We start from the raw sequence: 72,089 nt of genomic DNA, 5'->3' as shown, positions 1-72,089 counted from the left end.
GGTCTTTGGTCTGATAAATTATCAGCACTCAGATACAAGGAACGGCAGTAATTAATTTCCATATGTCTGAGAAAAGAAAAGGTGGCAAGAATGCACAGAAGAACTGTACTAAAAAGATCTTCACCACCCACATAATCACGATGATATGATCACTCACCTAGAGCCAGACATTCTGGAATGCAGTCAAGTGGGCCTTAGGAAGCATCACTATGAAAAAAAGCTAGTGGAGGTGATAGAAGTCCAGTCGAGCTATTGCAGACCCTCAAAGTTGATGCTGTCACAGTGCTGCACTCAATATGTCAGCAAATTTGAAAACCTCAGCCGTGGCCACAGGACTGGAAAAGAGCAGTTTTCATTTCAATCCCTAAGGAAGGCAATGCCAAAGAATGCTCAAACTACCACACAATTGCACTCATCTCAATCACTAGCAAAGTAATGCTCAAAATTCTCCAAGCCAGTTTTCAACAGTATGTGACCCATGAACTCCCAGATGTTCAAGCTGATTTTAGAAAAGGCAGAGGAGCCAGAGATCAAACTGCCAACATCCGTTGGATCATTGAAAAAGCAGGAGAGTTCCAGAAAAATATCTACTTCTGTTTTATTGATTATGCCAAAGCCTTTGATTGTGTGGGCCACAATGAACTCTGGAAAATTCTGAAGGAGATGGGAATACCAGACCACCTGACCTGCCTCTTGAGAAATCTGTATGCAGGTCAGGAAACAGGTAGACTGGACATGGAACAGACTGGTTCCAAATCAGGAAAGGAGTACGTCAAGGCTCTATATTGTCACCCTGCTTATTTAACTTATATGCAGAGTACATCATGAGAAAGGCTGGGCTGATGAAGCCCAAGCTGGAATTAAAATTGCTGGGAGAAATATCAATAACCTCAGATATGCAGATGACACCAGTCTTATGGCAGAAAGTGAAGAAGAACTAAAGAGCCTCTTGATGAAAGTGAAAGAGGAGAGTGAAAAAGTTGGCTTAAAGCTCAACATTCAGTAAATTAAGATTACGAAGTGGTCCCATCACTTCATGGCCAATAGATGGGGAAACAGTGGAAACAGTGACAGACTTTATTTTCTTGGGCTCCAAAAATCACTGCAGATGGTGAGTGCAGCCATGAAATGAAAAGACACTTGCTCCTTGGAGGAAAAGTTTTGACCAACCTATACAGAAACAGTGTCAGACTTTATTTTGGGGGGCTTCAAAATACTGCAGATGGTAAGTGCAGCCATGAAATGAAAAGACACTTGCTCCTCGGAGGAAAAGTTTTGACCAACCTAGATAGCATATTCAAACGCAGAGACATTACTTTGCCAGCAAAGGTCTGTATAGTCAAGGATATGGTTTTTTGAGTGGTAATGTATGGATGTGAGAATTGAACTGTGAAGAAAGCTGAGTGCCGAAGAATTGATGCTTTTGAACTGTGGTGTTGGAGAAGACCCTAGAGAGTCCCTTGGACTGCAAGGAGATCCAACCAGTCCATTCTAAAGGACATCAGTCCTGGGTGTTCATTGGAAGGACTGATGCTAAAGCTGAAACTCCAGTACTTTGGTCACCTCATGCGAAGAGTTGACTCATTGGAAAAGACTCTGATGCTGGGAGGGATTGGAGGCAGGAAGAGAAGGGGATGACAGAGGATGAGATGGCTGGATGGCATCACTGACTCGATGGACGTGAGTTTGAGGGAACTCCGGGAGTTGGTGATGGACAGGGAGGCCTGGCATGCTGCGATTCGTGGGGTCACAAAAGGTCGGACAGGATTGAGCGACTGAACCACTGATTGACTGACTGCCTGAGGAAAAAACAGGTGGTAATCACATCCAAGCAGTGGTGGCTGCGCGGGCACAGGAGGGCTGAGAGGAGCTGCTCCACGTTCAAGGTCAGGAGGGGCGGCTGTGAAGAGATACCCCTCGTCCAAGGTAAGGAGCAGTGGCTGCGCTTTGCTGGAGAGCCATAAAGAGATATACCATGTCCAAGGTAAGAGAAACCAAAGTTAGACGGTAGGTGTTGTGAGAGGCATCAGAGGGCAGACACACAAACCATAATCACAGAAAACTAGTCAATCTAATCACACGGACCACAGCCTTGTCGAATTCAGTGAAACTAAGCCATGCTGTATGTGGCCACCCAAGATGGGCGGGTCATGGTGGAGAGGTCTGACAGAATGTGGTCCACTGGAGAAGGGAATGGCAAACCACTTCAGTATTCTTGCCTTGAGAACCCCATGAACAGTATGAAAAGGCAAAATGATAAGAAAGAGGAAAGATATTGAAAGAGGAACTCCCCAGGTCGGTAGGTGCCCAAATTGTTACTGGAGATCAGTGGAGAATTAACTCCAGAAAGAATGAAGGGATGGAGCCAAAGCTAAAACAATACCCAGTTGTGGATGTGACTAGTGATAGAAACAAGGTCTGATGCTGTAAAGAGCAATATTGCATAGGAAGCTGGAATGTTATGTCCATGAATCAAGGCAAATTGGAAGTGGTCAAACAGGAGATGCCAAGAGTGAACATGGACATTCTAGGAATCAGCAAACTAAAATGGACTGCAATGGGTGAATTTAACTCAGATGACTATTATATCTACCACTGTGGGCAGGAAGCCCATAGAAGAAATGGAGTAGCCATCATGGTCAACAAAAGAGTCCTAAATGCAGTCCTTGGATGCAATCTCAAAAAGGACAGAATGATCTCTGTTCGTTTCCAAGGCAAACATTCAATATCACAGTAATCCAAGCCTCTGCCCCAACCGGTAACGCTGAAGAAGCTGAAGTTGAACGGTTCTGTGAAGACCTACAAAACCTTTTAGAACTAACACTCAACAAAGATGTCCTTATCAATATAGGCGACTGGAATGCAAAAGTAGGAAGTCAAGAAACACCTGGGGTAACAGGCAAATTTGGCCTTGGAATACGGAATGAAGCAGGGCAAAGACTAATAGAGTTTTGCCAAGAGAACTCACTGGTCATAGCAAACATGCTCTTCCAAAAACACAAGAGAAGACTCTACACATGCACATCACCAGATGGTCAATATCGGAATCAGATTGATTATATTCTTTGCAGCCAAAGATGGAGAAGCTCTATACAGTCAGCAAACACAAGACCAGGAGCTGACTGTTGCTCAGATCATGAACTCCTTATTGCCAAATTCAAACTTAAATTGAAGAGAGTAGGGAAAACCACTAGACCATTCAGATATGACCTAAATCAAATCCCTTATGATTATACAGTGGAAGTGAGAAATAGATTTAAGGGCCTAGATCTGATAGATAGAGTGCCTGAATGAACTATGGACCGAGGTTCGTGACATTGTACAGGAGACAGGGATCAAGACCATCCCCATGGAAAACAAATGCAAAAAAGCAAAATGACTGTCTGTGGAGGCCTTACAAATAGCTGTGAAAAGAAGAAAAGCGAAAACCAAAGGAAAAAAGGAAAGATATACCCATGTGAATGCCGAGTTCCTAAGAATAGCAAGGAGAGATAAGAAAGCCTTACTGAGCGATCAATACAAAGAAATAGAGGAAAACAGCAGAATGGGAAAGACTAGAGATCTCTTCAAGAAAATTAGAGATACCAAGGGAACATTTCATGCAAAGATGGGCTCGATAAAGGAGAGAAAGGGTATGGACCTAACAGAATCAGAAGATATTAAGAAGAGGTGGCAAGAATACACAGAAGAACTGGACAAAAAAGATCTTCACGACCCAGATAATCACGATGGTGTGATCAGTCACCTAGAGCCAGACATCCTGGAATGTGAAGTCAAGTGGGCCTTAGAAAGCATCACTACAAACAAATCTAGTGGAGGTGATGGAATTCCAGTTGAGCTATTCCAAATCCTGAAAGATGATGCTGTGAAAGTGCTGCACTCAATATGTCAGCAAATTTGGAAAACTCAGCAGTGTCCACAGGACTGGAAAAGGTGAGTTTTCATTCCAGTCCTAAAGATAGGCAATGCCAAAGAATGCTCAGACTACCGCACAATTGCACTCATCTCACACGCTAGTAAAGTAATGCTCAAAATTCTCCAACTGCAGTCATGAAATTCAAAGAGTCAGTGATGCCATCCACCCATCTCATCCTCTGTCATCCCCTTCTCCTCCTGCCGCTATCCCTCCCAGCATCAGGGTCTTTTCCAATGAGTCAACTCTTTGCATGAGGTGGCCAAAGTCCTGGAGTTTCAGCTTCAGCATCAGTCCTTATAATGAACACCCAGAACTGATCTCCTTTAGGATAGACGGTTGGATCTCCTTGCAGTCCAAGGGACTCTCAAGAGTCTTCTCTAACACCACAGTTCAAAAGCATCAATTCTTCAGTGCTTAGCTTTCTTCACAGTCCAATTCTCACATCCATACATGACCACTGGAAAAACCATAGCCTTGACTAGACGGACCTTTGTTGGCAAAGTAATGTCTCTGCTTTTTAATATGCGGTCTAGGTTAGTCATAACTTTTCTTCCAAGGATTAAGTGTCTTTTAATTTCATGGCTGCAGTCACCATCTGCAGTGATTTTGGAGCCCAAAAAGATAAAGTCTGACACTGTTTCCACTGTTTTCCCGTCTATCTGCCATTAAGTGATTGGACCAGATGCCATGATCTTAGTCTTCTGAATGTTGAGATTTAAGCCAACTTTTCTACTCTCCTCTTTCACTTTCATCGAGAGGCTCTTTATTTCCTCTTCACTTTCTGCCATAAGGGTGGTGTCATCTTCATATCTGAGGTTATTGATATTTCTTCTGGCAATCTTGATTCCAGCTTGTGCTTCCTCCAGCCCAGCATTTCTCATGATTTACTCTGCATATCAGTTAAATAATCAGGGTGACAATATACAGCCTTGACGAACTCCTTTTCCTGTTTGTAACCAGTCTGTTGTTCCATGTCCAGTTCTAACTGTTGCTTCCTGAGCTACATACAGGTTTCTCAAGAGGCAGGTCAGGTGGTCTGGTATTCCCATCTCTTTCAGAATTTTCCGCTGTTTGTGATCCACACAGTCAGAGGCTTTGGCATTGTCAATTGAGCAGAAGTCGATGTTTTTCTGGAACTCTCTTGCTTTTTCCATGATCCAGACGATGTAGGCAATTTGGTCTCTGGTTCCTCTTCCTTTTCTTAAATCAGCTTGAACATCTGGAAGTTCACAGTTCACGTATTGCTGAAGCCTGGCTTGGAGAATTTTGAGCATTACTTTACTAGCATGTGAGATGAGTGCAATTGTGTGGTAGTTTGAGCATTCTTTGGCATTGCCTTTCTTTGCAATTGGAATGAAAACTGACCTTTTCCAGTCCTGTGGCCACTGCTGAGTTTTCCAAATTTGCTGACATATTGAGTGCAGCACTTTCACAGCATCATCTTTCAGGATTTGAAATAGCTCAACTGGAATTCCATCACCTCCACTAGATTTGTTTGTAGTGATGCTTTCTAAGGCCCACTTGACTTCACATTCCAGGATGTCTGGCTCTAGGTCAGTGATCACACCATCATGATTATCTGGGTCATGAAGATCTTTTTTGCCCAGTTCTTCTGTGTATTCTTGCCACCTCTTCTTAATATCTTCTGCTTCTGTTAGGTCCATACCCTTTCTCTCCTTTATCAAGCCCATCTTTGCATGAAATATTCCCTTGGTATCTCTAATTTTCTTGAAGAGATCTCTAGTCTTTCCCATTCTGTTTTCCTCTATTTCTTTGCATTGATCACTGAGGAAGGCTTTCTTATCTCTCCTTGCTATTCCTTGGAACTCTGCATTCAGATGCTTATATCTTTCCTTTCTTCCTTTGCTTTTCACTTTTCTTCTCTTCACGGCTATTTGTAAGGCCTCCTCAGACAGCCATTTTGCTTTTTTGCATTTGTTTTCCATGGGGATGGTCTTGATCCTTGTCTCCTGTGCAATGTCACGAACATCCATCCTTAGTTCATCAGGCTCTCCATCAGATCTAGTCCCTTAAATCTATTTCTCACTTCCACTGTATAATCATAAAGGGTTTGATTTAGGTCATACCTGAATGGTCTAGTGGTTTTCCTGACTTTCTTCAACTTAAGTCTGGCCAAAGAAACATAGTAACAAATTTACTAATTAATATAATGATATGGACACATCCTTTCACCATATAGGAATAAATGTACAAATTTTAAAATTAAATGATATTTTTGGGACTTCCTAAAAAACAAAATATAGTAACAGACATAAACATAATCACTAAGCTTTTAAAATTTTTTTTTCACAAGCACTGAGAGATTTTTCCATCATTCTTTAGTTACTGATTTCTAGTTGTACATTGTGGTTGAATAACACTGTGTATGACTTCAATTTTTTTAAGAGTTAAGGTATATTTTATGACCCAGTTTGCAGCCTCTCTTTGTATATTTTTCATAGATGCTTGCAAAGTATAGTCATCCTTCATTATCTGCAGGTTCCATATCTATATATTCAACCAACTTCAGGTAGAAAATATTTTTTAAAATTTCCAGAAATTTCCAAAAAGCAAACCTTGAATTTGCTTCTTGTCATCAACTATTTACATAGCATTTATTTTGTATTTACAGCTATCTACATAGCATTTACATTTTATTTATAACTATTTACATAGTTTTTCTAATTTATTATGTATTATAAGTAATCTAGAGATGATTTAAAGTGTATGGGGGGATATGCAGGTTAGATTCAAATACTGTACCCATTTATATAAGGTACTTGAGCATTCTTGGAGTTTGGTATCTATGGGTGGTCCTGAAAACCACATCCCTCAGATATTGAGGGACTGCCTGTGCATTTTGCTATTCTAGAGTGGAGTGTTCTGTAAGTATTGATAAGCTCCTGTTAGTTGGTGGTGTTGGTGAGGTCTTTGTTATCCTTGCTGATTTCTGTCTAGTCGTTCTACCAATTGTTTGAAGAAAAATGTTGATTTGTGAATTTGTCTATTGCTCCTTTCTGTTCTGCTTTCCCTTCATGTATAGTACAGTGCTGATGTTTGATATAAATGGACTTAGAATTGCTATGTATTATTGATGAATAGACCCTTTATCATTTTGTAATTTCCCTCTCTATTTTTGTATTTTTTTAGTCTGATGCCTACTTTACTTGATATTAATCTATTCACTCTTGCTTTTTTAAAATTATTATTTGAATATGTATTTCTATTATCTTTCATCTTATCTATATCATTACATTTGGTGTGAATTTTTTATAGACAATATATAGTTAGGTCATAATTTTCAATATACTCTACAACCTCTGTATTTCACTATACTTACACCATTTACATTTATTTTAAGTATTGATTTGTTAGGTTCTAAAACTGCCATTATTATTTTTCTTTGTTTTTTGTTCTATTTTTTATTTCTTTGTTTTGTTTTCATGCCTTCTTGTGGGTGAATTAAAATGAACTTTTTAAGAATTCCATTTTTATTTATCTTTTAAGTATTTTAAATATTACATTGTATATTTATATCTTAGTACAGTCTGTTGGTATCAATATTTTATCAATTTAAGTAAAATTGATATAAAACTTACCTTTCTTTACCCTCCCATATTTATAATTGTTTTAGTATTTCCTTTATATACATTGAGAACCATATCAAAAGCACTATAATTTTTGCTTCAATCATCAAACATCATTTAAAAGAGGAGAAGAAAATGCTCTTACTTTTTCTGTTTTTCTTTCTACCTGATGGCCTAAGATTTTTTAAAAAGTTTATTTGTTCTGGAGAATATCTGTTAGTTATTCTTTTAGGGTAGTCCTACTACTGACAAATTTTCTTATCTTTGTTGTTAGTGTTCAGTTGCTAAGTCATGTTTGATTCTTCAACCCCATGGTTCTGCAGCATGCCAGGCTCCTCAGTCCTTCACTGTCTCCTAGAGTTTGCTCAAACTCATGTCCACTAAGTTGGTAATGCCATATATCCATCTCATCCTCTGCCACTCCTTTCTTTTTTTGCCTTCAGTCTTTTCCAGCATCAAGGTCTTTTCCAATGAGTGATCTCTTCACATCAGATGCACAAATTATTAGAAGCTTCAACATCAGTCTTTCCAATGAATATTCAGGATTGATTTCCTTTAGTATTGACTGATTTGATCTCCTTGCAGTCCAGGGGACTCTGAAGAGTCTTCTTTAGCACCACAATTCAAAAGAATCAATTCTTTGACACTCAGTCTTCTTTATGGAGAAACTCTCACATCCACGCATGACAATTGGAAAAGCTATAACTTTGACTATAGGGACCTTTGTCAGCAAAGTGATATCTCTGCTTTTGAATACCCTATCTAGGTTTGTCATGGCTTTGCTTACAAGGAACAAAAGTATTTCATGACTTAAGTTACCATCTGCCGTGATTTTGGAGCTCAAGAAAATAAAATCTATCACTAGTTTCGCTTTTTTCCCCACCTATTTTTCATGAAGTGATGGGACCAGATGCCATGATCTTAGTTTTTTTAATAATGAGTTTCAAGCCAGCTTTTTCACTTTCCTCTTTCACCCTCATCAAGAGGCTCTTAAGTTCCTCTTCACTTTCTGCCATTAGAGTACTATCATCTCCGTATCTGAGATCACTGATGTTTCTCCCTGCAATCTATCTCCATTCCAGTTTGTTATTCATCCAGCCCAGCATTTCTCATGATGTAATCTGAATATAAGTTAAATAAGCAGGGTGACAATATGCAACCTTGTCATACCTCTTTCCCAGTTTGAAACCAGTCAGTTGTTTTATATCTGGTTCTAATAGTTGCTTCTTGATCTGCATACAGGTTTCTCAGGAGACAAGTAAGGTGGTCTGGTATTCCCATCTCTTTAAGAATTTTCCATAGTTTTTTGTGATACACACTGTTTTATCTTTGCTTCATGTGAAAAAGTCTTGATTTCTCCTTTATCCTTAAGGGATATTTTCACTGGCTATAGATTTCACTGTTAAAAGTTGGATTTTTTAGCACTTAAAAAATGTTGTGCCACTTCCTTCTGGTCTCCTTGGTTTCTGATGAGAAGTCTATTTTTCTTTATAGTTTATGTATCATTTCTCTTTCCCTGCTTTCAGGATTTTTATATCACTTTTTGTGTGGAGAAGTTTGACTGTAGTAACCTTAGTGTACATTTCTTTGATTTAGTATTTAAGATTCTTTCAGATTTTTGAATTTGTTGTTTACCTCTTTTGTGAAATTTAAGAACTTGTCAACCATTATTTCTCCAAGTATCTTTTCTACTTTTATCATTTATTTTTCTCATTCCTTGATTTCGTTAACATAAATGTTAGATCTTTTGTTGTAGTCCCACAGTTCTCTAAGGCTCTTCTCTTTCTTGTTGGTCTATTTTGTCTTTATAATAAAGATTGGGTGATTTCTGTTGTTTTATCTTTAAGTTCCCTGATTCATCTGAACTCTGCACTCTGCTTTTGAGGTCATTCCTTGAGAGCTTAAAAAAAAAAATCTTAGTTATTGTATTTTTCCATTTTTGAAATTTTCATTTGACTTTTTTGTATCTTCTGTTTTTTCTAAGACTTTATTTCTTGGTAAAATTTATTTCAATCATGTTTATATTGCTCATTAAAACATTTTTATTATGGCTGCTTTAAATCCTTCATAGATAATTTTTAACACCAGTACTAAATAATAGATACAATATTGTATCTATTTTTGTACAATTGTACAATAGATACAATATTGTATCTATTGATTGTCTTTTCTCATTCATGTTAGAATTTTTTGGTGTGAAGTGTGATTTTTCTACTGAAACCTGGGCATATGAAATGTTATATTTGAGACTCGTGGTCTTATTTTAATGTTCTGTTTTAGCAGGCATCTTCTGACATCATTGTGGTAAGGAAGAAAGAAGAAGAAGAAAAGAAAGAAGTCGCTCAGTTGTGTTCGACTCTTTGAGACCCCATAGACTGTAGCCCACCAGGCTCCTCCATCCATTGAATTTTCTAGGCAGGGGTACTGAAGTGGGTGGCCATTTCCTTCTCCAGGGGATCTTCCCAGCCCAGGGATTGAACCCAGGTCTCCTCCCGCATTGCGGGCAAACGCTTTACTGTCTAAGCCACCAGGAGTAGACATCATCTCTTATTGCCTAGTGCCTACTTGGGTGGAGGTCACAGTTCTCAAAAGCTTCTATTTATACCTTCCAGGGCATTTCCGTGTTACTACTGGATGGCAGAGGAACTTGTGGCTTCTCAGTAAGCCTCTACTGGTATCTCTGAGGAGAGTCAAGGCTGCCTCATTATCGCCTCCCATGGGTCATCCACTGACATCATGGGATAAAGATGCTCTTGCTACTGTTAGAAATAAGGAAAATTCTGACTCTCCATTAGACCTCCTCTGATATCACCCTGGCTGGAGAAGGCAATGGCAACTCATTCTAGTACTCTTGCCTGGAAAATCCCATGGACAGAGGAGCCTGGTAGGCTTCAGTCCATGGGGTCGCTACGACTGAGCAACTTCACTTTCACTTTTCACTTTCATGCATTGGAGAAGGAAACGGCAACCCACTCCAGTGTTCTTGCCTGGAGAATCCCAGGGACAGGGGAGCCTGGTGGGTTGCAGTCCATGGGGTCGCACAGAGTCGGACACGACTGAAGTGACTTAGCAGCAGCAGATATCACCCTGGCAGGAGAGAGAGGAGACACTTTGTTACTACAAAAGAAGAGTAGAAGTCCAGGCTTCCCAAGTGCCCTCCATGACACCGTGGATGTGTGAGCTTGTTCTGCCGCAGAGGGATGAAAATACTGGCTGTTGATTGGATTTTCTCTGACATGATTCCAGCCAGGACATTGGAGCATTTCACTGCAGTCTAGAAAGATTATCTCTAAACTCCTACTTGGTCTGGGATTTTGGATATAGTCCTTGTTTTTTCTTCGATGTTTAGCTAAAATAGAACAGTCATTTGTGTAAAAATTTTCTGCCTTGTTAGGCTGCCTCTATCCTGGGCCTCTGACTTGTGAGGGAGCTCTTTTGCTATACTCATTTGTATTTCCAGGGTGTCCTGTTCTTCAGCACTCTGTCTAGAATGTATGAAACAAACAAACAAAAAACCTAGGACATTTACTGCTATGTTTTTCTGTAGGTTGCTGAGTTTCCTAACTGGTTGACCTTTTTCTCTCCACCTTTCAAAGAGTCTTTTTATGTTTGTTTTATATATAATGTTCAGGATTTTTGGCTGTGCCTATCAGAGGAAATAGAGAAAAATAATTCTATGCCATTTTTCTTGACATAGAAGTTCTCTAAAATTCACTGTTTAGTGGTTCATCCTTAATTTTTAGAAAACAATACTATAACATTCATAGATTATAATAAGGGGTTATTATAAGCTCTATATTTATAGAACTGAATTTTGAGAATTTCTGTTTAAGTTGCTCACATATGACAACAGTATATTTTAAAAGAGATACAAAATAACTAGAGAGGAAATTACTACTAACAGTTTCTTTCAGATGTTATAAATACTTTTTTGGGATATATCTGTATATCAGGGAATAAGAACATTAAATATAATTCATTCTCAGGGAATCAAGAAAATCCCAGAATAAATGACAATATTTAAATAATGAATAAAGGTCAGTTTGTACATTTAATGAATATTACTGATGCAAGTAGATAATGATGATGGTATATACTAATCAAAAATTTGCCTTTAGATTAATTACTTTTAGAGCATACTGAATGAAAAGTAAATGATAAGACAAGCTTTGGCTTTTTGACTAATTTTAAAACACTTTAAAAGTTTCTATTTTATGGTACTATAATAATGGAGGTTTATATTTTTAGAGTGATATAAATTTTATTATAACAGTGGATAAAGATACTAAAAAAAAATACTGTGGAACATCACTAGTAGATCAGATTTTTGTTGACCATGTCATTTGTTCTATAAGGGTCCTCATAGGAGCCTTTCAACTTCTTTCAACTTCATGTTGGTAATTCAAGATTACTTTTTCTAGCATATAAAAGTAAGTAACATTTGGTGTACAGTACTGATAATGATTGATTTTTATTTTTCATTTCAAATGTTGGCTTATAAATGTAATTTATTTTAAATATTTCAAACTGAAAAATATCTAAGACTTGAAAAACTGTCAACTAATTCACCAATTTATATTTATTTTAACACAGCAGCAATAAGAACAGATTCTAAATTAGGGATTTCAATTTTGAGCGTGGGTGGCGCAGATGGTAAAGAATCCACTTGCAATGTGGAAGACCTGGGTTTGATGATCCCTGGGTTGGGAAGATCCCCTGGAGAAGGGCATGGCAACCCAGCCCAGTATTCTGGCCTGGAGAATTCCGTGGACTGAATATTTTTGGGTTTCCCTGGTAGCTCAGCTTGTAAAGAATCTGCCTGCAATGCAGGAGACCCCAGTTTGATTCTTGGGTTGGGAAGATCCCCTGGAGAAGGAATAGGCTACCCACTCCAGTATTCTTGGACTTCCCTGGTGGCTCAGACAGTAAAGAATCTGCCTGCAATGCGAGAAACCTGGGTTCAATCCCTGGGTTGGGAAGATCCCCTGGAGAAGGGCATGCAACCCATTCTAGTATCTTGCCTGGAGAATTCCATGGACAGAGGAGCCTGGGGAGCTACAGTCCATGGGGTCACAAAGAGTCAGACAAGACTGAGCAAATAAGCACCAGAAATTAACGTGCCTAGCACATTGGACAATGATTAAGGAGCCTGGAACCAAGTGTTTAGAGAAATTCTGAGTTCATGCTCTGGAGTCAGGCTGGACTGTCTTCAAGTTCAACTCTGTTGCTTACTAACTGGTGAACTTGGGAAGTCACTAAGACCCCCTAACCTTACTTTCTATTAGCAAATAAAGATAATTATATGAAATTGGTAAAACTGGAATTTCTATCTCCAGATATCTCCTGAAGAAAAACTGGAGCGTGAGTGCTAGAGCATTTGAGTGCCTAGTTCCAGGTGATCTTGGAAATCGTAGCCCACTGACGAAAGTAAGTCCTAAGAATCATTTCTTTTATAGCTCTAGGGGCATGAAGCATTTTTGCTTTTGCAAAGTTTGTCCTCTCTTCATGATGTGATCTGAATACCAAGTGGCTCCAGATCATCATCTGTTCCAGCTGATCTGCCTAAAGCCTAAAATCACCAGCTGTACCATTCCTTTGAATTTATATCTTGAGGAACTCTTAACAAAGAACTTTATTTTTTTAATTGGCGTGAAGTACTTTTATTGCCATGATAAGACCTGAAAATTGCATATAGTGAAGAATGATAGAAATGAAGACAATTTCTGAAAAAATTACTGCATAGGAGAACAAAAAGGAAAGGAAGAAAAAAAAACATACACACACAGGAAAGTTCCCTGGGTTAGGGATCTGAAAATAAAACAGAGGGTGACAAATATATAATTATCAGAATCAATTTTGAGAATACTAAGGCTAATGTGTGGCCTATAATTATTTAGGAAATTTTACCTAAATGTTTTGTTTCATATATATACATATCCTATATCTATCCTATATCTATATAGGAGATATATATATATATATATATATATACACACACACACACACACACACATATAAAGAGAGAGAGAGATTTAGGTTTCCAGTGTAGCCAGTAGTTCTGAGAGAACACTGAATATTAAAGTATTTCAGGGTCATTACTACAAAGTTTAACTCCAGATTGTAAACTCCATCATTTGGAACTTTTAAAATTCAGCATTTTCTTATTTTAAGATATATAGTACTATGTCTGGAACCAGGTGGAAGAGAAATAATGATTAGAGGAAAAGGAGAGTGGCATTGTGATTTTAGTTACTGACTATCCTCAACTATAGCCAATTTTATTTCTATGTGTCTTTTATTTATTTTCATAGACCCTGAAGATTAAAAGGTGCATTAAGACCATCTATTAATTTTCTAAGGCCAAGATGATCAATGTGCCAACTTGTTTACTGTAAGCTTTGTCGTTCAGTCATTAAGTCATGTTCAACTTTTAGTGACCCCGTGGACTGTATGTAGCATGCCAGGCTTCCCTGTCCTTCACTATTTCCTGGAGTTTGCTCAGACTCATCTCCATTGAGTCCGTGATGCCATCTACCCATCTTATCTGTCACCTCCTTCTGCTCCTGCCCTTGATCTTTCCCAGTATCGGGGTCTATTTCAATGAGTTGGCTCTTCAAACCAGGTGGCCAGCATATTGGAGCTTCAGCTTCTACATCATTCCTTCCAATGAATATTCAGGGTTGATTTCCTTTAGGACTGATGGGTTTGATCTCCTTGTTGTCCAAGGGACTCTTGAGTTTTCTCCAATAACACAGTTTGAAAGTATCAATTCTTCAGCGCTCAACCTTCTTTATGACTCAACTCTAATATCTATCTGACTACTGCAAGAAACATATCTTAGACTTACAGATTTTTCTTAGCAATGCTGTCTAGGTTTGTCACAGCTTTCCTTCCAAGGAGCAAGTGTCTTTTAATTTCATGGCTGCAGTCACCATCTGCAGTGACTTTGGAGGCCAATAAAATAAAATCTGTCACTATTTCCAGTTTTTTCCCCATGTATTTGTCATTAAGTGTTGGGACTGGATGCCATTATCTTAGTTTTCTGAATGTTGAGTTTTAAGCCAGCTTTTTCACTCTCCTCTTTCACCTTCATCAAGAGGCTCTTTAGTTCCTCTTTGCATTCTGCAATAAGGGTGGTGTCATCTGCATATCTGAGGTTACTGATATTTCTTCTAGGAATCTTGATTCCAGCTTGTGCTTCATCCAATCTGGCACTTTGTACTATGTACTCTGCATATAAGTTAAATAAACAAGGTGACAATATACAGCCTATGTACTCCTTTTCCACTTTGGAACCAGTCTATTATTCCATGTCCAGTTCTAACTGTTGCTTCTTGACCTGCATACAGGTAACTCAGGAGGCAGGCAAGGTGGTCTGGTATTCTCATAAGTGAAGTCGCTCAGTCGTGTCCGACTCTTTGCGATCCCATGGACTGTAGCCCACCAGGCTCCTCAGTCCATGGAATTTTCCAGGCAAGAGTACTGGAGTGGGTTGCCATTATCTTCCAGAGTTTGTGGTGATCCACACAAAGGCTTTAGCGTAGTCAATGAAGCAGAAGTAGATGTTTTTCTGGAATTCTCTTGCTTTTCTATGATCCAGTGTTTGTTGGCAATTTTATCTCTGGTTCCTCTGCCTTTTCTAAATCCAACTTTGAATATCTGGAAGTTCTGGTTCATGTACTGTTGAAGACTAACTTGGAGAATGTTGAATAGTACTTTGCTGGCATATGAAATGAGTGCAATTGTGTGGTAGTTTGAACATTCTTTGGCATTACCCTACTTTGGAATTGGAATGAAAACTGATCTTTTCCAGTCCTGGGGCCACTGCTGAGTTTTCAAAATTTACTGGCATATTGAGTGCAGCAGTTTCACAGCATCATCTTTTAGGATTTGAAATAGCTCAGCTGGAATTCCATCACCTCCACTAGTTTTGCTCATAGTGATACTTCTAAGGCTCACCTGACTTTGCAGTCCAAGATGTCTGGCTCTAGGTGAGTGATCACACCATCATGAAACCATGATGATCTTTTTTGTATAGTTCTTCTGTGTATTCCTGGCATCACTTCTTAATATCTTCTGCTTCTGGTAGGTCCATACCATTTCTGTCCTTTATTGTGCCCATCTTTGCATGAAATGTTGAAGGATTATGAGCATTACCTTAGTTGTATGCGAAATGGGTGCAATTATACAGTAGCTTGAACATTCTTTGGCATTGCCTTTCTTTGGAATTGAAATGAAAACTGACCTTTTCCAGTCCTGTGGCCACTGCTGAGTTTTCTAAATTTGCTGGTATATTGAGTGTAGCACATTCACAGAATCATCTTTTAGGATTTGAAATAGCTCAACTGGAATTCCATCACCTCCACTAGCTTTGTTTGTAGTAATGCTTCCTAAGGCCCACTTGACTTCACTTTCCAGAATATCTGGCTCTAGGTGAGTGACCATGTATGGATGGTACTCACAAATTATAAAAAGAGAAAAAGTCATAACTTAAATACCCATATATGGGGGAATGGTTATATGTGATAAATGCACAGAGATGGGATCATATTTAGCCAATAGAAATAATTTTTCAAAATAACATCTAATGACATGAAAAATATGCATGGTATACTGGTAAAAGCAAAACAGAAGTTGATACCTAAAGTTATCTCTCAGACAGAGATGGGATAATTTTACATGGAGCTTAATCAGACACTGATTTTTTTTTTTTCCAAAATATAAGCAATGTATATTGATTTACCTTGATTCTAAGCATTTGAAACTAGAATACCAGCACTCAAGGCCTGTGTCTACTTCTGGCTCATGTAAATGGGAAGGGCTGAGAGAAACAGCATGAGTTTAAAAATTATGTGAAAGTTATGTGGTCAGTCCTCTCCACTCAATACTCTACATGCTATTCTTTAGTTAAAATCAGACCCAGCTTAAGGAAATGAGTATGCAATTTGACTATATTTTTCTTTCATTTAGTTTTAATTTTATGGTATGTTCTTGGTTTTTATTAAATGAAATAATAAGAAATAATCACATATTTTCAAATTTTATACAAAAAGGCTTTTGATAGTAAGCCTTTGCCAAATATCCTGTATATACGTTTGCCCCCATGTGTTCCTCAAGGTGTTTTCTTACCTCAAGACTTAAATACCTTCTCTATTTATTTCTGCTGAGAAATAGTCCTTATTCCCCACAGTAAATATTAGCCTTGTCTTCTTTTATGCATTTTGACTTCTTTTTCTTATAGAAATTATGTTATTTTGCTTGTCTACTATTGTGCCAATTTCATCCTAAGAATTGGTGCTTAAAGCCACACTTTATTGGTATTTTTTTGTGTTTCTAGTGGTTGATTGGGATCAGTTGGAAAATTCTTGCTTGGAGTCTCTCATGTGGTTGGAGTCAGATGACAGTTGAGATTGGAGTCATCTGAAGATTTGACTAAACCTGAAAGATAATTAGGCTTTTTAACTCACATGTCTGATGCTTAAGCTGAGATGAAAGGAACAGATGAAGGCTGGCTGGTCATTTCTTTTTCTCCATGTATTTGCTCCATGAAGCTTGCTTGGGCTTCCTCACAGCAGGGTGGTCACTGCGTTTCTCAGAGATTGGCTTCTTCCTTACTAGTGTTTCAAGAGACACAGGCTGTAGCTGTGAGGTTTCTTATGACTCATCCTGGGAATTACTAGACCCTGACTTCTTCCTTATTCTATAGGCCAAAGAAGTCACTAAGGTCAGCCCAGATTCAAAGAGTAGGGAATTAGATTCATTTCAATGTGAGAAGCAGTATATTCCTACAGGGAGGGAAGGCCGTGATGGTGGCTGTCTTTGGAAATTGCCTACCACACTTAAAATAGAGAAGAATTTCACTGCTGAAAAGGATTTAAAAGATCATCTGATTCAAATCTCTCATTTTATTGAAGAGAAAAAGAATAAGTAGAAAGATGAAATAATCATACATGATATATTTATAATGTATAACACACAAAATCTAGAGTTGCCTCTCTTCCCTTCATGAACTAAGTCCCCAGTAATGTGGTAGAATTGTTCACAGTATGTGCCATGATTTCTTTATAGCTTAGCAAAAGACTATAAGTTACATACACAAGTACTTTCAAAAATAATGAGGGTATGTTGTCGAAAATAAGTTTAATTGTCCTGCATCTCATTTTCGGGCATGAAAAAAGCCCAGGTTTCCTATTTTGGCTGCATTTTGCCCTGGAACATGTACACTTTTGACCTAACTTGGCTGTTGTTCTGTTGTGAAATCAACCTCAGAATAATTTTTAAAGAATAATTCTTCACAGTTACACTTTTCAGAATCTATCTTGTTTCTCTATTTGACTTTGGAATAGAAGGCAATAGCACCCCACTCCAGTTCTCTTGCCTGGCAAATCCCATGGACGGAGGAGCCTGGTGGGCTGCAGTCCATGGGGTCGCAACGGAGCGACTTCACTTTCACTTTTCACTTTCATGCATTGGAGAAGGAAATGGCAACCCACTCCGGTGTTCTTGCCTGGAGAATCCCAGGGACGGGGGAGCCTGGTGGGCTGCCGTCTCAGGGGTTGCACAGAGTCGGACACGACTGAAGCGACTTAGCAGCAGCAGCAGCAGTGAAAATTATCTACAGATATAAGACAGAATTAAAGTATTCCTAAAAATGAAGAACAAAATGAAATAAATAAACCTGTGTTCAGTTGGTGGCTTAACTGAAAAAATGGGAATTATTCAAATTAAAGTACAATAATTTGTCCATTTTTAGTGGGATATGTTCTAAGAACAAAATAACTTTAAAACAAATCAGAAAAACTTAAAGTTGTTTTTGATCATTATATCACTAGTCATAATTTTGTATTGTTATTCTAATACTATTTCAGAAGCATAGTAAAACTATGAATAATTGTGTTAATATAATCTTAATTCACTAATAATTAAGATTTTTCACAATTAAAAAAGGTATAAAGAAGTATATCTTTTCAATAACAGAAAGTATAACTATAGAAGTTAACAAAAATTCTGTATAATAAATTTAACTTTGAAATTATTCCTGTAAACACAGATGTTCTTATAAATGTGCATTTCTTTGTCCTGTCCAGTAAAACATCCTAGAAATAATAACCAATGTTTATATTCAGTAGCCATGGGCACCATTAGTGCATAGATTCTGATCCTCAAATACCATTTTCTACTGAATCAAACTGAGAGTCCTTGGAAAAATGGTTGATTTCATGACTAGAACAGGGAATGTACAAAATGAGCATGGAATATTTTGTGATAGGAAGCAAGGAAAGCTATCAAAAAATATTGAGATCATGGTCATGTGAAAAGGGATCAGGAGACAGCATGAAGTGTATCTAAATAGCAAAAATTGGGGCAAAATGAGAATCAATAATAATAACAACTGAATAATTAACAAAATAACTGAGTAATCAATAATAGTAACATTTGATGAATTACATAATCAAATATATTTTTAAAAATTCTACGAGTTAATATTTATACTTCAAAACCACATCTATTTTGGACATCTTTGGAACATGCTTGAGCACTAATGTGATATTCTTAAAACTGATTTAAAAAAAAAAAGGTGGGGAAAGGAAGAGTGCTACTTAACTTACATTTCCTGTACAAATTTTAGATCAATAAAATAGTAGATGCAGAAAATTTTTCTCTTTAGAAAATTATCTCAGTTGATAAAAGTAAGGATGATAAAATTAGCACACTATTTTGTAAACCTTTAAATAAATAGGCAAAAAGAGTGATCAGTGGCAAGCTAACACAAAAAGTGACAAAATTGAACATTATGATCCTCTCAGCAAAATACACAAAACACTTAGGAAGGAGTCTTGTCAAGAAATTAAAATTCAGTAGGATAGATCTTCCAGATTTAATTGCAGTTAACAAAAAATGCAGGTGTAGAGGAGCATTCTAAATAGCATCACAGAATTGTACAACACTGTAATCTATACTGTAAGAAACTCTGCAGAAGTACTTCATAACATGTATGTTTGTTAAAGAACATACATGTACTTTAACATGTATATGTGTGTGCTTAGTGGCTCAGTTGTGTCTGACTCTTTCTAGGCAAGAATACTAGGGTGGGTTGCCATGCTCTTCTCCAGGGGATCTTCCCAATCCAGGGATCAAACCCAGGTATCCCGCATTGCAGGGGGATTCTTTACCATCTGAGCCACCAGGGAAGCCCTTGACATGTGTATAAATTGTCCAAGATCTTGTTAATATATAAATTCTGATATAGTAGTTTGGGATAGTCTTCTTATTTATAATAAGCTCTGGGGAGTTGTCAATACTGCTGATCCATGGACCACACTTTGAGTAACAAGATCAACAAGGTAAATTTAATTTCTTTAAAAAAAAATCACAATATTGTAAATAATTATCCTCCAAAGGGAAGTGAGCTATAAATTAAAAGTGACTCAGAGACATAATAATCAAATGCAGTATATACAATCTTAGAATAGATTCATTGAACCAGTCAGTGTGAAAATTTGTGAAAAATGATGTTTGACAATATTAAGGAATTATTGTTCATATTTTAAGACATGATAATGGCACTTTTTTTTTTTTAGTGGTTTTTAAGTTCTTATCATTTATGATGATTTAGTCACTAAATCATATCAGACTCTTGCGACCCCATGGACTGTAGCCTGCTTGGCTCCTCTGTCCATGGGATTCTCCAGGCAAGAATACCGGAGTGGGTTGCCATTTCCTTCTCCAGGGGATCTTTCCCACCCAGGAATCAAACCTGAGTTTCCTGCACTGCAGGCAGATTCTTTACCCACTGAACTATGAGAGAAGCCCTATCATTTATATAGCCTTATCATTTGTAGATACTTACAAAATTTGTGGCAGGATTGAGACGATGACTAGAACTGGATTCAAGATCATTCACTGTGTGTTGTGGAGAGGTGGTTGGTGTGGAGAAGAATTTAGGGTTGTATGTTTATCATTTTTTCTACTTTTTTATGGTTGAAATTTTCCATAAGAAAATGTTTTGTTAAAACTGGCTCTGCAAAATTATTGGGCATAGTTTGAAAAAAGTCCAACATTTTTGGTATCTCCTTAAATTCTTCATCATTTTTTTTTTTTTTTTAATGTGAGTAGAGAACTTTTCTTAGCAGATCTGTAGCTTATATTACATTTTAAAGGATGATTGGATGGGTAGTAATACTAATGATACTTACATTCAGGAAATGATCTCCTTTGAAACCAGCAAACTGAAGAAAATCATAAAGACAATAATTTTATTGAAATATATTTCTTGCTATTCCATAAACGTCTTGAAACAGTTTTCCTGGTGGATAATGCAGTATCTTAAATAGAGGAGCGCCCTCTGCTGTCTTCAGAAAAAATGTCACCATGAATGAGTGACATGAATGGTTAAGGCAACTGGAATGATGTCTTCCTCGTCATCAGAGTGATAATAATGGTGATGATAATAATTATGATAATGAAATGAAATCAAGTATGACAATAGAGTCAGGTTTTCTTTTGTAAAACACTATTATGAAGATTTGGAGAAAATAGAAATGTTCTTTATAATATTATCATATTTCTATAGCTCATGTGATTTTTAAAATTCTAATAAAAAACACTCTCCAAAACTCACAAAGCAAATTACTTTTTTAACTTGAGAAAAATTTTCTCTTCTGGCAAGTATAGTTATAAATATCCAAGAACTATGCAAAAGAATTTCTAAATTTTAATTCTAGCTCTTTTTGTTAATTCACATATCATCTTAGACAACTTAAATCGATAAATATTTACTAATATTAGTCTCTTTGGACTTTAAAAAACACTTAGAACTGATGAGACTTTGAAATATCCAACAATGTTTTAGTGGTGGAAACCATTCTTCAGTCTTTCTTGGGAATCTAATATTGTTGATTAGAGTTGCTCTCAGTCATGGGTTAGCAAATCACAGGCCCTGGGACCAAGTCCAGACCACTACATGTTTCAGTAAAAAAAGTTTGTTGATACGCAGACACTACCATTCATTTATAGCTGAAATAATAAAATTAATAAAACATTAGTTTTTTTTTTTTTTTCAGGGTCCAAAGTGCATTTTCATTTTCTTTCTTTTTTTTTTTTTAAATTTTATTTTATTTTTAAACTTTAAACATTAGTTTTTAAGACATTGAATATGAGGAAACCAGAATGGCCATACTCTGCTGGAGAGAAAGCAAACAGAAACCACCGCTCTGAAAAGGAGAAAATGACCATAACATCTTATTTGAAGTGTGGGGACCAGGGGCTGGAGTTGGCAGAGAGGAAGCGCCTGCCTCCCAGGCTAGGGGGGTCATCCTGTGCTAACCGGTCCTGAGAATCACAGGAGGTCAAGGAGAGGGTTTAGGTAGCAATGCTGCTCTCCTCACTGAGCTTCAGTTTCCACATCTGTACATGGTGTTCTCTGTTTTCATGAATAAAGCATGAATATAGGCTCATCTTATGAATTGTTAGTATTTTCTAAAAAACTTTACAGTGTTTTATTTGGTGGCTTTTTGTATGCAAAGATGATTTAGCACATCTCTGGATTTTCCAGGAAGTTGTTGGTCTTATTTTAAGTTGGGTTACTACTTTCTAATTAAAAAAATAAGCTTGGAGAAATGATCTCTACTGAAGTATTTTATCTTTCAAAGAACTTTGAGGATTTCCTTGTAGTCCAAAACAGTGAACTCCGATGCCTGTACCATGGTGGCCTAATGTTAAACATTTGTTCAACCTTTTCAGGTGCAGTGCTCTGCTAATCTATACCCTCAGGAGTCAAACTATCCTAATGGACTGTCTGCTGCTGGTCAACAGAGTGTCGTTACTTTTCAAGAAGGCAAAGGATGGCTTTGTTCTTCCTTCCTTCATTCAAGTGCTCATTCATTGATCTTTCACATGTCGAACACTGAGTGTCATGGCCAAGCCCTGTCTTGTGTGCTGGGGCCACTCAAGTGAGAAAGAGTGGTTATAAAACAGGGGTATACCCCATTTTATATGGAAGGAGGGGTTTTCTGTACTAGAGAATAGTGTACATAATGGATTTGGGCCACGTAAGGAGAAGTTTCAGAGAAGGCAATGGCACCCCACTCCAGTACTCTTGCCTGGAAAATCCAATGGACGGAGGAGCCTGGTGGGCTGCAGTCCATGGGATCACAAAGAGTCGGACACGACTAAGCGACTTCCCTTTCACTTTTCACTTTCATGCATTGGAGAAGGAAATGGCAACCCACTCCACTGTTCTTGCCTGGAGAATCCCAGGGACGGGGGAGCCTGGTGGGCTGCCATCTATGGGGTCGCACAGAGTCGGACACGACTGAAGTGACTTAGCAGCAGCAGCAGCAGCAGCAAGGAGAAGTTTAAGAAAGAAAGAAAGTTCAATGGCAGGGTGAAAGGTATGTGAGTTCTCTATTGCTTTGGACCTCCCCACCCCCACTTTCAGCAGGCATGGTCTGCCCCAGTTGCCTGGTGCAGGTCTGGTTCCACATAGAACACAGAGCACTCATCTCCATGGTGTGGTATGGTCCAGTTGGCCGTGGTGGCCCTACATGCTTCTGTGTCTCACTGGGCCACTATGAAGGAACTTCATTCTGCTGGAGATGTGCATGATTGTCACACACAGGAGATGCTGGAGTATTTAATAACAGGAGCCTGTGATGATATGAGAGCAAGTCTCACTGTCCCTGGATATCAGTGGGAGATGATTGATTATGCTGTGATAGCTCAAGTGTTTATAGTTCTCTTGCTTTTAGACAGAACTGTGTGGTCATTCAAGGAAAGGTTTTCTGTACAGGGAGACAAGGAACTTGCCAGTAGCAGTCTAGCACTGGCCATAGTGAAAAGTAATACTCTTAGCCAGTATCATGCTGACTGGGAAGAAGATAACAACTCAGGACTAGCTTATGACTTGAACGTATCCAAACCTGCAAGAAGGAACATCATTTGTATTATGATAAGACATGGGACAAAAGCAAAACCTCGATGTTCAGACCAAGAACAGCCTATGTCTGAGACAGCAAGAGATATCCAGGCCCTTTACCAAGAACAGAAAGCTGTTGAAACACAGGTGCAAGAAGCTAGAACATCCTTAAATCTTCTACCAGCAACTGAACAAAGACTCAAGCTCTCCACAGTGAATTTTACAGCCTGTGTGAAAAGTCAGGTGTTTCTGCAGGAAGATTGGCTTAAGATTAAAGAAATGGCAGCTTCCCTGGGAGGGAAAGACATTGGGGAGAACTTGGAATTAGAGGAACAAGGGAATGGAGACCAAGTTGATGACCATGCAAAAGGATCTAGGAAGAAATGGAAGGATGCTGCAATGTCAAGGGAACATTTAAACTTTCATAGTAGAGAGAAAAAGCAGTTCTACAACAATATTGTCAAAAAAGAGAAGAAAGCTCATCATAAAGTTAGCCAAGCAAAAAAAACCTCCATTGAAAGGCTAGATTATTATCCTGGTGTTGTTAAAGGAAATAATATGACTGAAGCACATCACCAAAAGGAAACAGAGCATCTGGGAATATTAGCTGTCAAGACAGATCTTGACTTACAGCATAAGGTGCAAAGTTCTGAAGCTGATGGCCTGGTAAGTCTTGCAACTGAAGAGCTAGAGACCTACCGAAGACGATTCCAAGATCTTGAATTACAGTTGGAAAGAACGATTTTTTCGTATCAGTGGCAGATTCTAACCCTGAAAAGGAAAGCTCTTGATGACTGGTTAAAAGCTCGGAAGGCTGAACAAAACCTCCTCCTCATCAGACAGGAGGTCACAGGCCTAAAACAGAGAATAAGAGAAAGTGCAGTTCAACTTCAGCTTTTGGAAGTGGATTCTCGGGTATGTAATCATCTCAGTGGGACGTTTGGAAAAGATACTTGCTTCTCTGATCTCTGCACACAAGATGGTCCTGTCTCTGAAGTGAGAGAGTCTCCGGGCCAGCTGTTAAGCTCCTCTTCTTAACTACGTTTCTCTCACTCTTTCTCCTCCTCCTTCTTTGTCACCTAAAATTTTGTTGTTCTTCTCTGAATAAGATGTGAGTCTCACTGGGAAGTTCCTGGAAAGATGTCCTTTCCCTCCACCTCCTCTAGGAAGGCTGCATACACTCATGTCATCTTTCTGAAGCGTAGTTTTCCTCTTTTTCATCCACCATGACCCCCCTTTTTTCCATAAACAGTCCCATCCAGAAAATGGATGTGTGTTATCACTTGGCTTCATTCAGCCTCTGTGCATTAGTACCCAAAATCCTGAAATACCAAGATGATCTTCAATTACCAGCCTTCTTATTTTTATCTTCAAAATAACTTTGAATTCTCTCTATATTTATTTTTAGGGTAAAAATCTCTTTTATGCCAGTGGTTTTACTTTCTCTTAGCTTGCCTCTTGATAGTAATAAATTTCAAGATGGATTTAGAAAATTGAGATTATATAAATTACCCGTTATATTATGCTCTCTAGAAAGTTTAAGTAGCCATTTTTTTGATGAATCAGCCTACTATTTTTTAAACAACACGATATTATCTATGAACAGTTTAGCCCACAGAGACATTTGAAATAGAAAAATGCTTTTCTCTGTTGATGTTTTATCTAGCCGATAAGCTAGATAAACTTTTATCTAGCCAATAAATTATAGGAGAAAGATGAAAACTACTTTATGATTTCAATAAAATTTACCTGAATTAAAGACCGGCTACTGTATGGATTGAGAGGAGAAGTGAGAGAGCAAGGGGACTGCATGCATCCGTATCTGCTGCCCTTTGATTTTATGAGTCTCTGGAATGGACTGGACTAATGTAGATGTTCAGTGAAGTGGGGAGGGGGGTCTTTCTATAATTCATCATCTTTCCTCCACATCATTAGGAGACCTGGGCCGTGATAGTCCTCAAATTACTCATCTAAATGATGACTGTATCCCAATGTCATTCCTTCTTCACAATGTCACCTTTATTCTTAGGTGTCAGTGCTCTGGATGGCATCTTTAGAGCCCACTAGTTTGACACAAGATCAAGTGTGTCCTCAGGCTTGGCAAGTGCAGAATGTCAGTGAAGGGTACAAGGATAACTCAAGTATTCAGGCAAAGAGTCTGTAGTCTTAGTCAAGGCAGTCTCCATCATACAGAGCAATAAGCTAGACTTTGTTCCTCTGGATCCTGGTCCAGAGCCACAACCATTCTGAGCAAAGCCTGTGCCAGTCTGCAGGGGAGTTGTGTCTCAGGTCTTTGGTGTCAGTGTTAATAGGATATGCAGTGGAGATCAAGAACCTGTAAGTTGTCTAACTGGCCGCTGAGGCTCCGGTTCTCCATTTCTACATGGGCGCCACATTTAAAACAGCCTACCAGTGGTTCTGGGAAGAATCCAATGGGAACCAATAGCTTCCCTGATTCCTGGTACCTGGCGCATACCCAGAAACGGACAATAGTTTATACTAACTTCTCCAAGGCTGAAACTCTGAGCCAATCCTCAAGCAAAATGGGATGGGATCAACACCTAGCCATTCTCAGATAGCAGGAAGCAGCCTGAGGGCTAAAACACTCTTTACCTATCAGACCATCCAGTGAGGAAGTGAAGGATTTTGGTGAGGGCAGGGATGTGGGGAAGCCATTTGGGGGCCTAGCACAAAACTGGATCACCACACTCCATCTGCTGTGTTTCTTCACAAGAGTCATTATTAGAGAGCAGCCCTTGAGCACATATTCTGGTTGAAAGCATCTACCGGAGAGGGGTTATTCTGGCTCCTTCCTAATCCCATGCCCGAGGCATTCAGGTTTTGAACTAGTTACTATCATCTTCATTTCCATCATCTGCTATGATTTGGTTGCTTCTGCCTTGAAAGTAGAGAGACTCACATCTGGCACCAACTCATCTCAGGGCAGGTCACAGGCTTTCTGGGTCACCCTTCCTATATAGATTACTGGTGAGAGATGGGGAAAAACTTAACCAGTAACTCTAGGGCCTGAGACAGGGTCAGAGAGCTGTGGGGATTACTAAGAAGCCAAGCTATGCTACATGCCCCGTGCACAAGTAGGTCTGGCAGTAAGGAGGCTTCCTGTCTTATTAGGAAGCCAACCCATGACAAGTGTGGCTAACAGGTATCAAACTCCTATATCACTACACTTCAGCTTCAAGAAGAGGTCAGAAGGTCAGCAGAGCTGATGGAAAAATAAAGGTGCTGGAAGAACACGGGATTGAGTTCGATCCTTTCTCAGACACTGCCTAGATATGCCTTGCTGCCCTGACACTCAGTTCCCTCACTCAGTCTTCTCTGTTGAGGGAAATTGATGAAAGCTTGCTCCAGAAATGACCAGCAGAGGGCAGCATACAACAGGCACCCCAATATTTGTCTCCACTTTTATTTAATCTTTTCAATAATTGTGGGCTCTTGGTCTTGTGTATGCCAGTCTTGCAGCATGATCATGGGGTCGTGGTGAGCCATGACCTATTTTCGTCTCACAGTTCACTCTGTCAACCTCATCATCCATGTCTGTTGGGTTATCTGTGGGCTAGTCTTGGGCTTCCCTGATGGCTCAGATGGTAAAGAATCTGCCTGCAATGTGGGAGACCCCTGTTCGATCCCTGGGTTGGGAAGATCCCCTAGAGAAGAGCATGGCATTGCACTCCATATTCTTGCCTGGAGAATCCATGGAGAGAGGAGTCTGGAAGACTACAGTCCATGGAGTTGCAAAGAGTTGGACACGACTGTGCAACTAACACTTTCACTTTCTTTCAGTCTTAGAATTCTAGATAGGAAGGACTCTTCTTTCCCTAAGATCTATATCTGAGTCATTATTCCCTGTGTAACAAATCTGAGGACTCCCTGGATTACCATGGGAAGGTGTTGAGGAAGAAAAGACTTTGTGGAACAATTCCTGGTGTGTTTACACTGGGCTTCTCATCCCTCACTGGTTTCTCACCCTCATTGCCTATAAATTTTGCCAGCTAAGGGGATCATTGTGGTCCCCATTCATCCTATAGAGAAAATTTATCTTGGTGGCCATGCTAGACTGACCTTTTTAGCCCTATACAATCTCCATGCTGAAACCTAGGCTACAGGCCCTCTGGCCAACCTAGATGTGAATTTTCTGTTTCTTGCATTCATGAAGAACAGGCCACCAGGATAGGGTAGACTGTGCTGCTCACAAGGGGTGGCAGGGATAGAGGATGACAGGTGGTAACGGGAAGGTGACCTAGAGTCAGAACAGGGTTGTTACCAACTGCTCTTCTTTATAATTCCTTACACACATTCTGGAAATGTCAGCTTTGAAGATGTGTTTCCATCTGTATCTTATGTATTCTTTATTATTTTCAATTTGTGCCTTCTCTATATATGAAAAAGAGACAGATATACCTGTTCTGTTTTCAGCACTTGAACTTTTGTATCAAGTCTTTAGATTTTATGAAATCTGAAAGGTATTGTTTGATTATATACAATTTCTTAGTCCATTCAGTCTGCGAAAAATACCACAGACTGGGTGGACAGTCATCAACAGAACTTTATTTCACATTTTTAGAAGCTGAAAAGTCTAAATCATGATACCAGCATATTTAGTGCCTAATGAATTTTTCCTAGTTTACATTTAAATTTTTGTTATTGTTTCTAATTATAGGAAATGGTCTTCATTATGGTCCTTGATTTTTCTAAAAAAAGTGAAGATCTTTTTATAATCCAAAATAATAAATTTTGATAAGCATTACTTGACCATATGATGTTAAACATTTGTTCAACATTTTAAATTATATTATTCCACTAATTTCCATTGCCATAAGCTTTAAATTCTTAAGGAAATCCTCTGCTTAATCAGCAGATTATTTTGTAAGACCCTTCATGGGTGACAAATAATGGCTTTTCTCCTCTTTTCTTTACGCAGATGTTCATTCATGTATTTCTTCCACAAACATGCCTGGAACCCTGAGCACCTAATCATAGCCAAACTCTACCTTGGGCGCTGGGGACACATGGGTGAGGAAGGACAGTGGTTACAGGGCTGTGTTGAGCTTCCCATATGGGTGATGGGGGAAAAGACTTTCCAGGCAGAGGAAACAGCATACACTGAGGATTGGGTGGGCATTTGGGACCCTAGAAGGAAAAATTTAATCATAGAAAAAGAGCCAAGAGTGGAGTTGAAGATGTGTGAATTCTTTATTACTTTAGCCCTGCCCATCCAGCCCATTCTAGGCATGGTCAGCCTGGGTTCTCTGGTGCAAGTTAGGTTCTGTGAGCAGCTCAACTCAGTAATTTCAGTGATGTTCTGTAACCCAAATAGCCACGGTTGCAGCAAGCAACCATGGGTCTATATCAAGCTGGACCACTATGGAGTAATTTCATCCTACCAAGATTTGTACTCTTTGGAGACCCAGGAGATACTGGATAATTTTATGGTAAAAGTACCTATTGATATGAGACCAAGTGTTCCCCCCCTGGATATCAGTGGGAGATGATAGAGTGTGATGTTATTCAAGTGTTCAGGTTTAGTTTGGTTTTAAGCACAATTTTCAGACAAAGACTTTCTTTATAGGGAGACAGAGAACACGTCTAATAATTCAGTGCTGGATATAGCAAAATGAAGTGTTCTCAACATGTTTCATGCTGTAATAGAATTGGTGAAAACCCAGATTTGCCAGATGTTCTGGATATATCCAGATCTGTGAATAAGAACATCATATACACTATATCAAGACATTGGGGACAGAAAATCTTCAATGTTCAGATGAAAAATAACTGTATAATAATGCAATTATGATCCAGACATTGGAAGAACAAGCAGAATTCATCAAAATTCAAATGGAGGAAGTTAAAACACACTTAAAAGTGCTATGAAAGTGTTAGTCACTCAGTCATATCTGACTTTTTGTGACCCCATGGACTGTGGCCTGCCAGGCTCCTCTGTCCATGGAATTCTCCAGGCAAGAATACTGGAGTGGGTACCCATTCCCTTCTCCAGGTAATCTTCCTGACCCAGGGATTGAACCTTGGTCTCCTGCATTGAAGGCCAACTCTTTACTGTCTGAGCCAATGACGGGCAACTGAAAAAGATTCACAGTCTCCATAGTGAAGTGATTTCCATGGCTATGTGAAGAGTCAGGTGGTATCTGTGTAGGAATATTGGCTTAAGACCAAAGAACTGGCTGATTCTTTGGCAGAAGAGGACATAAGCGATAACGTGGAACCAGTGGCTGGAGATCGTATTGCTGACAAGGCAGAAGGATCCTGGAGGAAACTGAAAGATGTTGCAGTGTCCAGTGGCCATGTAAAGCTGATAATTGAGAGAAAAATAAATTCTAAACCAACATTGCTCAGGGAAAGAGCCCACCAGACAGGTTATTATAAAGGTATCCAGCCTAAGGAAGCCTCAGTCAAAAAGGCAGGTCAGCATCTTGTGGAAAGAGGAAATGAAGTTACTAAAGCTTGTCAAGAGAAAGAAAGAGAGCTATTTGGGGTATTTACCAATCAACACAGACCTTGACTTACTATAAGAGAGGAAAAGCTGTGGAACAAATGACCTGATGAACCATAAAAAGAAAAGCTGAGCATCTGCAGAAAGTGACTTCAAGACCACAAGTAAAAATGGAAGGAACTCGTAAGGACAGTTCCTGTATCTAGAACTAAAGGCGGTGGTTATTGTGGTAATTGATTGAGAGATCGAAAGGCTGAATTAAATCTCGTTAATCCATGGGTTCCCGAAGAGTCGGGCATGACTGAGTGACTAAGCACAACGCAGCACACAACTCCAGACAAAAGGTCATTGAACTGAGACAGAAACTAACAGAAATAGCACTTTCACCCATGCATTTGAGACTCCAGTGGAGCATCTGGCAGGAAGAATTTCATCCTTGATCTCTGCATTTGAGGTGGTATTTTGATGGGAGGGTCTCTGGCCCTCTTAAACCATCTCTTGACTGTCACCTGTCCTCCTATTTCTCCTACTCCTCCTCATCTTTACCTCAATCTGATGCTTCCTTGGGTTGAAACTAAGAGTTACTGGCAAGAAGTCCTCTTTCTATACCTCCTCCAGAAAGCCTGGGCACAGTCTTTAAGCTGATTTCCCATGACACTGAGGTTATCGTCCTTATTTTCGCTGGACACCTCTCTTCAGAATATGTAGTGATTTATCTCCTAGACTCACTCATCTCCACATTACCCTAGTAATCAAAACCTCAAAATACTCTGAAATCTTCGGGTTCCCCTGGTTTCTTAATTGTTCTTAAAATATTACTTATTCTGCATGTTTAGATTTTTAAGACAGAAGACACTTAAGCAAGTGATTTTTATTTTCTCATTTTGCATCTTGATCATAGAATTATTTTCACAACAGATTTAGAAAATAAAAATCATTCTCTAGACAGAGAAACAGTCAGTGTTGTGATAAAGCCTATGACTAGGACTCTTTGGGGTCAGCCAGAATAGAACTTGAGCTGGGAACTATTGGCAGCCATTATCTTTTGATTTATTGCACTTAAGCAGGGCCTCAATTTCCTGATCTGTATGTGGGTACCATATTAGGAATTGCCTACCAGTGATCCTCGGAAGGCTCCAACATGAGCAAAGTGTTTCCATAGTGCTGGTACCCTTCAGATGCTCATGAGTGAACAGTGGTTTATAATAAGAGGTCTTTGAAATTAAAATACTGAGCCAAGCTTCTATTAACTAGTGATTGCTAGACAAGAAGCCAGGCATTCTTGTACAAAAGAAGCATCATCAGAAATAAGACATTCTTTTCCTGTGAAATCAGTCAACTAGAAAAATGAGGGGGAAAAAAAAAGAAAAGTGAGGGGGAAGGGAACAAGAATTAATGGGGACAGAATCTGGGGGAGTCAAGATGCTGTGGTTAAACTGCATCCCGCACTAGCACTCCCTAGAGAGCATAACTCTCTCTTACAGTTCTCCGTTAGAGAGCAGCTCTTCGGGTCTATGACCGCTGAAAGCTTTTATTCACATCCTCTTCTCTTCCGATTCTTCTTCCAGGGAAAATCTGTCTAATGATTCCAATTTACAAATATTGTCCACAAACTTACAAATTTTCCACACACTCATTTCTGAAAAGAAATTGATGAGACATTATGGACAAGGCCATGGATTGGATGAATTGCTTCACGTTTGCCGACACTTCCACTTCTGGAACCAGATCACTTATTCCCAACCAATCTGCAAAGGATGTTTATTCTTGTGATTTCAAGAAGGGGAATTGGTGCTGAATAAAAGTACCACTTCTGCCATTGTGTGTGTAAAAGTATCATGAAGAGAATTTTTTTGTTTGAAGGGCAGTGATTGGAGAAATGAAGAATATCTAGAGGGGTGCTGGGTTGAGGGCAAATATTTTTTCAGATGAGATATTTTATACTATATTTACATCCTGCTGAGAAAAATAAACAAAAAAAAAAAAAAAAAAAGGAAGAAAACCGATAAAGCAAATTTAGTCAAAGAGAGATATCCCTGAGTCCCTGAGAGGAGATGAGATCCAGCCCATAAGTAACTGGTTTGGTCTTAGAGGCACAGACAGTTCATCAATACTAATGGAAGGAGGCCAGGATTTATAGTCATCAGTGAAAGTTTCCTGGGAGATTCGATTGTGGGAAATCTATTTTTTTATTGTTTTCAATTTTGTGTTGAAATAAGCAAGATCCTTTGATAAGACCAAAGTTAGGAAAGAAAGAGAGGGAGCCCTAAGAAAAGAGACTATGGCATAAAGGTCTTATTTGGGAATATGGGAGAGTAAGTGGAGATAAATACCGCAAGGTTGCTGGGTGACACTTTGGGCTTACTTGATGTCTGAAATCATGAATTTACAGTGAGAAGGTCATCATGGTTGTATTTCTATAGCCACAGTCAGCTCTCCATGTGCAGTAAGAGGAAGATGGAAAGCAGAAGTTAAACATGATTGAGGTTTTTTTTTCTCAGGCATTTAGAAGAGGTAGGTGGTGAGGAATCAATAAAAGGAATTTAAAATTGCAAAAGAGTGATTATAATGATTAACTTTACTATCTAAGCTGCGTAGGAAGGAAATTTGGCTATGAAGGCACTGGGGGGATGTGAAAGATGGTAGGATTGAGGATTACATAATCTCAGGAAGTCTAAAATCACTGGACCTGGTTCCAGGATGCAGTGAGCTGAAAAGGTTCAGAAAGTGGAATGATTAAAACTCTACCAGTTGAGAGGGGCATGAATGGTACTAACAAATCTGGAAATTACCTGGGGTCATGTGTGCTAGTTAGGAGAGCAAAATCTTGGCAATAGGAAGTGTCAATAAATTAAGAATCATGTTCTTGAGAGAACTGTCTATATGGATATTGAAATAACCAAATTACAAGAGATGTTTCAATGAAGCACAAAACCTTCAAGAATGCCTTCTGGCCATAAAAGCTTATCATTGGCAGGAAAACACAGGAATGCCAGCTGGAGCATGGTCTCCTAGCCTCCCACTTACCAGACTTCTTTCCCTGAGGTATGAGGTCCCAAAGGACTTCCCAAGAGTATCAGGTGGGACTAACAGAGATTTCCTCCTAGGGATGAAGCTTGCTAAGACAGTGAGATGGACAAGTGTCTGCCCATCAAACCCCAGGCGCAAAGAACTCCCAGCAGCCCTTGTCTGCACTCTGCTCCCCTATGTTGCAATGGTATTCATGTTGTCTCAGGGCTATGTGGGGGATGCAGAAAAGCACCACTGGCCTTCTGCAAAGGTGGAAATAGAATTTATTTTCAAAAAATATATTTGAGGCTATACAACTAAGTAAAAATAGCCTTGATACACACATGTGGTAAGAACGATGTTTTATCCATTTGAAGACTATCAACACAATTGCTTGGGTTGCCTGGTGAGTATGTCTTTGTGTGGAACTGGGGACAAAATTAATCCACAGGTCTCTCTATGCATTTGAACTTCTCATAAATATACCACGTTATGGAAAGTCCATTGCCATACTAGTTACTTTAGAAATTTACCCTGCTACTGCTGCTGCCGCTAAGTCGCTTCAGTCGTCTCCGACTCTGTGCAACCCCATAGACGGCAGCCCACAAGGCTCCCCCGTCCCTGGGATTCTGCAGGCAAGAACACTGGAGTGGGTTGCCATTTCCTTCTCCAATGCATGAAAGTGAAAAGTGAAAGGGAAGTTGCTCAGTTGTGTCCGACCCTCAGCAACCCCATGGACTGCAGCCTGCCAGTCTCCTCCATCCAAGGGATTTTCCAGGCAAGAGTACTGGAGAGGGGTGCCATTGCCTTCTCTGGAAATTTACCCTAGTGGGTTCCATTTCCAATCTGTTTTTCAAGTCAGTTCAGTGCAATGAAGCTCTTCTGCTGAGCTCATTTGAACGCTCAGCAAGGCTATGTCACATCTACTCAGTGCCCACCTGTGCCTGTCCTTTTCATCATCCTGGTAATCAGCTGAACCAGTAACATCTAGAGACATGTTTCAGGCTTCCCGAAACATGGTTCAGACAGTAAAGAATCTGCCTGCAATGCAGAAAACCTGGGTTTGATACCCGGGTTGGGAAGATGCCCTGGAAGAGGGCATAGAAACCCACTCCAGTATCCTTGCCTGGAGAATCTCCATGGAAAGAGGAGCCTAGTGGGCTACAGTCCATGGGGTCACAGAGTTGGACATGACTGAATGACTAAGCACAAGAGACATGTTTATATCATGCCATTTAAGTTTGATTTGCTCTTTCTTGTGAAACAGTCTAAGAATACACAAGTTTTTGAAATGATTCAATGTTAAGTAAAGGGCTAACAAATTTCTCCTTTCTTCTATGGAATTTGACCTTGGGTTAACTTTCTAGCCTGGAAAACTGATAAAAGTGGAAGGTCAGCTGGGTTACTGAGCTATACTGCATATGGTAAAAATGACCTCTCTTTGGGCCTCATAAGGTCCCAAGGACTTCCCAGGAGAATCAGGTGGGACTGACAAAGATTTCCTCCTAGAAACAAGGTCTGCTAAGCAGTGAGCAGGACGAGAGGGTAGAATGAACAAAAAATATCAGGTTGGGAGGCATAGCTTCAGACTTCCTGATGTGTGATGATTCCTGCAACTCATATGTCCTCCGTGGAGGCCTCGAAGCTTTCCCGTGGACTGTTGTCATAAGTTATACTAGTTCCTACATGGCAATATGTCCTTTCATTAAAAAATGTACTGGTTCCTAAATGGGAATAGGTCCTTTTAAAAAAAAAAAAAAGATGGAATAATATTCCAATCTCTCTTTCTCTGTGTATTACATTTTCTTTATCCATTTATCAATAAGCAGATACTTCAGTAGTTTCTGTATCTTGGCTATTGTGAATGATGCTGCAATGTACATTGAGGTGCAGAATTTTTTCAAGTTAATGTTTTGATTTTCTTTGGATAAATACTCAGAAGTGGAATTGTTGGATCATATGGTAGCTTTATTTCTAATTTTTTTGAGAAAGCCCCATACTGTTTTCTATAGTGGCAAATTTTGTACAAATTTACATACTCACCAATAACATACCAGGGTTCCCTTTTTCCACATCTTCACCAAGCTTAAATCTTTTAACTTCTTGATAATAGTCATTCTAACAGGTGTGGGGTGATATCTCATTGATATGCATTTCTCTGATGATTAGAGATGTTGAGCATCTTTTCATATCACTGAATTATACACTTAAAAATGGTTCATTTCAGTTCAGTCGCTCAGTCATGTCCAACTCTTTGCGACCCCCATGAATCACACCATGCCAGGGCTTCCTGTCCATCACCAACTCCTGGAGTTCACTCAAACTCATGTCCATCGAGTTGGTGATGCCATCCAGCCATCTTATCCTCTGTCATCCCCTTCTCCTCCTGCCCCCAATCCCTCCCAGCATCAGAGTCTTTTCCAATGAGTCAACTCTTCGTATGAGGTGGCCAAAGTACTGGAGTTTCAGCTTTAGCATAATTCCTTCCAAAGAACACCCAGGGCTGATCTCCTTCAGAATGGACTGGTTGGATCTCCTTTCAGTCCAAGGGACTCTCAAGAGTCTTCTCCAATACCACAGTTCAAAAGCATCAATTCTTTAACACTCAGCTTTCTTCACAGTCCAACTCTCACATCCATACATGACCACTGGGAAAACCATAGCCTTGACTAGATGGACCTTTGTTGGCAAAGTAATGTCTCTGCTTTTGAATATGCTACCTAGGTTGGTCATAACTTTTCTTCCAAGGACTAAGCGTCTTTTAATTTCATGGATGCAGTCACCATCTGCAGCGATCCTGGAGCTCCAAAAAATAGTCTGTCACTGTTTCCATTGTTTTCCCATCTATTTGCCATGAAGTGATGGGACCAGATGCCATGATCTTAGTTTTCTGAATGTTGAGTTTTAAGCCAACATCTCTTCTTTCACCTGCTCTTTAATTTCTTTAGTTTCTCTAAAGTCTGTTAGTTTCTCTTAGCTTTCTGCCATTAGGGTGGTGTCATCTACATATCAGAGGTTGTTGATATTTCTCCCAGGACTCTTGAGTCTAGCTTGTGATTCATCCAGCCTGGCGTTTTTCATAGTGTACTCTGTATATAAGTTAAATAAGCAGGGTGACAATATACAACCTTGATGTATTCCTTTCCCGATTACATAAGACTAATCACTGCAGATGGTGATTGCAGCCATGAAATTAAAAGACGCTTACTCCTTGAAAGGAAAGTTATGACCAACCTAGATAGCATAGTCAAAAGCAGAGACATTACTTTGCCAACAAAGGTCTGTCTAGTCAAGGCTATGGTTTTTCCAGTGGTCATGTATGGATGTGAGAGTTGGACTGTGAAGAAAGCTGAGTGTCAAAGAATTGATGCTTTTGAAGTGTGGTGTTGGAGAAGACTCTTGAGAGTCCCTTGGATTGCAAGGAGATCCAACTAGTCCATTCTAAAGGAGATCAGTCCTGGGTGTTCACTGGAAGGACTAAAGTTGAAGCTCAAACTCCAATACTTTGGCCACCTCATGCGAAGAGTCGACTCATTGGAAAAGACTCTGATGCTGGGAGGGATGGGGGGCAGGAGGAGAAGGGGATGACAGAGAATGAGATGGCTAGATGATGTCACCAACTCAGTGGACATGAGTTTGAGTGAACTCTGGGAGTTGATGATGGACAGGGAGACCTAGCATGCTGTGATTCATGGGGTCGCAAAGAGTCAGACAAGACTGAGTGACTGAACTGATAACCATCATTAATAACTTTAGATTTCAAAATTTTAAGTTTATTAGAGTACTCTGTTTCATGTTGTATAAAGCTATGCATGTTAGCTTTCCAAATACAAAAAAAATATTTTTTTAAGTTTTACTCTTTTTTTTTTTTAATTGGAAGATAATTGCTTTACAATGCTGTGTAGGTTTCTGCTATATATCAACATGAATCAGCCACAGGTATACATATGTCCCCTCTCTCCTGAACCTCCTCCCATCTGCCTCCCCATTCTAGGTTGTCCCAGAGCTCTGGGTTGAGTTCCTGTGTCACATAGCAAATTTCCACCTGCTATCTGTTTTACATTGGTAGTGTGTATGTTTCTATGCTGTCCTCTTAATTTGCCCCACCCTCTCTTTCCCCCATTATGTCCACAAGTCTGTTCTCTATGTTTGCATCTTCGTTGCTACCCTGGAAATAGGTTCATCAGTATCATCTTTCTAGATTCCAATATTTGGAATACAATATTTTTCTTTCTCTTTATTATTTCACTCTGTATAGTAGGCTCTAGGTTCACCCACCTCGGGGGAAGATCTCCTGGAGAAAGGAAAGGCCACCCACTCCAGTATTCTAGCCTGGAGAATTCCATGGACTGCATAGTCCATGGGGTCACAAAGAGTCGGACATGACCGAGCTTCCTTCACTTTCACCCACCTCATTAGGACTGACTCAAATGCATTCTTTTTATAGCTGAGTAATATTCCATTGTATATATGTACCACAATTTCTGTATCCATTCATCTGTCGATGTACATCTAAGCTGCTTCTATGTCCTAGCTATTGTAAAAAGTGCTGCAATGAACATTGGGGTACATATATCTCTTTTAATTATGGTTTTCTCAGGGTATATGCACAGTAGTGGGATTGTTGGGTCATATGGTAGTTTTATTCCTAGTTTTTTAAGGAATCCCTATACTGTTCTCCATAGTGGCCATATCAATTTACATTCCTACTAACAGGGCAAGAGCACTCTCTTTTCTACACATCCTCTCCAGCATTTATTACTCTTGATCTCAAGTTGTTATTGCTATGGAGGCAAGTACTACCAGTTGATCCACTGGAATTATTGATATGTCAGAGTTAGTTAGAAACCATCATATAGTCATACTCCTTTCATTCCTGGTAATGAATCCAGGTAGAAAAACATGAATCCATCTGATACAGAATGCCATTAAAATTGAGTCAGAAAACAAACAAACAAACATTATTTTTGATGAAATTACTCCTTTAAACTCTTGTATAAAAATCTTGTATACAAATCCATGTAGGATTTGCACTGAAACAAAATCATTTTAGTTTTGATAAGTGTTAAAGTAATTAAACAAGGAAGGTATCAGACTGGGATGGCTCTGGCAGCTTATGTAAGCAAACTGAAACCTAAGACAGGGTCACTGAACTTGAACCTGAGAAAACAAAGCTTAAAAACAACCAGTAACAAATAGCCAACTAGGCTTTCCCAAATAAGGCAGCTTCTCAGGCTATAGCCAATCAAATATTTGTTTGCTTTGTTTCTACATGTTCTCTACAAAAAACAAACAAACAAACAAACAAAAACCTTTCACTTATCTTCTGTCAACTGAGCATTCCTAACTACTTTCAGTATGGTGCCCACCCTATTCAAATCAGTGTTTGCTCTTATAAAATTTAATTTGTCTCAGCTTACTTTCAATAATTCAAACATTCAATGCTCTATTTCAGTCATATATAAGATGCTCCAGGCCCTGCTTGCATACTGACAATATCAGCATGCCCATCACCCAGAAGGCAAGATACCTTAATGTCCACATTGTCGGAACCTGGATGTAAGCTCTGGCTTGTATTGAACAGTGTGGCCTGGCCCTGCTGCTACTGGAATATCTTGGTGATTTCACTCTAAAATATCTCTTCTAATTTTGCTGGTTCAGAAACAGAAAAGGAAGCTCAATGTTATGGAAGAAGTTTCAATTGGAATATTTTTATGCCAAATGTAGCAAGAGATGTGTGTCTGTCTGTATATGTATGTGTGTGTATGTATGTATGTGTAGACACACATTTGTATGCATTTTCAGCATCCACCTTACAAGTTACCTCTTCATTAAAGAGTATGATGTGTTCATTCTTTTATTCTTCCCATGGCCATTCTATAGCTGAAAACTCTGATGAAGACCACAGCAGGAATGGAGACAGGAAAGGAGAGGCTGGCCAAGCTGCTGGGTTAACAAAAGTGCAGAAAGAAACCATTCTTGGCAGGGAAGGAGGATCAAAATCAAAATACTGCCAACATAAGAGGAAAACAAACTGTCCATGCTAATACAGGTGATGAAGATGCTATTTTTGAAGACCTAGAAATTAGCATATGCATAAGCTGGTACAGAGGGTAAGGGTCCATTATCAAGAAGGCCACATTTTAGGGCAGATATGAGTGAACCAAAATTGTAGAGGACACAGAAAAGAATCAGCTGGCTGAAGGCCTACCAGAATGAGAGAATTCCAGTGCTCACAAGCTCAGGGCTTCCTCCCCTCATCTCTCTATGACAAGGTGGCCTCTTGGCTCCTCAGAGAAGAGGGATTGGAGGGTGCCTTGAGCTCACAGGCAACCTTCAAAGGGGATCAATGATGCTGGTGGCCACTGTGTAGAAACAACACAGGGACAAGCGTCACGTGTTCTTCACAATCCTGTGGTTTTTTCACTCAGCCCTGCCTGAGGAAAACCTCCCGTGCATAGGTACACTATAACACAAGCCAGATCACTTAAAAGAAATTCATCTTCTCAAATGTCTTGAGTCCAGAAGGCTGAAATCAAGGTGTCTACAGGGCTGTAGTCACTTCAGAGGCTCTAGTGAAGAATGTGTTCCATGAATCTTCTAGCTTCTGTTGGCTTCAGGCATTCATTGGTCTGTGGCTACGGACTTTAATCTCTGTCTCTGTGGACACATTGCTTTTTCCTCTTCTGTGTGTCTTCTTCTCTGTGTGTCTACCCACCAACTCCTCCTGTTTCTCTCATATAAGGATACATGTGATTATTCATAGGGCCTACCCTGAAAGCACAGGGTGATCGCCTCCTCAAGAGCTTTGTCTTAATCACCTTGCATAGGAGGTACTAGTCACTCTTTTGCCATCAGTTCAGTTCAGTCGCTCAGTCGTGTCTGACTCTTTGCAACCCCATGAATCGCAGCACGCCAGGCCTCCCTGTCCATCACAAACTCCCGGAGTTCACTCAGACTCATGTCCATCGAGTCAGTGATACCATCCAGCCATCTCATCCTCTGTCGTCCCCTTCTCCTCCTGGCCCCAATCCCTCCCACCATCAGAGTCTTTTCCAATGAGTCAACTCTTCACATGAGGGGGCCAAAGTACTGGAGTTTCAGCTTTAGCATCATTCCTTCCAAAGAAATCCCAGGGCTGATCCCCCTCAGAATAGACTGGTTGGATCTCCTTGCAGTCCAAGGGACTCTCAAGAGTCTTCTCCAACACCACAGTTCAAAAGCATCAATTCTTCGGCACTCAGCCTTCTTCACAGTCCAACTCTCACATCCATACATGACCACAGGAAAAACCATAGCCTTGACTAGACGAACCTTTGTTGGCAAAGTAATATCTCTGCTTTTGAATATGCTATCTAGGTTGGTCATAACTTTCCTTTCAAGGAATAAGTGTCTTTTAATTTCATGGCTGCAATCACCATCTGCAGTGATTTTGGAGCCCAAAAAAATAAAGTCTGACACTGTTTCCACTGTTTCCCCATCTACCTCCCATGATGTGATGGGACCGGATGCCATGATCTTCGTTTTCTGAATGTTGAGCTTTAAGCCAACTTTTTCACTCTCCACTTTCACTTTCATCAAGAGGCTTTTTAGTTCCTCTTCACTTTCTGCCATAAGGGTTTTGGTTTTGTTTTTGTTTTTGTTTTTTTTCTTTTGCCATAAAAGGTAACTTTCTCAGGTTCTAGGGATTAGGACAAGGATATATCTTTGAGGGCTGTAACTCAGTCCACTGCAGTACTTATCACATTAAATTGGCCACACTGAGGGACCCAAACTGAAATTTCCCATTCAGACATAGGTGCCCTGAGGGCTGGCCTGAGAAAGTTCATGCTTAAGACAAACATTAACTATCTTGACCTTTCTGATGCATTTGTGACTCAAAGACTGTGAGATGGGACCACACACAGTTTATGTCCTTCCATAACCAATCTCCACATACGTTTCTCTGCCCTGTTCAGTATAAATCAGGATTCTTTTCAAATATTATGCAATAAAACTTTAAAACGAGACAGGGAGATACAGGAAAGAGAAAGAAAGGGAAAGAGATATAGAAAAAATGCAAGCAGAACACAATATGACAGAAAAGAACATTTCTGATGTCAGAGAATGCAAATTATCTAAGGATCTGATACCTCAAAGCTGTAAGAAAGCAGATTTGGGGAGATCCTAGAGCCAAAAGCTTACAGGTTGTCCCCAAGGGCGCCAGAAGCACAGGCTGCAGAAGCCTCCCCAGCAGCTGTAACAACTCGGATCTCCGAGAATAATTGTCCAGTAGACACCAATGTGGACTCAAGGGAGCCTACCGAAGGTGAGAGGCCTCAGAGCATAATGGAAGGGGCTGGAGCAGCAGTGGTTCCAAGGTACCAGGCCTTGTTAGTTATAAGACCTGCATGGTGGGAAATGAGAGAGAGATGGGTCCTTGCATCTAAGGATGAAACCATGAGCTCTACTGGGAGTGTTGCCCCACGTTGTGTGTGGGATGTCCTGTTCTCTTAAGGCAGTGGGGGCTGCTTATAGGAAGAACCCCTGCCACACTTTGCACTGGGAAGAGAAATTTGAGATCAGGAGATTTCAAGGAAGTGTGCAGGGTTCTAAGGGGAAAAAAAGATGTGGCCACAGGAAAATAAAGGTTAGGTCTCATGATCTCATGTATTCCCTTTTCTCAAATGTTGCAGCATCTCAAAAGTCACTCGCTGAGTGAAAAGGCAATATTTGATGCTGCTTTGTCCCTGCAATTACAGGAACTGATAAATATCACCCAAAATGGGAAAATTTCCCCAAATGTGTTTAAATTGAGTGTGGCCTAAGCACTGTTACTGACTGCCACCATGGTGAAAATGGGCTTGAGAGTGTTTCTCTTTTCTGTTTTTGTATTTTGTATTTGTATTTGTCCCCTACAATGAAAAGGATATCTTTTTTGGGTGTTAGTTCTAAAAGGTCTTGTAGGTCTTCATAGAACCATTCAACTTCAGCTTCTTCAGTGTTACTGGTTGGGGCATAGACTTGGATTACTGTGGTATTAAATGGTTTGCCTTGGAAATGAACAGAGATCATTCTGTCATTATTGAGATTGCATCCAAGGACTGCATTTCGGGCTCTTTTGTTGACCATGATGGCTACACAATTTCTCCTAAGGGATTTCAAAGATGATGCTGTGAAAGTGCTGCACTCAATATGCCAGCAAATTTGGAAAACTCAGCAGTGGCCACAGGACTGGAAAAGGTCAGTTTTCATTCCAGTCCCAAAGAAAGGAAATGCCAAAGAATGCTCAAACTACCACACAATTGCCCTCATCTCACACACTAGTAAAGTAATGCTCAAAGTTCTCCAAGCCAGCCTTCAGCAATACGTGAACCGTGAACTACCAGTTGTTCAAGCTGGTTTTAGAAAAGGCAGAGGAACCAGAGATCAAATTGCCAACATCTGCTGGATCATCGAAAAAGAAAGAGAGTTCCAGAAAAACAACTATTTCTGCTTTATTGACTATGCCAAAGCCTTTAACTGTGTGGATCACAATAAGCTGTGGAAAATTCTGAAAGAGATGGGAATACCAGAGCACCTGACCTGCCTCTTGAGAAACGTATATACAGGTCAGGAAGCAACAGTTAGAACTGGACATGGAACAACAAACTGTTTCCGAATAGGAAAAGGAGTACATCAAGGCTGTATATTGTCACCCTGCTTATTTAACTCATATGCAGAGTACATCATAAGAAACGCTGGGCTGGAAGAAACACAAGCTGGAATCAAGATTGCTGGGAGAACTATCAATAACCTCAGATATGCAGATGACACCACCCTTATGGCAGAAAGTGAAGAGGAACTCAAAAGCCTCTTGATGAAAGTGAAAGTGGAGAGTGAAAAAGTTGGCTTAAAGCTCAACATTCAGAAAACGAAGATCATGGCATCTGGTCCCATCACTTCATGGGGAATAGATGGGGAAACAGTGGAAACAGCATCAGACTTTATTTTGGGGGGCTCCAAAATCACTGCAGATGGTGATTGCAGCCATGAAATTAAAAGACACTTACTCCTTGGAAGAAAAGTTATGACCAACCTAGACAGCATACTAAAAAGCAGAGACATTACTTTGCCAATGAAGGTCTGTCTAGGCAAGGCTATGGTTTTTCCAGTGGTCATGTATGGATGTGAGAGTTTGACTGTGAAGAAAGCTGAGTGCCAAAGAGTTGATGCTTTTGAACTGTGGTGTTGGAGAAGACTCTTGAGAGTCCCTTGGACTGCAAGGAGATCCAATCAGTCCATTCTAAAGTGTTCATTGGAGTCCAGTGTTCATTGGAAGGACTAATGCTGAAGCTGAAACGCCAATACTTTGGCCACCTCATGTGAAGAGTTGACTCATTGGAAAGACTCTGATGCTGGGAGGGATTGAGGGCAGGAGGAGAAGGGGGTGACAGAGGATGAGATGGCTGGTTGGCATCACCGACTCGATCGACATAAGTTTGAGTGAACTCCGGGAGTTAGTGATGGACAGGGAGGCGTGGCGTGCTGTGATTCATGGGGTTGCAAAGAGTTGGACACAACTGAGTGACTGAGCTGAACTGATTTGTATTTGTATTCTGTTTTTGTATTTTTCTGTTTCTGCCTTTAGTTGCTGCTTTCATGTGGAAAGCAGCTTTCATGCTTTCTTTCATAGCGATGGTGTGGCTTGTGACCTTTTTATATGTCTTTCCAACTTCTCAAAGCGTGAAATTGTGGAGCAGGGGTAGGGACTCATTTTGGAGTGTCAAAAGTCCTGACTTGCAAGGGTTGGAGGAGCCATGTCCTCCTAAAGTGCTCTAGGCTGGGTTGCTGAAGAAGGACTCGGGCTCCACAAGATGTCAGTGACACCCTTCTGGCTCAGTCTGAGCAGAATCAGAAACTGAAAAATGAGATCAGGAAAAGTTAAAATAAAATTTTCAGTCTTGAATTACTACAGGGGGTTGGGAACTTCATCTTTAGACTGCTTGCCTTGTGAATTCAGTTCTCTGAAGGATGTAAGAAAAGTCATTTATCTGATGCTTGTGTAGCTTTCTTGGCTTTTGTTTTGAGAATGGAGGTTTGGCTTTCAAACCCTTTACATGTTGGAGCTAAAGCAGGAAGTATGATTTTTATATTATCCAAATGTTATCTTTCCTGTAAACATAGTAAAGAAAGAAGCAGTGGGCAGAGTAGATAGTTACAGCAGTCCTCTCAGATGTATTCTCGATAAAATTTTTGTAAAGACTAGATTCAGGAATTAGGTGGATAATAAGGCTTTCTGCTTATAAGTAAAATAGAGTAGGTTACAGAAAGCCATGGCTTCCACTATAATAATTAGAAAAAGCCAGAAAAAGTTAATCAAGATTATATTTTGATCATATCAGAGTACTGTAGAGCACTGAAAACAAGGTAAACTGAATTCTATTAATACATTATAAATAATGCTTCCAATATCTGCTGCTGCTGCTAAGTTGCTTCAGTCGTGTCCGACTCTGTGCAACCCCAGAGACGGAAGCCCACCAGGCTCCCCCGTCCTTGGGATTCTCCAGGCAAGAACACTGGAGTGGGTTGCCATTTCCTTCTCCAATGCATGAAAGTGAAAAGTAAAAGGGAAGGCGCTCAGTCACGTCTGACTCTTAGCGACCCCATGGACTGCAGCCCACCAGGCTCGTCTGTCCATGGGATTTTCCAGGCAAGAGTGCTGGAGTGGGGTGCCATTGCCTTCTCCAATATCTAGTTACTGATAAATACTTGTTCCTTTGGGAGACATTGCCAATTCTGGGCTTAAGACTGACCTCAGTGTGGTAGAGCAAACATGCTGGAGAGAAAAAAAAAAAAACTGGCAAAATATTTAGAGTCACTAGGGAAGGTGTGACAAATGGAAAATTGAAGTTTTTCACACTGAAAGAAAATTATCCTCAGTGGAAAAACTGCAAAAAGGTATAACAATCTCTGGAAAGTGTACACCTAAAATATTAACTGTCCATACAGCAATGACAAGAGTAATTTATTGTGGAGTTTATGCATATGTAAGAACAGCAAGATATAAACCAGGAGGAGAACAAGTGGAGTGAAACTCTAGTGAGATTTGTGCATTGCTTGGGAAGTAGTCAAGTATTAGTTTATGATGCAAAATAATAAGGCAATAATGATGTGTATGATAATCCACAGGAAAAGCACCAAAAGAATAGTGTTCAAGTGTCTGACTAAATATCAAATAGATAAGATGGAAATAAATATGATTAATCCAAAATAAGGCAGGAAAGAAGGAATAAGTAAAAAAGGAATGGAATTGATTTTAAAAATTAAAAAGCTATATTTGAACCAGTTATATTAATAATTAAATTGAATGTATATGAATTAAACTCTTCAACAGAAGTCTAACTCAAGATAACATAGCCGTTAAATGATAGAACTGTAAATCCAATGTAGATTGTAGAAGTCTAACTCAAGATAGTTCAGTTCAGTTCAGTTCAGTCGCTCAGTCGTGTCAGACTCTTTGTGACCCCATGCATCGCAGCACTCAAGATAACATAGCCGTTAAATGATAGAGCTGTAAATCCAAAGTAGATTGTCACATTAGATATTCAAAAGAGCCAAACATATGCTAATAAAAGAGAAACATTCTAAATATAAGGACAGAAGTAGGTAAATGTAAAATAATGGGATGGCATGTATCATGAGAGTACTAAATGAAAGAAAGCTGATGAGGGCCCTTTCATTAAAAAAACACTGGTGAAAAAATATTGTTAGGAATAAAGAAGGTATTTCAAAATGAAAAGAGGAATAAAGATGTAAAAAATAGTAATCCTAAATTTTTAGGTGATTATTAATATGGTTTCAATATAGAGAGAACAAGAAATGGCAAAATAAATGAAAAACAAATACATAATCATAGCTGGATATTTTAATGTACATTTTTTAGAAACTGATTTTAAATGTTCAAATTTAGTAAGATGTTATAAACATCAAGCTTAACATCCTGGCCTGATGTTATACCTATCAGCTAAAGAAAACATATGATTGAACATGCACATAATACATGTACCATTCAGTTCAGTTCAATTCAGTCGCTCAGTCGTGTCTGACTCTTTGCGACCCCATGAACTCCAGGCCTCCCTGTCCATCACCAACTCCCGGAGTCCACCCAAACCCATGTCCATTGAGTTGGTGATGCTATCCAACCATCTCGCCCTCTGTCGTCCCCTTCTCCTCCTGCCCTCAATCTTTCCCAGCATGAGGGTCTTTTCAAATGAGTCAGCTCTTTGCATCAGGTGGCCAAAGTATTGGAGTTTCACCTTTATCATCATTCCTTCCAAAGAAATCCCAGGACTGATCTCCTTTAGAATGGACTGGCTGGATCTCCTTACAGTCCAAGGGACTCTCAAGAGTCTTCTCCAACACCACAGTTCAAAAGCATCAATTCTTCTGCACTTAGCTTTCTTTATAGTCTCAAACAAAAATGAACAGCATCATTAAATTAGATACTTAATGTATAATCTTACATGTAATGTCTGACTCATAGTAAACATTTTAAAATATGTTATTAGTGCTCCCACTATTACTGCTGTTGCTACTGTTACTACCATTATTTTCTTGTTCCTGAAATAATTATTATTAGTGACTCGGTCTGAACCAGAAACTCTTACACCACTATAAGTCTCTTCACGCTTTTCAGTTCCACATCTCATCATTCTCAATCCATTCTTCTCATTGTCTCTGTTTCCCCACAAAAGAGCAACTCAGTACGGGGTGTGTGAAATTGACATATATTTATCCTCCAAACAAGGTTGTGGGCCCATGAGATGAGTAAAGGAACAGGAGGACTTGAGGCTCATGCTCCCTCAGATAGAGAATTCGCAGACAGTCAAAAAGGAGGCGGAACAAGCGATGTCATTCCATTTGCCGTCCAACAAAAGTGTCACACAGTGCTCCCCAGGAGAAGCGTTGTTAGGCTCGCCGTCATTCCAGTTTTGGTAGGTCACCCTCCTTCCTGTCAGATCCACAAAGTTGCCTTCAGTCTCCTGATCTGTGATGCCCAGGAAGGCCTCTTCAGTGACTAAATCCTTGAGGGCCCTGTTTTCTTCAGCATTCATAGGGGTGGCCACACGGCCATGGAACTGCGCACATAGAGTCTTCACTTCATTAAAAGGCATCTTTTTACCATTGGTAAAAAATGCCTTCTTCCCAACTCTTTTGCCCAGAGAGAAGATTAGCCCTAAAATGGGAAAATATAGGTGACACGGTTTGTCTCTAAGTCCAGCCCAAGATATTTTTCTGGATGAATGTTTCTATAGTACAGATGCCACATAAAATATGGTATGTCCAGTTACATTTGAATTATAGAAAAGCAGTGGATTTTTAAAAATTTTAGTATAAAGATCTCATATGCAGTTTTTAGGACACACATATACCAAAAAAAAAAAAAAAATGCTGTTGTTTACCTGAAATTCAGATTTAACTCAGTAAGCTTTTTTTTGGTTAAGTCTAGCAGCCCTAATCTGAACAGACGGACTGGAACAAAGGCCTTTGTCTCTTTGGACCATATTCTAGAATACACATAATTTAGAGTTCTAAGTTTTAACCCAATAGTAACATAAATAAATGTACATTTCTTAGAATATTTGTCTCAGGGCAAGTAACAGGTTAAGCCCCATTGCCAGTTCTCAGGACCAGCATAACAAAGGGAGAGAGGTTTGGCCCCATTTTCAGTGACCTGTATGTACGCTGTACACTGTGATATAAAGAAGCAGAATCGGGGTCTCTGGTATTAGCATGCATGGATGCTCATTTGGTCAGCTGTGTCTGACTCTTTGAGGCCCCATGGATTGCAACCCACCGGGCTCCTCTGTCCATGGAATTTTCCAGGCAAGAATACTGAAGTGGGTTGCCATTTCCTACTCCAGGGGATCTTCCCAACCCAGGGATCAAAGCTGCGTCTCCTACATCTCCTGCATTGGCAGGTGGAATGTTTACCACTGAGCCACCTGGGTAGTCCTCTCTGGTATCATACTGACTTCAGTTTATAAATTGCTCTGCTACTCATTAGTTCTATGCTTTTGAGCAAATTATGTACTTTTTCTTTGCCTTCATTTATACCAAAAGTTGTTGTGAGGATTTCATGAAATCAGAATATGAATAGACACCTATCCAGATACTAGAAAATTAAACATATTCAATAAATGTTGTCTTTCACTTTACCAAACTTCAAGCTGCCTGAAAAGAGAGAAGGCTTACAGTTTTTGATCTGGTTCAATTCAGATCGTAGAGTTGCTCTTTCTGAAGTAGCCAGGCTAATATAGTCACCTAGAAAATTAAGTGAAAGAGTGTTGTTAAGAAGTTATCTTAGAACTATAAGGGGGTAGGGTACCTTTTGAAACTAAAAAAAAATAAATAAATAAAATTAAAAGTTTATTTTATATTGATATTTGCTCTTTGAAAAAAAAATGAAAAATATCAAGAAGCAAAAAGAAGGAAAATTGTCTTTATTTCCATCTAACCCAAAACATGACTCTTCATCTGTTGAATATATGTGAAGACACTTTATAGACACATACATTCCCACACACACATGCACATACATACATTCCCTGTTGATTTGTTAATAGCATTATAGCTCTCCACATGCCAAGCTAGTCACTAATTGTTTTATTTCTCCAAACAAATAGCTCTATCATGGACAAAATTGTGGAACAAACTAATTGAAGAATTATTATGAGCTGGTGAATCCTGACTATAAAGTCTACAGAGTTTCATCTTTGGCAATGTTTTGTTTTTGTTCATTTTGTTGTTTGTTTTTCCCTGAGTTTGTCCTGTTAATCAGTGAACTAGGATTTCTGTGAGTTGTCCATTATCCATGGGGGAGGGCATGAGACAAGCTATGTGTAGTAGATGGCAAAAATGACTTGGATATGATGCAGCTTCTCTGAGGAAATGGAGTCTATTCCCCACTCCTTGAATCTGAGCCGGGCTTGGGACTTGTGTTGATCAATACAGTGTGGTGGAAGCAATAGTGTATGTATCCCAAGCCTTAAGGAGGCCTTAAGCCTTCCGCTCTTCCTTTTCGTCTGAATCCTGTTATCACCTCTGTGTGATTAAGGCCAGGTGAGTCAACAGGAGGATGAGAACCCGTGGCTCAGCCACCTTCATCACTCCAGCTGATGGGTGCACAATAGCCAACATGTACGTGAGACCACTGGCCATCAGTTGATACATGAGTGAGTCTGGCTGAGACCAGCAAAGAAATTATTCGATTCACAGAATTTTGATTTAAATAAATGGCTGTGTGTTGTTTCTCATGAAGTAAGAGATAATTGACATACCATGTATCTACCACTCTTGTGAAAATAGGCATAATAAGCCCAATACATATATTCTCCCTTTTGGACCAAATTGTTTCAGTTGAAGGATATCCAGGGCTCAGATCCTCCAGCAGGCATCTGGCGAGGGTTTGGCTCTGAACGGTTTGTGACTCTGTATTCAGGAATTGATAGGAACCCCTGAGGCTCTAAGTAACCTAGAGAAGCTGGAGGCTGCTTAGTCAGGAAGCAGAGTTGGGCATCTCCCCAGGAAGCAGCAGAAGGGGCATGTCCCACATGATACTTGAGCCCACAGACCCCAGGGGACTTCAGCCTGGCCCTTGCTAAAGTAAACTCCTTACCCATATTTTCTCCAGGGTCTCCTTTTTGGCCTATTGGTCCTGGTATCCCAGGGATCCCTGGTGTTCCTTGAGGCCCCATCTTTCCAGGAGGGCCCTGCGAGCCTCTGAGTCCTTGATCTGTTGGAGGAAAAAGGAAACATGACTCAATATTTGTGTTCCTCTCTATTTCTCCAAAAAATATGATGCCCAATCCCTTCCCAGGGGAAAGGAGACATTGACTTAGGGATAACTTTTCTGAGCTGCTGTTTTTAAGGACCACAGAAGAAAAGCCTCCTATGTCCCACAGGATGCTTTGAGGGTCAACTCCCTGAGCCGGCAGGACCACCAAATGTCAGCAGTTTCTGTGTGAGAGTCTGGGATGCCAGAATCAGAGCTGTATCTCTGTTTCAAATGAGAATATGTAGTTGAGAGTAATACAAGAGGCATGAATACATTGCCCTCCTCCCAATCCAGGCAGTTTTCTTTGGGAGATAAAGAGTTGCAGAGAAAGAACAGCCCAAACTGTACCTGGTTCTCCCTTTTCTCCCTTGGCACCATCGCGCCCATCTTTGCCTGGGATGCCGTTGATGCCGGGAGGATCACAGGCAATCATGGGGCAGGTCTTCTGGATATACTCACAGTTCTCTGTTTCTTTGTCTGCACAAGATGCTGTCACCACACTCAGGAGAAGAAAAGGAAGTGCCGTAAACAGCGACATGGTCCTCACCTTGGTGTAAGAAAAGTCAAGGAAGATTATCTCATCTTGTTCTCTTTATCTACACATATTTAATGAACCTATAACCTATACTGGGCACATGTGATGTAGAGGTGGAAAATCCATTCCTGGTCTCCAAACTGGGAATTTGGAAATGTGTTAATAAATCCTTCAATAACACTGGTTAATTAATACTTCAATAAAGGTAGATGTAAATAATTGCATTGTTGAGAGGAAGGAGTCACCAGTGCCTGTCCTCTGGTGCTACTGCAGAAATATCTGATTATGTTCTCTGTGTCCTTTGCAAGAGCAAATAGGCATACTCATGGCCAGAGACTCATGCCTGCTGGCTTAGGGAGTAATCGTGAATGGAGACCTAGCTTGCTCTTGCACTTCTCCCACTTGGGCCCTACTGCCACCTGCATCCCATCCTTAAATCTGGACAGTCTTTTGCCCTGAGTGCCAGATAACCAACATCTACTCAGTGGCAGGCACTGAGCTGCAAGCTAATGATCCAGAGAGGAAGAGTCACTACTAGTTACTACCCCAGCCACAATTAACTTGAGTTTGCTTTCTCTTGATGTTTGTTTCTCACTGCAAGAAAGACTTGCCAGGGGGAGAATTTTCTCTGGAAATTTCTCACTGTCTTAGCCCAGGTAGGATGCTAGATCCCCCTCTATTTCCTGACAGGTGTTCTGTGCGTCCTATATGTCAAGATCACTGTCAATATTCCTTGAATACCCTTCTCATTTTTCAATCCTAACATTTCATCTGATCTTCAAAGTTCTTTTCTAGATGTCCCTCCCCCAGGAAACCTCAGCAGCCCAGGATCCAGGGTCTAGTCCCTCTTGGCTCTCTTTGAAAACAAAGGTACAATCTCATTTGCAAATGTTCAGGTGAATCCAGGAAAGTTCCAGATGCCCCAGCATAAGCAGAGAAAGAGACACTCCATCATGGCTTCTACTTGCCCTCTCCCCACCTCCCCCACTCCAGAAAGTCTCTTATAGGCCTCCAAGATCAAGTCAAAGCCCTAACTACATGACCCAGGACCCCAGATCCATTTACCAAGTACTCACCAGGGCTTCTGCTGATCAGGGATATAGTCACAAGGAAACTGGCCCTCTAGCAGGGTGCTGGCAGATGCCTTAGGGTAAGGGAGGAGGCTGGGCTTGGCAATACAAAGTCCAATCAGCCTGGTGGACAGGGACAACATGGGCCTGCCTGGCCTTCAACCCCAGATTAATAAATAATTCCTCTTAGGAGGATTTCCCAGGGGCTTCTGGTACAGTGCTGGGTGGCAGTTTTCTTTGATACTGCACAATTCCCACTTCAAATTGTCAGTATTTTGACAGTTCTCATTTCTGGGCCAACATGAGTTGGTTCACATGGTTAATTGTGTTCAAGATTCATGTCTTCAACAGAGAAACATAAAGATACCTATGAATGCACTCATGCTTGTGCATACTAGCCATACACACACACACGCAGATGTGCACAGACACTCATCCATGAAGGCGCGGCAAACACCCTGCTGCTTTTGACACACCAAGACCACCCCTGTCTCAGGCTCTGGCCTTGGACTTCACCCAGCCTGAATGTCCTCTGTCATGTCACTGGCTGGCTCTTTCTCTTCTGTTGAAATGTTCCTGCCTCAGAGAAACCTGTGTTGACTACTTTAAGTGGTCCTCCTCTCTACCATCTTAACTTTATTTTTTTAAATATTTCTTATATTCCATGATGTTATATTCTATCCATTTACTTTACTTTTCTAGCTTTTATTCTGGTAAGTATAAACAACATACAATTTTACCATTTTGACCATTATTAAGTGTACAGTTTGGCAGTGTTATCCCAAACTGAAACTCTGTACCTATTAAACAGTATTTCCCTATTTCCAACCCCAACGTCAGCCCCAACCTGTAGTGACTGCTGTTTTATTTTTGTCTCTATGAGCTTGGCTACTCTAGGTGTCTTATATAAGTGGAATCATACAGGATTGGTCTTTTTGTGACTGACTTATTTCACTTATCTTAATGCCTTCAAGGTTCATCCATGTTATGACATGTATCAGAATTTCCTTCCTAAGTTTAAAAAATAAATATGTGTAAATAACACATTTTGGAAACATCATTTTTAATAGCAAATAAAAAAAGACCCTGGAAATTACCCAGTTATCCTTCAACAAGCAAATGGATAAATAAACCATGGAAAATTCACAGGAAAAGAAGCAGCAATTAATACAATAACTTGGATGAATTTCAAGGACATTATGTTAAGTAAAATCAATATAAACTTGGAAGCTTACAGACTGTATTATTCTTTTCATATAATATTCTTGAAATGGCACAATTAAATAAGGGAGGCCATATCAGCAGTTGGCAGGGAATAGGGCTTCAGGGAGAAGATAAAGATGCCGAACAAGAACGTTTCATTGTGGGTGATGGACTAGTTCTGTCTTAACTGTGATGATGAGACAAACCTATCATGGCAATAGCATTTCATAGAACTAAACACCAAGAAAAAAGGAATTCAGGTAAATAATGGTTAAATGCAAGTAAAACCCATATTGTATTGTTTTGATGTCAGCTTGCAGGTTTTGATGCTTGTACTCTGATATGTTAGATCCTACCATTGGTGAATGATGGAGGAAGAATACCTGAGACTTTTCATTATGATTTCTTCAACTTGTCTATGAGACTAAAATGATTTCACATGAAAAAGTTTCCAGAGAGAGTCTTAAGGAAGTTGTGGGTGATCTAAAGACTATCCTTGCTTCATTCAGTGCTTTGTCCAAACTTCACAATGGGAATAGTCTGTGCAATGGCTTGAAAGTGAGAAAAAGTAGGCCAGGTTCCCAAGGATAATATTAGTTAGTCTTATTGGTCTTATAGTGTGACAGCCAAATGGTGAGAGATAAGGCATAAGCCGATTGATGATATGACTTACAAACTGTGTAAGACTTTGGACCTCCAACCAAAGGTCATTAGAGAAATTCCAATAGGAGAGGAAGGATCACAGTTGAATTTTCAAATCTTGTTTTGAGTAAAATATGGAGAATGATTGGAGAGCATGAAACTGGAAAAAAGATGACCAGCAAGGAAGTACTTTGCTGCTGTTGTTGTTCAGTTGTCCAGTCGTGTCCAGCTCCTTGTGACCCCGTGGACTGCAGCACGCCAGGCCTCCCTGTCCCTCACCATCCCCCAGAGTTTGCCCAAGTTCATGTTCATTGCATCGGTGATGCCATTCTCACTACCATCTAAATGGCAGATGATGGTGGCCAGAATCAGGGTAAAAGAAATTAGATCAAGAAACTAGATACATTTGAGAAACATCCATAATGTATAATTGACAGAGCTTAGGAATTGGTTGAGTGTGAGATAGTGAGCAGAAAAAGAAATTTGTTTGGGCACACACACTTCTGACTTGAATGTCTGAGTGTCATTCTGCTGACTGAAGGAGATATAATGGATACCTTGTAAGTGGATGGCTTGAATTATCTGCCAGTGGTCAAGAAGGATAGAGCAATAACTCTGAAGCAACATCTATTCAATTCTGGACATTTCCAATAGAGCTGTCATAAAATGTCCTTTTAGGGTGGTGAGGGACCCATCATAAGAGTTTCAAATAGAGGTTGCAGAGCCATGTGGTGAGGGTGTGGTAGAGGCCTCCAAACACCACAAGAAATATGGATGAGACTCCCCCTTCCTCCCCTGCCCACCAGATCCTTCCAACTAGCCTGTCCTTGGCTTATGAAAGGTCTCATTTCCTTACTTCCTGCTGACCCATTCCATAGACCTGAAAAAATGTCCAGGGTGGCAAAGAGCCAGATGCCTGAAGCAGGGCAGAGACTAAGAGATCCAGAGCTTAAAACCATCTGCTGCAACTTGTTCATGTGTCTCCCTTATTCTTCAGCATCCAGACTTTCCCCTTGTTCCTACTCCAAAGTGGCAGGAGGTTGAATGAGGTAGAGGACTCCAGGTCAGACTGGAGGTGCTAGCTTTGATGACTGTATTTGTTTGCACTGAACACTTAGTCCAGAGGTCACAAAGCTTCCTGGAACTGTGCTGGGAAGGGACAAACATCTGGATGAGAGTCAATCTGAAGGTTGAGCCACTGTTGTGGCTACAGCTGTGAGTCTCATCTCATTTCCACAGTCTCCAGGAGGCCTTTTCTATCCTCCTTCAGTCCCAACTGTCCAGTCTGCACTTTGCTTCATAGATAAGGTCACTGCATGCATTTGTTCTGGACCTTAGGCCCTTCCCAGCACTGCCTCTACTCTGGCACCTCCACAAAGACAATGATGCTGACTCTTTGATCTCTAGAAGGACTTCCTGCCCTTCTATACTCCTGTCCCTAGTGGGATGGAATCCCAGCTCTGCCACTTCCTGGCTATATGACTTTGGCCAAGTTCCATCTCCTTCAGATCCTGTTTCTTCATCTGTGAACAAGGACAACACTGCCATGCCTGTGTCATGGTACGGTGTCTTCTGATCCACACTCAGAAGGCATGACATTCAGCTCATCACACCAGTCTGCTAAGACAAAGCCTTCATTGCCTTCAGAATGGTGGCACAATAGTCTTCTTACTGTGGGAAGCAGTGTTCTTGGGCAACCCCATATGAAAACAGTATAGTATGAAATTTGGAACCTGAAGATATGGTTTGGGCTCATGATGGTGAGTTTAAGTCAGACCATATATTCTTTCTGAGCCTCGGATTTTGGCCAGGGGCACAGTTGCAGCAGGCATGGAGCATGCTTATCCATGATTTTAAGAGACATGCCTCAGGGAGGGGCATGAGGAGGAGAAATTAAGGCAGTGTTGCAGGCAAAATACAAGCCTGGGCGGCTGCGACCGGCGCACTAAGCGCGGCCAAGAAGAGCTACCCTACGTCCGAGGTCAGGGGCGGCGACCGGGAGGAGCTACCCCACACCCCCAAGCCCGAGGCCAGGGGTGGTGGCCAGGAGGAGCAACCCCACTTCCAAGGAGCGGTGGCTGCGTGGGCGCAGGAGGGCCTAGAGGAGCTATACCACTTTGAAGGTCAGGAAGGGCGGCGGGAGGAGATACCCCTTGTCCAAGGTAAGGAGCAGCTGTGAAGAGATACCCCACGCCCAAGGAAAGAGAAACCCAAGTAAAATGGTAGGTGTTGCAAGAGGGCATCAGAGGGCAGACACACTGAAACCATACTCACAGAAAACTAGTCAATCTAATCACACTAGGACCACAGCCTTGTCTAACTCAATGAAACTAAGCCATGCCCCTGGGGCAACCCAAGATAGGCGGGTCATGGTGGAGAGATCCAACAGAATGTGGTCCACTGGCAAAGGGAATGGCAAACCACTTCAGTATTCTTGCCTTGAGAACCCCATGAACAGTATGAAAAGGCAAAATGATAGGATAACAAAAGAGGAACTCCCCAGATCAGTAGGTGCCCAATATGCTACTGGAGATCAGTGGAGAAATAACTCCAGAAAGAATGAAGGGATGGAGCCAAAGCAAAAACAATACCCAGCTGTGGATGTGACTGGTGATAGAAGCAAGGTCTGATGCTGTAAAGAGCAATATTGCATAGGAACCTGGAATGTCAGGTCCATGAATCAAGGCAAACTGGAAGTGGTCAAACAAGAAATGGCAAGAGTGAACATCAACATTCTAGGAATCAGCGAACTAAAAAGGACTGGAATGGGTGAATTTAACTCAGATGACCATTATATCTACTACTGCGGGCAGGAATCCCTCAGAAGAAATGCAGTAGCCATCATGGTCAACAAAAGAGTCTGAAATGCAGTACTTGGATGCAATCTCAAAAACGACAGAATGATCTCTGTTCGTTTCCAAGGCAAACCATTCAGTATCACAGTAATCCAAGTCTATGCCCCAACCAGTAATGCTGAAGAAGCTGAAGTTGAACAGTTCTATGAAGACCTACAAGACCTTTTAGAACTAACACCCAAAAAAGATGTCCTTTTCATTATAGGGGCTGCTGCTGCTGCTGCTAAGTCACTTCAGTCGTGTCCAACTCTGTGCGACCCCAGAGACGGCAGCCCACCAGGCTCCTCCGTCCCTGGGATTCTCCAGGCAAGAATACTGGAGTGGGTTGCCATTTCCTTCTCCAATGCATGAAAGTGAAAAGTGAAAGGGAAGTCGCTCAGTCATGCACGACTCTTAGCGACCCCATGGACTGCAGCCTTCCAGGCTTTTCCATTCATGGGATTTTCCAGGCAAGAGTACTGGAGTGGGGTGCCATTGCCTTCTCCGTCATTATAGGGGACTGGAATGCAAAAGTAGGAAGTCAAGAAACACCTGGGGTAACCGGCAAATTTGGCCTTGGAGTACAGAATGATGCAGGGCAAAGACTAATAGAGTTTTGGCAAGAGAACTCACTGGTCATAGCAAACACCCTCTTCCAACAATACAAGAGAAGACTCTACACATGGACATCACCAGATGGACAACACTGAAATCAGATTGATTATATTCTTTGCAGCCAAAGATGGAGAAGCTCTATACAGTCAGCAAACACAAGACTGGGACCTGACTGTGGCTCAGAACATGAACTCCTTATTGGCAAATTCAGACTTAAATTGAAGAAAGTAGGGAAAACCACTAGACCATTCAGGTATGACCTAAATCAAATCCCTTATGATTATACAGTGGAAGTGAGAAATAGATTTAAGGGCCTAGATCTGATAGATAGAGTGCCTGATGAACTATGGAATGAGGTTCGTGACACTGTACAGGAGACAGGGATCAAGACCATCCCCATGGGAAAGAAATGCAAAAAAGCAAAATGGCTGTCTGAGGCTGCCTTACAAATACCTGTGAAAGAAGAGAAACGAAAAGCAAAGGAGAAAAGGAAAGATATAAGCATCTGAATGCAGAGTTCCAAAGAATAGCAAGAGGAGATAAGAAAGCCTTCCTCAGTGATCAAGGCAAAGAAATAGAGGAAAACAACAGAATGGGAAAGACTAGAGATCTCTTCAAGAAAATTAGAGATACCAAGGGAACATTTCATGCAAAGATGAGCTTGATAAAGGACAGAAATAGTATGGACCTAACAGAAGCAAAAGATATTAAAAAGAGGTGGCAAGAATACACAGAAGAACTGGAAAAAAAAAAGATCTTCATGACCCAGATAATCACGATGGTGTGATCACTCATCTAGAGCCAGACATGCTGGAATGTGAAGCCAAGTGGGCCTTAGAAAGCATCACTATGAACAAAGCTAGTGGAGGTGATGGAATTCCAGTTGAGCTATTTCAAATCCTGAAAGATGATGCTGTGAAAGTGCTGCACTCAGTATGCCAGCAAATTTGGAAAACTCAGCAGTGGCCACAAGACTGGAAAAGGTCAGTTTTCATTCCAATCCCAAAGAAAGGCAATGCCAAAGAATGATCAAACTACCGCACAATTGCACTCATCTCACATGCTAATAAAGTAATGCTCAAAATTCTCCAAGCCAGGCTTCAGCAGTACGTAAACCGTGAACTTCCAGATGTTCAAGCTGGTTTTAGAAAAGGCAGAGGAACCAGAGATCAAATTGCCAACACCCGCTGGATCATGGAAAAAGCAAGAGAGTTCCAGAAAAACATCTATTTCTGCTTTATTGACTATGCCAAAGCCTTTGACTGTGTGGATCACAGTAAACTGTGGAAAATTCTGAAAGAGATGGGAATACCAGACCACCTGGCCTGCCTCTTGAGAAATTTGTATGCAGGTCAGGAAGCAACAGTTAGAACTGGACATGGAACAACAGACTGGTTCCAAATCGGGAAAGGAGTATGTAAAGGCTGTATATTGTCACCCTGCTTATTTAACTTAAATGCAGAGTACATCATGAGAAACGCTGGACTGGAATAAACACAAGCTGGAATCAAGATTGCCGAGAGAAATATCAATAACCTCAGATATGCAGATGACACCACCCTTATGGCAGAAAGTGAAGAGGAACTCAAAAGCCTTTTGATGAAAGTGAAAGTGGAGAGTGAAAAAGTTGGCTTAAAGCTCAACATTCAGAAAACGAAGATCATGGCATCTGGTCCCATCACTTCATGGGAAATAGATGGGGAAACAGTGGAAACAGTGTCAGACTTTATTTTTTGGGGCTCCAAAATCACTACAGATGGTAAATGTAGTCATGAAATTAAAGGACGCTTATTCCTTGGAAGGAAAGTTATGACCAACCTAGATAGCTTATTGAAAAGCAGAGACATTACTTTGCCAACAAAAGTCTGTCTAGTCAAGGCTATGGTTTTTGCTGTGGTCATGTATGGATGTGAGAGTTGGACTGTGACGAAGGCTGAGTGCCGAAGAATTGATGCTTTTGAACTGTGGTGTTGGAGAAGACCCTTGAGAGTCCCTTGGACTGCAAGGAGATCCAACCAGTCCATTCTGAAGGAGATCAGCCCTGGGATTTCTTTGGAAGGAATGATGCTAAAGCTGAATCTCCATTGCTTTGGCCACCTCATGTGAAGAGTTGACTCATTGGAAAAGACTCTGAAGCTGGGAGGGATTGGGGGCAGAAGGAGAAGGGGATGACAGAGGATGAGATGACTGGATGGCATCACTGACTCAATGGACGTGAGTCTGAGTGAACTCCGGGAGTTGGTGTTGGACAGGGAGGCCTGGCGTGCTGCTATTCATGGGGTCGCAAAGAGTCGGACTCAACTGAGTGACTGAACTGAACTGAACTGCAGGTAAAATAGCCTGAGGTCCAGAATTCCCTCCGAGAGGGCTACACGGAGCCCTCTCTACGTGATCACGTTGGTCTTGTGCTCACTAACTCAAGGAGGGTCTTCCTGCTGGGTCTTGGCAGGGGCAGAGATCCCAGGATATTCTCAGGTCAAGCTGTGTCTGGAAAAAGAGGGTCCCTTTTTCTTTCACCTTTTCTCTAGTGCCCCCTATTGTAAAAGCTGTTAGTGATCTCTTTATTTTTTTAGTTTTATTGGATTATAGTTGATAATCTTGTGTTAATTTCAGATGTACAGCAAAGTGATTCAATTATATACATATATATACATATATTCATTCTTTTTCATATTATTTTCTCATATTGGTTATCATAGAATATTAAATAGTGTTCTCTGTGCTATGCAGTAGGTCCTTGTTAGTTATCTATCTTATATATAGTAGTGTGTATATGTTAATCCCAAGTTCCTGATCTATCCCTTCTGCCCACCCATATTTTCCCTTTGGTAACCATAAGCTTGTTTTCAATATCTGCAAGTCTGTTTCTGTTTCTTGATTAAGTTCATTTCTATCATTTAAAAAAATCGGATTCTACACAGAAGTGATGTCATATGATCTTTGTCTTTGACTTACTTCACTTAGTATGATAATCTCTAGCCCCATCTATATTGCTGCAAGCGGTATGGTTTCATTCTTTTTTATGGCTGAGCAATGTCCTATTGCATATATTCTTGGAATATATACCCAGGAGTGGGATTGCTGGATCATATGGTAGTTCTATTTTTAGTTTTTTAGTGGTTGTATCAACTTACATTTGTGATCATGCTCACTTTAAAAGAGAAATGCTTAAAGGAATTTTGTGGCTTATCACAGAGGATGTGTGGAAGAGTAAGTCTGTTGCTAGGAGTTCTTTGGTAACTAGCTCAGTAGGTATATTTGCATGCTCATGTTTGTACACAGGGAGTCCATGAATGCCCCAAGTGGGCCCTTCATCAGCATAAGTAGCATCAGGGATTCCTCTAGGTAAGCCTCATGAAAGCCATGGAGTGAAGAGGGGTGGGTGGGCCTGGCTGCTTCTGGGCTCTGAGGCTACCTATCTCTGTGCACTCACACGGAGAAGCCCATGAGAGGACACAAAAAACAGGCAACATGGCACCTATAGCCTTGTAAAAACCATCTGAAACAATCTCTGTTGTCACCTTTATCTTGGGCTTCTAGTATCCAGAAATGTGAGAAAATAAGTCTACGTTGTTTAAGCCACCTATTCAGTGATATCTTATTATGGCAGCCCAAGAAGACTGATAACCCTCTTAGGTCAGAGGAACCTAGACAGCATATTAAAAAGCAGACACATTACTTTGCCAACAAAGGTCCATCTAGTCAAGGCTATGGTTTTTCCAGTAGTCATGTATGGATGTGAGTATTGGACTATAAAGAAAGCTGAGTGCCAAACAATTGATGCTTTTGAACTGTGGTGTTGGAGAAGACTCTTGAGAGTCCCTTGGACTGCAAGGAGATCCAACCGTCCATCCCTAAAGGAGATCAGTCCTGAGTGTTCTTTGGAAGAACTGATGCTGAAGCTGAAACTGCAATACTTTGGCCACCTTTTGCGAAGAGTTGACTCATTTGAAAAGACCCTGATGCTGGGAAAGATTGAAGGCAGGAGGAGAAGGGGATGACAGAGGGTTAGATGGTTGGATGGCATCACCGACTCAATGGACATGAGTCTGAGTAAACTCTGGGAGTTGGTGATGAACAGGGAGGCCTGGTGTGCTGTGGTCCATGGGGTCGCAAAGAGTCAGACATGACTGAGCGACTGAACTGAATTGAACTGAACTGAGGTCAGAGGAACCCAACCAGTCCACACGATCACTTCTCTTGAATGGGAGTTTGGGGATGCAGGTGAGACTGTCCTGGACAGGAAGGTCCATAAGGAGGAGAGTTGCTGGGCAGTAGAATGGGAGAGAGAGAGGAGTAAGAAGGACATTCTCTGCTAGAAGGGCCAAGGAAAAGCTAGTTCCATCCAGGGATAGCTGAACTAGATACCAGCTGCCCCTCCTCCACATTCCTTCCAGTGCCTAATCATCACCAGACCCTAAGGCAGGAGGGAGGGCAAGAGAGGGGACATACACACATCTGATTCTACTCCATTCTGACCTGAGCATTGTGACTTAAGCAAATCCTCTCACCCTGTAAGTCTCAGTCCTCAAGCTGTTAAATGGACATAAGAAAGATACTTAAAGCTAGAAATATGTTGAGGGATGAACAGAGGGTTGTATTCATATGAGGACCCTAGTCCTTGAGAAAATAACTTCCCTGACAGAAAGAGGACCAGGAATGAGAGCTTCCTGCAGTAGGTAGGGGAACAGACTCACGGGAAACCTCAAGTAACCAGGCCTGACACCCGGCCCTCTGGTTGACTCCCCTGGTTAAAGATTCAGGATGGTGGGGAGGGGGATTCTGTCCTTCCAGCTGCTTTGTATGGCTTCCAAGAAGCCACCCTGACAGTTCCCAAGAGGATCATCCTCCACAAAGCGAGGTCCCAAAGAGAAATTGCAGGTTCGCCCTGCCATCTAGTGACCTAACTCAGAATTGCAGGGGGCCAAAGGCTACACTGAGTCATCACACAAACCCATACTTGCTGACTTCCTTCTGTCCATTACTTCCTTGGGGCTGCTGTGCGTCAGGCCCTGGGATAAGAACCGAGAGACTTAAAAGAGCATAACTGCCCTATTCTGAATACTATGTGAAATTTTTAAGTAGGGGGTTTTGTTGGTATACCCTTTCTGAGAGCCAAAGGCCTCATCTCTTGTCTGTCTTCTACTTATTACACATAACTTCTCTGTTACCAGTATCAATAAATACGTATCATATACAATATATGTGGGTAAAATTTGTCTTCTCAAGAGTCCTCTTTTCTGTAAATTTAGAAATACACATTCAAAGTAAGCAAGGGCTTTTGACCCTTGCCCCTCATAGTTTTAAGTTACTTTCTGATATAACTTATATTATCCAACTTCCCAGGTTTCTTTTATCTCAGTATGGTATAGTCTTTGAATTTACAAAGTTACAAAAATTCACAGACCAAAAAGGCAGGAGTTTGTGAAGCTGTATATATGGGGAGTTGTTGAGTATAGCAACAATATCTTAGAAGTATTCACTGGGACTATTAAAAAAATAAAAATTACACATATATTCACAATGTCTTTAGTTTTGTAGCACTGCATTAAGATTTAGGAATCACATAAAAAAGAAAACAAAGTTAAACATTCCTTACCCTATAACCCAGGGTTCAGTCTAGTGTTTTCCTTGAAGTCTCCCTACCAGTATTTTTTTCTTATCTCTCTCTTTAACCCGGACTTCAAAAAGTCATGTCAATTTTTCTTTTTCAGCATCTCATACATGCTTTCTAAGTTTTATTTCCACAGCCATAAGCACTATCACCTCAACCCTGGATGTTCAAAGTAATCCAAGACCTCTGCTTGTTATCCCTCACTCCTTATTGCTATCTATTCTACTACTGGATGAATCTTCTTAATATATGACTTTTACAGCATCATTACTCTATTATAAAGCAGGGTAAACTAAAAATACACTTGTTCTCAAGATCTCCCACAATCTACTTGGAATTAACTTTCCTCCCGTATTGGTTGTGGCTCCACACTGAACATGTTCATTCTGGCAGGACGGCCTATTTAGACTTCCATGTACTGAGCATTGGATGTTTTTATTTCTCCAGGATCTAGTCCCTCCTGCTTCTAGTAGATGAAATTCTCTTTTCCCTGATGAATCTTTTCCATGGACTGCTTCCCCTTTACTCCATGAGAAGTGGAATGATATTTGTGTTCAGCACATATATTATAGTTTTTAGATCACCATGATTGTTTCAGTGATGGATGATTCACTTAGGAAAAGTTGACGAGTCACTCTTAAGATTAGCTCCATGAACTCAGAAAAAAAGTATAAGGGAAGGATAGGCTTGGGATTGATAATAGCTATCCTTTCTGCTGCTTATAAAACACCTATTTGAGAATGAAGTCAATGTATTAAATAATTAAGAGCCCAGAGATTGGAAGAGAGTTCTGATTGTGTACCCATGCCTTGACTCCCTGTAAACAAAAACTGCATTTGCCTTTGACACTTTGGAACTTATAGTCTGGAATGATTGAGAGGTATATTAGGAGATGGCTCAGTTGTGTGTATTTACTTGTGTAAGCTATAATTCCATTTTTACTTCTGTCAATGTAAATTGTCTGTTACTTATAACTTGGTGACCCTACAACCTCCAAACTTACAATGGATACTCATAGCAGTACCTCTATGCACATCATCCCCTTGCCTAGGATATATTCATCCTTTCACTCATCTTTCAAGACTGATTTACTATCTCCTCTTAGAAGAGAGCAGTTTTCAGAGTAGTTTGTCAGTTTGTAAACTTATTGGTGAAAAATTAGCTTCTATTCATAATTTTCTAGGTTTGTTCCAAGACCTAGCGTTACTTTAACATTTAAAATCTTTCTGGTCAAAGTTGTGATTTTGCTATTTTTGATTTTACAAATAAAAAGTCAAAATCTATCTAGAGCCTAAAGAACAGAAAGGTTAAGAATATAGATTTTAAATCTAAGATAATTTTAATAAGTTACTCAAGATACTAAGGTACCTAAATGGAAATCACATCATCTTTGTCGTCTTCAAGGAATCCTTTTTTCCAGTATTCTTATAGCCTCTTTCAAAAGGGGAAGTCTAAAACTTATCTGGAAATAGACTCTATTTGCTGTTCAGTTGCTAAGTCATGTTGGACTCTTTGCAACCCCATGGACTGCACTGTGACAGGCTTCCCTGTCCTTCACTATCTCCCAGAGTTTACTCAAACTTTTGTCCATTGAGTTGGTGATGTCATCCAACCATCTCATCCTCTGTTACCCACTTTTCCTCCTGCCCTCAATCTTCCCTAGCATCACAATCTTTTCCAGTGACTTGGCTCTTCACATCACGTCGCCAAAGGATTAGAGCTTCAGCTTCAGCATCAGTCCTTCCAATGAATATTCATGATTGATTTCCTTTAGGATTGACTGTTTTGATTTCCTTGCTGTCCAAGGGACTCTCGTAAGTCTTCTCCAATACCACAGTTCAAAAGCATCGATTCTTTGGCACTCAGCCTTCTTTATGGTCCAGCTCTCACATCCATATATGAGTACAGAAAACACCATAGCTTTGACTATATCTATTACTTTGTTATGAAAGAAAGCTCCTTATTTTATTCTGAGATCATAGCAAATATACAACAAACAAAACAAAACAAAAAAAACTAGCAGTCAGCAAAACTCATTTATTTTATCATCTTACTTATAGTAGAACAAGTTAACCAAGAATATTTACTTGAAACTGTAAGAATCTAATGAACTAAGAATCACCTTCTGTTCTATGCTGCTGGATGTATGCTTATGTATATATATGTGTGTGTGTGTGTATTTAAACTAAAATGTTAATGTAATGAGATGAATTTTTCTGTGGTTATAGAACTTCTATGGAGCTATTATTTCACTTGGAAATTTGTCCCTATGTAAGAAATGTATGATAATAGTGAGAGATACTTGGAATTTGTGAATTCAACAAATCTTTACTATATACCTGCTTTATGATATGTACTAGGGAACCAAGAGTGGACAGACCAGATAAGAATCCTTCCTAATAGAATTGATATTCTAGTGAGAAATTCAACTTACAATGCTTTCAAACACAACAGTGAAAATTCAACCGTGATTATCACTGAAAGCAAGTGATAATCTCACCTAGTCTCAACAAGGCAGTGTCTATCCTAAAAGATATTACAGAATCTTTTTCAATGCATCAAATTGTTTCACCAAGCAGAATATTCTATTATGTGACATGTAAGCAAGGAAAGAAAAATTCTAATTAAAGGGAATTTTATTTTACCAAGTCTGAATCTGTTGGATTTGTCACTTATTTGTTACTAGTTTCAGACAAAACATGCGTTGGAAGATGATTGTGTAAACAGAGCAGAGTTTATAAGCCTATGTGAGAGTAGTTTCCTGCCTTGGAATACTGAACTTGCTAAGACATCAGTCAGTATGTTTTATAGAAGAATGGAGAGTATTGATTTATTCAGGTAGTCAGTCAAGCAGAGGTCATTTTATAAAGCTTCTACTATACATCTGAATGCCATTTCATTCTTTGATATATGGCCAAGACAATATGTAGAGACCTGGACATCACATTGCATTACCACAAAATCCAAGAAACAGTCAGAAGTGATCTGTGGGATCTTGAGATCTTTCTGCATCTCATCTTAAATACTTGAAAATTAAACAATAGCTCCAGTTTGCCAATCCCTTTTACATAAATAATTTCATATAAATTCCTGAACTTTGGCAAGGAATATAAAATGGTTGTAAAATATATGGCAAATTTACAGTAGTTTTTTAGTTTCTATTTCCTTTCTTTGACTACCATGACCAGTTTTTTCTAATACTTGATTTCCTCACCAACATAACTATTATAAATGCACCCTCTGTACACTATTTGTAAAGTTTAAATGAAGCAAAACTTAGCACATTTTTAAGTACTAAACACTACAGGCTCTTATGATTATTTTAGAGAAGAAAATGAAGTGGGAAAGGTATATGTGAAAGTATCTTAAAAGATAAAGTAAAAATAAATGTAACAAGTGTAAATTATTAGATATATCATATTCTGAGACACACATGGAGATACAGTATTTAAAGGACTTCTAAATTAGTATTCCTCATTAGCTAGAAGCTAACTCCAACTTTCTAGTTTTTCAGTTCAGTTCAGTCGCTCAGTTGTGTCCAATTCTTTGCAACCCTATGGGCTGCAGCATGCCAGGCTTTCCTGTCCATCACCAACTCCTGGAGCTTGCTCAAACTCATATCCATCGAGTCAGTGATGCCATCCAACCATCTCATCCTCTGTCATCCCCTTCTCCTCCAGCCTTCAATCTTTCCCAGCATCAGGGTCTTTTCAAATGAGTCAGTTCTTCGCATTAGGTGGCCAAAGTATTGGAGTTTCAGCTTCAGCATCAGTCCTTCCAATGAATATTCAGGCCTGATTTTCATTACGATGGACTGTTTGGCTCTCCTTGTAGTCCAAGGGACTCTCAAGAGTCTTCTCCGACACCACAGTTCAAAAGCATCAATTCTTCCACGCTCAGCTTTCTTTATACTCCAACGCTCACATCCATACATGACTAACTGGAAAAACCATAGCCTTGATTAGATGGACCTTTGTTGGCAAAGTAATGTCTCTGCATTTTAATATGCTATCTAGGTTGGTCATAGATTTTCTTCCAAGGATAAAGTGTCTTTTAATTTCATGGTTGCGGTCACCATCTGCAGTGATTTTGGAGCCCCTAAAAATAAGTCTGTCACTGTTTCCATTGTTTTCCCATCTATTTGCCATGAAGTGATGGGACTGAATGCCATGATCTTATTTTTCTGAATGTTGTGTTCTAACTTTTAGGTCCATCAGATTTCACTTGGTAATTGCTTATTGTATATCAGAGTACTAATTGCAGTATTTATTTGCTTCTTTTGATTTGCAGAGGGTGTTACAGCTAGTTAGGTAAATTTTCTGATAGAAAAGTGATGCCTGTTTCAATATGCTACACATAAATCTTATATGGTTCATCACTTTCTACTGCAAATGAATCTTGCAAATAGATCTTGAATGCTTCTGTGCTTTTAACTTGCCAACTCTAATTGATTTTATATCAGAGGCTGACATGGGAAATTATAGATGATTAATTTTGATGAAGCTCTCTGACTAATAATCCTTAAGCAAAAGTGGGAAAGGGTGGGGAAAGAATCCTATGTTTTTGAAATTATGAAACTCTAGAAGGTTAAAAAAAATTGTCCTGGTTGCTAACAACACACTGATTTCTCAGAATATAAGTGTTTTTCAAAGAATATTATCAATAATCAGAGGCTATCAGGGACTGTAGTCAAACAAGATACAAACATGTCCACTCTGTAATTATGTCTGAATACTGAGAAAAGAGCACTGTTCAGCCACAAAAATAGCCAAACATCCTCAAGCTCTGGCTAATTTGAGTGGCTCCAGCTTATCTATCAAATACAGCACTAGTTTCTATCCCAGTTGTATAGACTTAGATTTTTTTTTTTTTTTGGTCTCTCTTTAAACTAATTTGAGTCTTGTTGAGAAATGTAAATTTCTTGCTCATGTTTTAACATAAAAATGTATCCCATTGGACAGAAAAACAGATAACATCTTTTTCCTCAGAAGCAGTTATAAAAATAATTTTACCCACCCAGTAGTTATTCAGAGATATTCTTGTTTTGGAGGAGGAAATGGCAACTCACTCCAGTATTCTCGCCTGGAGAATCCCATGGACAGAGGAGACTAGCAAGCTATAGTCCATAGGGTCACAAAGAGTCAGACACAACTGAAGCCACTTAACATTCTTGTTTACTTACCTAAAGAATTCAGATTAGGTTGGTTATAATTGAAAGATATTGCTGTAAGAGTAGACTTTAATTAAAAAGCCAAAGAAATCTGCAAGGTATTTTTATATTTAAATGAATTACTGAATGTCCTCTTGATATTAACCCTTGATATAAACCCTTGATATTAATCCCTACCTAATAATTTTAAAAATAAAAGAAATGAAGATTAATATCAACAACAAAGTTTTTCTCACATAAGTTGGGCCGATTCAAGTCATCCATCTACTTCCATGATTCACTCACAGAGGGTTGTCTGAACAGACTCACTGTAATGAGACCCAGTGCAGGGGCTTTTGCTGGAAGCATGGCAAAGAGATTTTTATTTTGTAGTTAGGTTGCTGAACTGTGAGAATGTGAGTCTGTGCCTGCTGTTGGCCATTTTGGCAATACAAAACTAAGTCTGAAATAAAGTCAGACTGAAAATGAGTCTGAAAATGAAGTCAACACACAGGATGCAGAAGTAGAACAGATCTGTTGAACAGAAGGATGCAGATCATTTGTTACTTTCTTGAGACTCTGGTTCTAGCCATGCCTGAACGTAGATAGTCTTGACTTGGATTGCTGGAGCTACCAAGCCCCACTCCCCAGTCTTTATGTGTGTTTATTTAGTCAAGTTGATTTAGTCATTTACAATAGAAAGATTCATGAACTAGTCATTTATGAAAAATATCAAGTTATTTATTAATAATTCTCAAGGAAACCCCATGTTTTAGGTAAGACAATGATTATATCTTCTTTAGTTTTTCCTTACATTGTTGAACACAATCTCTTGGAGAAAGCAGGTGTTTTAAAGAAAACTAATGTCTATTGAATTGAATTGAGGTAAGTTGAGTTGCCTTTTCATACTGTTCATGGGGTTCTCAAGGCAAGAATACTGAGTAGTTTGCCATTCCCTTCACCAGTGGACCACATTTTGTCAGAACTCTCCACCATGACCCGTCCATCTTGTCTTGGGTGGCCCTACATGGCATGGCTCATAGTTTCATTGAGATAGAAAAAGCTGTGGTCCATGTGATCAGATTGGCTAGTCTTCTGTGATTATGGTTTTAAATATGGCCTCTGATGAAGGATAAGAGGCTTATGGAAACTTCCTGATGGGAGAGACTGACTGAGGGGGAAACTTGGTCTTGTTCTGATGGACAGAGCCATGCTCAGTAAATCTTTAATCCAATTTTCTGTTGATGGGTGGAGCTGTGTTCCTCCCTGCTATTTCAGTTCAGTCCAGTTCAGTCCCTCAGTTGTGTTCGACTATTTGTGACCCCATGAATCCCAGCATGCCAGGCCTCCCTGTCCATCGACAACTCCCGGAGTTCACTGAGACTCACGTCCGTCGAGTCAGTGATGCCATCCAGCCATCTCATCCTCTGTTGTCCCCTTCTCCTCCTACCCCCAATCCCTCCCAGCATCAGTCTTTTCCAATGAGTCAAATCTTCACATGAGGTGGCCAAAGTATTGGAGTTCAGCTTTAGCATCATTCCTTCCAAAGAAATCCCAGGGCTGATCTCCTTCAGAATGGACTGGTTGGATCTCCTTGCAGCCCAAGGGACTCATAGGAGTCTTCTCCAACACCACAGTTCAAAAGCATCAATTCTTTGGTGCTCAGCTTTCTTCACAGTCCAACTCTCACATCCATACATGACCACTGGAAAGACCATAGCCTTGACTAGACAGACCTTTGTTGGCTTTTGAATGTGCTATCTAGGTGGGTCATAACTTTTCTTCCAAGGGGTAAGCGTCTTTTAATTTCATGGCTGCAGTCACCCTCTGCAGTGATTTTGGAGTCCCCCCCAAAATAATTCTGACACTATTTCCACTGTTTCCCCATCTATTTCCTATGAAGTTATGGGACCAGATGCCATGATCTTCATTTCCCTGTTATTTACCTGGGGCCAAACTATGGTGGCCCCAGCTAATCACAGTGGTGTGATCACTCACCTAGAGCCAGACATCCTGGAATGTGAAGTCAAGTGGGCCTTAGAAAGCATCACTATGAACAAAGCTAGTGGAGGTGATGGAATTCCAGTTGAGCTATTTCAAATCCTGAAAGATGACGCTGTGAAAGTGCTGCACTCAATATGCCAGCAAATTTGGAAAACTCAGCAGTGGCCACAAGACTGGAAAAAGTCAGTTTTCATTCCAATCTCAAAGAAAGGCAATGCCAAAGAATTCTCAAGCTACAGCAAAATTGCACTCAACTCACACGCTAGCAAAGTAATGTTCAAAATTCTCCAAGCCAGGCTTCAGCAATATGTGAACCGTGAACTTCCTGATGTTCAAGCTGGTTTTAGAAAAGGCAGAGGAACCAGAGATCAAATTGCCAACATCCGCTGGATCATCGAAAAAGCAAGAGAGTTCCAGAAAAACATCTATTTCTGCTTTATTGACTATGCCAAAGCCTTTGGCTGTGTGGATCACAATAAACTGGAAAATTCTGAAAGAGATGGGAATACCAGACCACCTGACCTGCCTCTTGAGAAACCTATATGTAGGTCAGGAAGCAACAGTTAGAACTGGACATGGAACAACAGACTGGTTCCAAATAGGAAAAGGAGTACGTCAAGGCTGTATATTGTCACCCTGCTTATTTAACTTCTATGCAGAGTACATCATGAGAAACCCTGGACTGGAAGAAACACAAACTGGAATCAAGATTGTCAAGAGAAATATCAATAACCTCAGATATGCAGATGACACCACCCTTATGGCCGAAAGTGAGGAGGAACTAAAAAGCCTCTTGAGGAAAGTGAAAGTGGAGAGTGAAAAGGTTGGCTTAAAGCTCAACATTCAGAAAACTAAGATCATGGCATCTGGTCCCATCACTTCATGGGAAATGGATGGAAAAACAGTGGAAACAGTGTCAGACTTTATTTTTTTGGGCTCCAAAATCACTGCAGATGGTGACTGCAGCCATGAAATTAAAAAACCCTTGCTCCTTGGAAGGAAAGTTATGACCAACCTAGATAGCATATTAAAAAGCAGAGATATTACTTTGCCAACAATATTCCATCTAGTCAAGGCTATGGTTTCTCCAGTGGTCATGTATGGATGTGAGAGTTGGGCTGTGAAGAAAGCTGAGCGCCAAAGAATTGATGCTTTTGAACTGTGTTGTTGGAAAAGACTCTTGAGAGTCCCTTGGACTGCAAGGAGAGCCAACTACTCCATCCTAAAGGAGATCAATCCTGGGTGTTCGTTGGAAGGACTGATGCTGAAGCTGAAACTCCAATACTTTGGCCACCTCATGCGAAGATTTGACTCATTGAAAAAGACTCTGATGCTGGGAGGGATTGAAGGCAGGAGAAGAAGGGGATGACAGAATATGAGATGTCTGGATGGCATCACCGACTCGATGGACATGAGTTTGGGTTAGCTCTGGTAGTTGGTGATGGACAGGGAGGCCTGGCGTGCTGTGATTCATGGGGTCACAAAGAGTCAGACATGACTGAGCGACTGAGCTCAACTGAAACTATGGTGGAGGTAATGAAGATAATGATGACCTCCTTCAAAAGACCCAATGCATGCCCTGGTACACTCACTGTCCCAAACCCTGCAGCGGGCCCCCACCCCTCCATGCCTCCGCTGAAGACTCCTGGACTCTCACAGGCAAGTCTGGTTCAGTCTCTTGTGGGGTTACTGCTCCTTTCTCCTGGGTCCTGGTGCACACAAGGTTCTGTTTGTGTTCTCACAGAGTCTTTTTCCCAGTCCTGTGTAAGGTCTGGCAGCTCTATAGTGGGGTTAATGGAAACCTCCTCCAAGAGTGCTTATGCCATACCCAAGTGGGCTGCACCCAGAGCCCCTGTCCCTGTGGCAGTCCATTGCTGACCCTTACCTTCACATGAGATGCTCAAATACAGTTCCGTCTCAGTCTTTGTGGGGTTCCTGGGTCCTGGTGCGCATGAGGTTTGTTTGGGCCCTCTGAGCATCTGTGGCGGGAATGGGGTTTGATTCTAAAGGTGAATTCACCCCTCCTGCTATCTTGCTGGGATGTCTCTTTTGCCCTTGGGAGTGGGGTATCTCCTCACAGCTGCTGAAGTGCCTACCATCTTACTAGGTTTTCTCTCACATGGGGTATCTCCTCAAGGCCTCTCCAGTGAAGTACAACTGCTGCTCCTGACCTTGGATGTGGAATATCTGCTCACAGCCGCTCCAGTCAAGTGCAGCCACCACTTCTGTATGAAAAGGCAAAAAGACAGGACACTGAATGGTGAACTCCCCAGGTCAGTAGGTGCCCAAAATGTTACTGGAGATCAGTGGAGCAATAACTCCAGAAAGAATGAAGAGACAGAGCCAAAGCACAAGCAACACCCAGTTGTGGATGTGATTGGTGATGGAAGTAAAGTCCAATGCTGTAAAGAGCAATATCACATAGGAACCTGGAATGTTAGGTCCATGAATCAGGGCAAATTGGAAGTGCTCAAACAGGAGATGGCAAGAGTGAATGTCGACATTCTAGGAATCAGCGAACTAAAATGGGCTGGTGAATTTAATTCAAATGACCATTATATCTACTACTGTGGGCAGGAATCCCTTAGAAGAAATGGAGTAGCCATCATGGTCAACAAAAGAGTCTGAAATGCAGTACTTGGATGCAATCTCAAAAATGACAGAATGATCTCTGTTCATTTCCAAGGCAAAGCATTCAATATCACAGTAATCCAAGTCTATGCCCAGACCA

General features: G+C 40.4%; 1 protein-coding gene across 1 annotated transcript; it reads right to left on the bottom strand.

The window, feature by feature from the left end:
- Positions 1-46,622: 46,622 nt before the first annotated feature.
- Positions 46,623-50,230, bottom strand: MBL2 (mannose binding lectin 2). Its single transcript, XM_055560684.1, has 4 exons — positions 50,041-50,230; positions 49,534-49,650; positions 48,111-48,179; positions 46,623-47,091 (listed from the first exon to the last, which is right to left on the bottom strand). Exons 1-4 carry the CDS (start codon positions 50,228-50,230, stop codon positions 46,718-46,720), a joined length of 750 nt encoding a protein of 249 aa, XP_055416659.1. The 3' UTR covers positions 46,623-46,717.
- Between the last annotated feature and the right edge of the window lie 21,859 nt (positions 50,231-72,089).

Source organism: Bubalus kerabau, chromosome 22 (assembly GCF_029407905.1).
Source record: "Bubalus kerabau isolate K-KA32 ecotype Philippines breed swamp buffalo chromosome 22, PCC_UOA_SB_1v2, whole genome shotgun sequence".
Lineage (NCBI taxonomy): Eukaryota > Metazoa > Chordata > Mammalia > Artiodactyla > Bovidae > Bubalus > Bubalus kerabau.
Note: the sequence above shows the minus strand (reverse complement) of the source record. Positions and strands in the feature narration are given on the sequence as shown.

Bases quoted from the DNA above. Each gene is read 5' to 3' on its own strand.
- MBL2 (XM_055560684.1), bottom strand. From the start codon at position 50,230: ATGTCGCTGTTTACGGCACTTCCTTTTCTTCTCCTGAGTGTGGTGACA. The intron at 48,180-49,533 runs GTAAGGAGTTTA...TTAATTTTCTAG, and splicing joins AGACCCTGGAGAAAATATGG to GTGACTATATTAGCCTGGCT. The intron at 47,092-48,110 runs GTAAGCCTTCTC...TTCCCATTTTAG, and splicing joins ATTGAACCAGATCAAAAACT to GGCTAATCTTCTCTCTGGGC.